The sequence below is a fragment of the Pinus tabuliformis genome, chromosome 7 (assembly GCF_031772625.1).
Source record: "Pinus tabuliformis cultivar Carrire ecotype Pingquan chromosome 7, CPIR1, whole genome shotgun sequence".
NCBI classification, from domain to species: Eukaryota; Viridiplantae; Streptophyta; class Pinopsida; order Pinales; family Pinaceae; genus Pinus; species Pinus tabuliformis.
In genome coordinates this window covers 1628048317-1628120405 of record NC_142293.1, presented here as the reverse complement: position 1 = coordinate 1628120405, position 72089 = coordinate 1628048317, and the positions used below count along the sequence as shown (strand labels likewise).

Sequence of the window (72089 nt, the reverse complement as noted above, 5' to 3'; positions counted from 1 at the left end):
CTAATTAAAATGTAATATTATTAAATTTTACCTAATATTTCAAATCACAGCCCACCCTAAATATTAGCCGACACACATATTTTTTTATTTTTATTTTTTAATGTAACGTTATGTTACGTGACAACATCTCCTTCATATTTTTTTAATATTTTTTTTAATGTAACGTTACATTATGTGACAACATCTCCCTCATATTTTTTTAATATTTTTTTTTAATGTAACGATACGTTAAGTGACAACATCTCCCTCATATTTTTTTAATATTTTTTTTAATGTAACGTCACGTTACGTGACAACATCTCCCTCATATTTTTTAAATATTTTTTAATATAACGTTACGTTACATGACAACATCTCCCTCATATACTGGGCTGTAGAGCGCCTCTCGGCGCAACAAAAGTCATTGCAATGTGGCAAACAACAAACAATGTTGCAATGTGCAAACAACAAACATTGTCGCAATGTGATGAAAAATAAGTATTGTTGCAATGTGATAAACAATGTCGTAATGTGAGGGACAATAGATGTCATCACCATATGACGAACAATAAACAATGTCACAATGTGCAAACAACAAACATTGTCGCAATGTGATGAACAATAAATGTTAATGCAATGTGACGAACAAGGTCACAACGTGAGGAAGAATAAATGTCTTCAATGTGAAAACAACAAACATTGTTGTAACATGATAAACAATAAATGTTATTGCAATGTGATGAACAATGCCACAATGTGAGGAAGAATAAATGTCATCACAATATGACGAAGAACAAAAATTTTCGCACTGTGCAAACAACAAACATTGTCACAATGTGATGAACAATAAATGTTATTGCAATGTGACGAACAATGTCACAATGTGAGGGACAATAAACATCATCGCAATATGACGAGCAACAAATAACGTTGCAAAATGTCGCAATGTGATAGAAAATAAATGTTATTGAAATGTGATGAACAATGTCACAATGTGAAGAACAATAAACATCATCATAGTATGACGAACAAAAAGACAATATCATAATGTGCCAAACAACAAATTACATCAATGTGATGAACAATAAAAATTGTTGCAATGTGATGAACAATAAACAATGTCACAATGTGATGAGAAATAAGCTTTGTCACAATGTGATGCACAATAAATGATGTCATAATGTGATGAACATTAAATGTCATTGTAATTGGACCAAAAAAAGTTGCAATGTGATGGGAAAAGAAGTTATCATCACAGTGTGACGAATAATAAATATCATCATGATGTGATGAGAAATAAACTTCATTGTAATGTGATGCACAACAGACGATGACATAGTGTGATGAACATTAAACATCATTTTGGACAGAAAAAAGTTGCAATGTGATGAACAACAAATGTTGTTGCAATGTGATGAACAACAAACGTTGTTGCAATGTGATGAACAATAAACATCATCATAATGTGACGAACAATGAAAGGGGTCTCAATATGATAAATAATGAAATTCATCACAATGTAAGTCATTGTAACGCGATGAACAATAAATGTCATTGCAATGTGACAAACAATGTTGTAATGTGAGGAACAATAAACATCATCACAATATGATGAACACCAAATGACATCAATTTGATGAACAATAAACATAATTGTAATGTGATAAACAATATACAATGTCACAATGTGATGATAAATAAACTTCCTTGCAATGTGATGCACAATAAATGAAATCATAATGTGATGAACATCAAATGTCATCACAGTTGGACAAAGAATGATGTTGCAATGCAACAAACAAAACCATTGAGCTTCATGGTCAACCATGTTTAACTCAGTTAAACATGATCTTCCCTTGGTTGATTAAGGTCAAATATGGTCAACCATGGTCATATGTGGTCGAGCACAATCAATCGTAGAGAACAAGATTACCATATGTGGTCAACATAGTTAAGATGGCAAACCATCATCAACTAATGTAAAACATTTTCATATTGTAGGCAATAATGGTCAACACAGTTGACTATGGTTAACCATGGCCAACCATGATGGGCATGTTTAAGATGGAAAACCATGATTAACATGGATGTCACAATGTGACAAAAAAAACATCATCACAATGTGGTGAGCAATAAACATGATCGCAATGTGACAAATAACAAAAGTGTCATAATGTGATAAAAAATAAACACCATTGCAATGTCACAAAAAATACACATCATAACAATGTGACAAACAATAAACAATGTTGCAATGTGATTAAAATGAGCACTGTTGTAATATGACAAACAACAAATTTCAACACAATATGACGAACAATAAACAACATCACAATTGACAAACAATAAAAAAATTAACAATTTTATGAACAAGAAACATTTTCGCAACGTCAAAAACAATAAATGTCATCACAATGCGATGAACAATAAACGTCGTTGCAATATGACAAACAAAAAATGACATTGTGACGTGCTAAAAAACAAAGGAGGTCAGAATTTGATGAAAAATAAATGTTTTCAGAATGTGAGGAATAATAAACAACATCAGAATGAGATGAACAATAAATGTCATCATAATGTGGCACACAAAAAATGACATCATAATGTAATGAACATCATATGTCATTGCAATAAGACAAAAAATGATGTTGCAATGCAATAAACAAAACCATTGACAACCATGGTCAATCATGTTTAACTATGTCAACCATGATCTTCCTTTAGTTGACCGATGTTAAACACAATCAACCATGATCATATGTGGTCAAACATAGTTAAACTAGACAACAAGGTCAACCATGGTCAACATGGCCATGATAACCAACCATGTTCGACCAAGTTGAAACATGGCCAAACCACGAACAAAAATGGTCTACATTATCAACATGTTTGACAATGGTTAATTAACACAAATCAACCATAGTCAACAAGGGCATCATGTTTTGGAAATTATATGTACAGTAGTCAATGGCAGTGAACAAAAGTCAACCATAGTCAATTATAGTGAACATGGGCATCATGTTTTGGAGATTATGTGTACATTAATTGTACGTAGTCAACAAAAGTCAACTAGAGTCAACTATAAGCAACATAAGTAAACCATAGTAAACTATATGAATCGATACTATGTTTAACACAATCATCATGTTTTGGAAATTATATGTAAATTAGCCAACAAAAGTTAACCATAGTCAACAAAGGACAACATGGGCATCAGATTTTGGAAATTATATGTACATTGATCAATCATAGTTAGCCATAGCCAATAAAAGTGAACCATGGTCAATCATGGTCAAACCATGGACATCCTTCGTCAACATGGATAACCATGGTCAACTTGGACTACCATTTTCATGGTCAACCATAACTTGACCATATTTAACCATAATCAACCATGGTCAAGCAAGCTTAACCATGGTCAAACATGGTGACCAATTTTAGCCATGATCAACCTTGTTTATAAATTCAACATAAGTACATTGTTACATTAATGGTCAACCAAGGTCAACCTCATTTAACCTTGTTAATTAAGGTTTACCATGGTCAACCATTTTCAAGCTTGCCAACCCTCTTAAATAATGGTCAACCATCATCAACCATCAATATCCCTCAACAACCATGGTTAGTTACTGTCAACCATGGTTAATGCTCATCAACAATTTCTAACTAAACTATGTCAACCATGGTCAACATGGACAACATGGACTACCATGTTCATGGTCAACCATAATTTGACCATATTTAACCATAGTCAACCATGTTTAAACATGGTCAAGTAAGATTAACTATGGTCAAACATGGTCACCAAGTTTAGCCATGGTCAACCTTATTTAGTAATGTAACATAAATACATTATTATATTAATGGTTGACCATGGTCAATCATGGTCAACCTCGTCAACCTCTTTAACATTAATATAAAATTATTGTAATCATTGATGTAACATTAACATTAACACCAACGATGGTAAACAAACATTAATGTAACAATGTTCAACATTATGGTAACATAAATACATTGTTACATTAATGGTTGACCATGGTAAATCATGGTCAACCTTATCAACCATCTTTAACCATTATTCTAAGATTAACATTAACAACATTGTAACATCAACTGTCGTTGAAAAACATTAATGTAAAAATGTTCAACATTAATGTAACATATATGCATTGTTACATTAATGGTCAACCAAGTTCAACCTAGGTCAACCATGGTCAAGGCTCTTCAACCATGGTTAGACTTGTCAGCCATGGTTAACCATTGTCAATCTCATCGATGCTATTGAACCATAGTCAACCATCATCAACCTCAATAACCCTTAGTTACCATGGTTAACCATTGCCAACCATGGTAAGCCATCATCAATAATTATTAACCATAGTTAAACAATGTCAACCATAGTCAGACAATGCTAACCATAGCCAACCATGCACAACATGGACTAAAATATTCATGGTCAACCAAAACTTAATGATACTTAACCATACATGTTCAAGCAAGCTTAACCATGTTTAAACATGGTCACTAAGTTTAGTCATGGTCAAAATTTTGACCATATGTATCATAAATACATTGTTAGATTAATGGTTGACCATGGTCAATCATGGTCAACCTTGTCAACACTCCTCAACCATTAATGTAACATTAACACCAAAGTAACATCAACCATGTTTAACCATGGTTAAGAGATGTTAATGTAACAATGCTCAACATTAATGTAACATAAATACATAGTTACATTAATGGTTAACCAAGGCCAACCTTAGTCAACTATCCTAAACCATGATCAACCTTGTGAATGAATGTTAATCATAGTCAACCTTATTTACCAAGGTTAACCATTGTTAACTTTGTTAACCCTATTGAACTATAGTCAACCATCATTAACCATCAACAACCCTTGGAAACCATGATTAACCATTGTCAAGCATGGTAAACCCTCGTCAACAATTTTTAACCACAACCAAACAATGTCAATCATAGTCAACCATGGTTAACATGGACAACATGGATTACCATGTTCATGATCAACCATACTCGACCATATTTAACCATAGTCGACCAGGGTCAAACATGGTTAATGAAGCTTAACCATGGCCTAACACGGTCACCAAGTTTTGCCATGGTCAATGTTGTTTAGTAATGTAACATAAATGCATTGCTACATTAATGGTTGACCATGGTCTACCTCATCAACCCTCTTCGACCATTAATGTAATATTAACATTAACACCAATGTAACTTCAACCGTGGTCAACACATTATTGTAACATAAATACATTTTACTTTAATGGTAGATCTTGGTCAACCATGGTTAACCATAGTCAACCTCATCAACCATCGACAACCCTTGGCAACCAAGGTTAACCATTATCAAGAATGGCCAACCCTTGTCAATAATTTTTTAACCATAGTCAAACAATTTCAACCATAGTCAACTATGGTCAATTTGAACTGCCATGTTCATGGTCAACCATAACTTGAACATATTTAACCATAGTCAACCATGTTCAAACACGCTCAAGCATGCATAGCTATGGTCAAACATGGTCACCAAGTTTAACCATGGTCAACTTTGTTCAACAATGTAAGATAAGTATATTGTTACTTTAATGGTTGACCACAATCAACCTCTTTAACCATTATTATAACATTAACCCCAATGTAACATCAACCATTGTAAACCATACATACTTCACAGACTTTAATGTAACAATTTTCAACATTTATGTAACATAAATACATTGTTATATTAATTGTCGACCATGGTCAATCATGGTCAACCTCGTCAACCATTAATGTATCATTAATGCAACATTAACGTTAACACTAATGTAACATCAACCATGCTCAACAATGGTTAACAAATATTAATGTAAAAATGTTCAACATTTATGTAACATAAAGACATTGTTACATTAATGGCTAACTAAGGCTACTAATGTAACATCAACCATGCTCAACAATGGTTAACAAATATTAATGTAAAACTGTTCAACATTTATGTAACATAAAGACATTGTTACATTAATGGCTAACTAAGGCTAACCTCAATCAACCATGGTCAACTCTTTCAATAAAGGTCAACTATAGTCAAGGTTGTAGAAAATGGTTAACCATTTCTAACCTCGTCAACCCTATTTGGCCATAGTCAAGCATCATCAACCACCAACAATTATCACCAACCATAGCTAACCATTGTTAACCATGGTCAACTCTCATCAACAATTTTTAACCATATTGACACAATGTTAACCATAGTCAACCATGCTCTACCAATCTGCCCCATGCATGTTGCCCACCAACTAACACAACCACATTAATTAGGTAGTTGATATATGCTAGTCGATGTCGTTTTTCATCATTTATACAATAATCGATACCATTATAAATGGAAAATGATGCCTACCACTGTATATCAACCACTTTATTGATTTGGTTGTGCAGTTATAAATTGAAAACATAAACAAAAATATAAACACATAAAAAAGAATTATAAATAAATTAAAATAATACACCAGCCTAGATCCATCTTAACACCGGATCTATCAAGCGCTGAGAGCGATCAAAAATATCATTAATGCAACATTAACATTAACACCAACGTAACATCAACCATGCTCAACAATGGTTAGCAAATATTAATGTAAAAATGTTCAACATTTATGTAACATAAATACATTGTTACATTAATGGCTAACTAAGGCTAACCTCGATCAACCATGGTCAACTCTTTCAATGAAGGTCAACTATAGTCAAGCTTGTAGAAAATGGTTAACCATTTCTAACCTCGTCAACCCTATTTGGCCATAGTCAAGCATCATCAACCACCAACAATTATCACCAACCATATCTAACCATTGTTAACCATGGTCAACTCTCATCAACAATTTTTAACCATAGTGACACAATGTTAACCATAGTCAACCATGGTCTACCAATCTGCCCCATGCATGCTGCCCACCAACTAACACAACCACATCAATAAGGTAGTTGATATATGCTAGTCGATGTCATTTTTCATCATTATGCAATAATCGATACCATTATAAATGGAAAATGATGCCTATCAGTGTATATCAACCACTTTATTGATTTGGTTGTGCAATTATAAATTGAAAACATAAACAAAAATATAAACACATAAAAAAGAAGTATAAATAAATTAAAATAATACTCCTATTTTATTGCTTGCACTAGATGCATTGATTTCAGTATAGATGTTGATTTCAAATCCTATTTGATTGTTTGCACTAGATGCATTGGTTTTAGTGTAGATGTTGATTTCTAATTTGATGCAACAAGATGTATGATGTACATTAATTTCAAAGTAATTAGATTAATAGTGTGCATTGATTTGAGTGTAAGCACATCTCTACCTCCTCCATCTATATCTCTATCTCTCATTGTCTCTCATTCTTTATCTCTATATCTCAGCCCTTAAACATACACACTCTCTCTCCCTTTCCCCTCCCTCTCTCTCCTCCTTCCTTTCCCCTCCCTCTCTCTTTTCCCCTTCTCTCTCTCTAACATTTCTCTCTCCATATCGATATCTCTTCCTCCCTCCCTATCTTTTCCTCTCTCTTACTTCCTCCCCCCCCATCTATATCTCTATCTCCCCTTGTCTCTCCTTCTCATCCCCAAAACATACACATTCTCTCTCAGTGTAAGCACATAAAAATTATTCAACCATAAATACAATACTTGAATTTTCATCCTAAATAAAATGTTTGCTTACCCAAAATATTTGCTTCTTGAAACTATAAACTATTTATAATTGGGTACATTCTTATTATTCCCATTTTCCATCATTCAAAATTGTTAATTACTTTGCATTCAAACGTGGTAATAGAAAATAACTACCATTGAAATTATTTGGGGTTTAACACTCCATAAGTCACAATGATTGAATTTCGAGAAAACTACTATTAATATTGGAGAGAAACAAAAACAAGGTATGTTGTTTACTACAATAGCTCGAGTTAAGTATTTGAATGGTCTATGATTCCAATTACTCTTTTCATATGATAGAAATGAGAAAATGGAAAAACTAATAGGTGTGACAATAGGAATAATAGAAGAAAATAATTTTAGATTGATTGCAATGAAGATTGTTTGTAATTGATTATATTCTTAGTATTCACATTTTCTATCTATCAAAATTGTTACATTGACACTTTGCACTCAAAATTTCTATTTCATCATTCAAGTTATTAACCGTCTCTCTCATATCAACAAACTGAGATAACTAAGAAAGTTTAAAATTAAATTGACCAAATTAATTTTAGACATATTTAGCATATTTAATATGATCAAAATAATTAGATGTTCAACAAATTTTGTATGACTGCACACGACTGAAACCAACCTAGATCCATCTTAACACCCGATCTATCAAGCACTAAGAGGGATCAAATCTCTCGAGGTGCAAAACCTCTATGTCTCTCTCTCCCACACTCTATTCCCCCTTCCATCTCACTCTCTTTCTTAAATATGATCCCATTGTATTGTATTTAAGAAAGTATCTAAATTAATAAAAAAAAAATAACCACATACTATCTTTCCTCTATCATTGTTAATTATTTTTCTTTCTCATCACTTGGATCCTTGGTTAAGATGCATATATCCTAGTTCTTTATAATATTATTTATATTATATAAATTTCATATATGTATATATAAAAGTATTCTCATTTTTTAATTTATGAAAATCTCCATTTAATCTCTATGAAAATATTGCTAGTAGTCATGAGGATGGAGGGTTTAGATATACTTCAAAAGTAATTATAACCTTTTTGCTCTTAGATTTAATTAAAGAATGTTATAAAATTAAATTAAAATAAATATTTGTAAAATATTTTTATTTTGAAATAGGCTATTGTTTTTGGGCATGTGGTATTGATAGGCCATGGTATTGACCCACGGTATTGTAGCAATTAAAAGCCTAGATCCATAACATAATAATCCAAAGTCTAGATGGCCCATGGTATTGATAAACCATGGTAGTAGCCCATGGTATTATAATTCCCTACTCTCCCTCTCTATCTTTCTCTTGTGGGTATTGGCCCATGGTATTGTAAAAAAACCTACTTAGGAGTTAATAATATCCATGGTAAATATTCATAATTAAAAATCTTGTCATATTGTAAATATTAAGTTTTTATCCGCTTATTAATTAAATTTATAGATGGAACACATCTATATTAATTGTTACAACTATATTGATTACATAAAATATAATATTGCAATAAAATATGTTACCCAATATTTATAACCACCCCCACGGCTAGGGGTGGGGAGAAATACTAATTAAAATCTAGTATTCTTAAATTTTATCTAATATTTCAGGTCACACCCCACCCTAAATATTACATTCTACTCAATCTCACTCCTACTAATTTTATTGAGCACCTTCCCTTATATTGAGTTTACCTTCCTACAACTGAAAACCTGAAGGCAACTTGAAATTTACCTGGTTATTATTACATGATATGCCCCAATTATTATTACTGGATATGCCCAATTGAAGGCAACTTGAAATTTACCTGGTTATTATTACAGGATATGCCCCAATTATTATTACTGGATATGCCCAATTGAATCCTCTGCTTCCTTCACCTAATTTTCTTTTTATTCGATAAATAATCTAATCGATCTCTTTTTAAATTGTATATATATGGTTTTCAAAATTGAGTTTATTAATATAACCCTACACATTTTTATTATTATTAAAGAAACGTTGCACATATCTTCAACATATAAAACCTAATTTTCTTTTTATTCGATAAATAATCTAATCGATCTCTTTTTAAATTGTATATATATGGTTTCAAAATTGAGTTTATTAATATAACCCTACACATTATTTATTTATTTATTAAAGAAATGTTACACATATCTTCAACATATAAAATATATATTAGCCGACACTTTTTAATACATATTTTTTAACACTTTTTAATGTAACGTTACTTGACAACAGTAAAAAGTAAATAATTTTAAAGAAATAACAGGAATTTTAAACATAACCGAAAACCTGAACACAACGAAATATAAATTTACCTGAAAATATAAATTTACTTGATTATTATTATTATAGAAATCACAACCTAAAACCTTAATGCCACCAAATTTACTTGGTTATTATTACAGGATCTGCCCAGTTGAATCATGGGCTTCATTTACCTAATTTTCTTTGTTATTCAATAAATAAGCTAATCCATCTCTTTTTAAATTGTATATATATAGTGATCAAAATTGAGTTTGTTAATATTAGCCGCCACATTTTTTTATTTTAATTACTTTTTTATTTTATTTTTATTTTTTTTTGTTTTTTTAAGTAACGTTACACATATCTTCAGCATATACAATATATATTAGCCGACACATATATTTTTTTTAATGTAATGTTAAGTTACGTGGCAACATCTCCTTCATATTTTTTAATATTTACATTTTTTAAATTTAACGTTACGTGACAATATCTCCATCATATTTTTAATGTAACATTACGTGACAACATCTCCCCATATTTTTTCCCTCATATTTTTTTTAAATATTTTAATATTATGTTATGTGACATCTCCCTTATACACTAAGCTGTAGAGTACCTCTCAACATAATAAACAAACTAAGAAAAACATATATTAATGTATTATTTGTTATATATGAATTACTACACTACTATATTAAAGTTAAACAAATTAATACATATATTAAATGAATTGTTGTAATGCATTGCGTATCATATTATGGTATTCTTGGAAATTTCTATGTAAAATCTCGTCATATTTTTAACAATATATTGCTTTAAGTATCAAATCGATTTCCTTTTATCTATCTTAATCGTTAAGTATGGTTTAGGATTATTTTATAATTAAGCAAATTTTTATGCATAAAATGAAAGTATAATTTATTAAAAAGTTCTGTACATATAATTTATTAAAAAGTTTTGTACATATAATTGGATCTCAAAAGAATTGGATCCAATGGGGTCCCTCTCATCTGATCTGTGTAGATAGAAATATTTTTATTTTTGAAGAAATATATATTATTTTTATTTATTTAACAAAACAATTATTTTCTATTATAAAACATTGCACGATCAAAACCATTTAAAACAAAATTAGCAAAACTTGCTTCAAGAGTGTCAACTGTTTCTATATTCCAATATAACTAGAGTAATAATTTCTTGCCTCAACGAGCCCTATGAGCTAAAATTTTAAATTGATATTTCCATATAACCTGCAAAATTGTCCCAAAAACAAAATATAATTGCAATACATAAAAGAACACAGTTAATTAGGCTTTGATGGATCGACTTCCTCGCTGATGATTTCTTTTTTTTTATTCTTCTCTTCACCAACTATGTCGGTCATTCATCATTAGAGATCCTTTGTTACACAAACAACACGGGTAAGTCTCTTTGCAAATCTATTCCAAACACCAAAACTCCAAAAACATCAAAATCTAAAATTCCAACTATAATTTTGTAGATTTCTTCAAATAAACTACCACAAATAAACTTAGAATTACTAGATAAGAGGTGAACCTCCAACTTAATATTCTTCCTATCCATCCTCACCTCCCTACTTTCTACCCTGGCATGAGTGCCCTCTGCATTGGCTTCCTTGTCTTTCTCCAACATCTCAACTCTACGCGGGAGGAGATATACCCTCCCGATGAGTAATTTGAAATAAGAATTCCACAACGTTCTTCCACCGTTCCATCTTAGCCTCCGGTGGATGCCCTCCCACCGAGGACATCACCAACCCTTTCAATAAGACAACTGCAAGAAAACACTCTAAAGAGAGGAATACATATACCCCTATATGCGGCGCAGTCACCCTCGATTTCTCTCCTCCACCACCATTAATTCCTGTAATTCATCGATCCTCACGCCGATTAAAAAATTGTCCTGCCCAAAGTGCTGCATGAACAATCCTTGCAGCCCATTTGCAATGGCGCAGGGTGAAAATTGCATTAGTCTATTGTGCTGCATTAATACTAGCGAATGAAATATGTCATCACAACAATGGAATTTACCCAACTGTTCAATTTTGTCCACAAGGCATTTGGGAGGCAATTAAGATCTCCTCGAGGTTGCATGTACCACCAGTCTTCATTTAAGTGGATGCTTAATACATCCCTCTGACCACCTGTCTGGTATGCGAGGAATTATTAAACAAAGATGTGAGAACCTATCTACGCCATCATTGATAGCTCGAATCTCCATATTTCTATTCATTCTACTATGGAATTGGAGCAAATACCTTGTTGCTTCCATTTAAGTCAAGGTTTCCAACCACTAATTCTGTTCCCTAGTTTTACATTTCGTCGGCCTCGAAGTTTAGTTGGCGCAGAACATGGAATAAGGAAAAAATTTCATTTTTTTTTTTTAATTGGAGGTTAATCCTTTTCACCAATGCAGAGCTTAAGAGATCTGTTGCATGATTGGAATTTGAGAACATTCTGATCAGTAGCATAGATTTCCCAAGGTTAATAATTTCCTTGATGCCATGATTATGGGTAATATCCAAACATTTCCATAGTGCTAGAAAATTGTCTTTATTATTGGTGGCCGAACCTAATCCCTCGGCGTATTTGATTACATCTTTTTCATTGGGAAATATATCATTCCTCTTGCTCCTTTTTGCCCCTCGGTTACCTTTTGCAACACCATCAAAGAATAATGCTACTAATGGTTGATTATGTTTCCAAGACAGGTGTTCATCTTGATTTAATCTTAACAACGATTTTTTCTTACATTTGGACGTCTTTTGACACTTCCAGCATGATTCGAGGTGGATGTGATGTTTAGCCAACTCTTAACCAACTCCGATAAGCCTTCAATATCAGAGTTCTTGAGGCTTCTTGAGTAGAGTGACCCAAAGAGAAATATCAGTGCCTTGTTGGCAAATCGGGCAATGAAAGGGATTTCATCTTTAAAAATTACTTTGTTTTTTTTTATCCAGATAACCCAACATAAAAATTTTGGCAGTGTTTTCCATGTCTACTTTGTGATGGGAGACTAAATCCTTCCCCATGGATAGTTAAGTGACCAATTAACAAACGTGTCTTTCTAGTTTGGGGGTGTGGTAGGAATGTATTAGACCTTTTCAAATCCCTGCCTTGACACACTTAAAGAGAATGGGAAAACATGAAATATATGTGGAATTGAATCCTCTTCACCCTTACAAAGAACACACTAAAAAGGACCTTGGATACTTTTGCGCTTTAAGTTATCGACTTTGAGGATACTCCCATGGATTAGGGTCCCACAAAATGCATTGAACTTTGGTATGGCATCCTTGTTCTAGATCACCTTCCATATTTTTGATTGTGAAGTAAAGCCAAGTTTCCTCAGAAGAAAATTATAACCTTCCTTGACTGTGTATTGAGCTGATTTGCCAAGTCTCCATGTTCTGTGATCTTTGGAACCTTTGTCTATGGGAGAAATATATTTCAAAAGAGGTATCATTGATTCCCACTTTGATTGCAAGTGCTGGGGAAGACCATGACATGCCCAACCCTTCCACATACCCGAGTCATCCCAAATAGAAATGTCTTTTAGTCTTATTATCCCAATGGCCCACATCCAATCAGTGAGGGGTTGGAACTCACCAAAATTGGAGAGAAAATTCCCTGGAAGATAATTTGAGTCGTTGCTTGTCCACTGAACTTTATCGACCCTTAGTAAATGAGTTCTGTGTAATCATTTTTTCAAAAAATCCTCTTTTCACCACTCCTTGGAGTCTGTAATCAACTTCCAAACTAGTTTGGCTCCCATGGCTATATTCACCATAATGAGGTTCCTAATCTCCAAGCCTTATTTGGGGAGTTTCATTGTGTTCCAATTGATCAAGTGGAACTTCTTATCATTATTTTTACCCCTTACCAAACATGATGCTAATTTGTTTTTGAATTCCTACCAGAGCTAGAAGCCAAGAGAAAAGATATATTGGAAGGTTTGGGAGCACAGACTTGACTAATATTTCTTTTCCTGCAAGATTCAATCAATGAGCTCCCCACCCATATATTTTAATTTTTAATTTTTGCAGAATTTCTTCCTAGTCTTCCTTATGTCGCTTTCCTATGGAGATTAGCACTCCCAAATAGTTAAAGGACTTCCATCCATATTGAATAGGAAAGCCTAGGATTGATGTTATTTCCAGTAGCATTGGTTCAGAGCAGCTCCAACCATAAATATGGGTCTTTCTCTTGTAAACCAGACCCCCTGAGAGTTCCAAATAGCAATCAAGTATCCTTTTGAACCTGACAATGATAATTTTGGAGTATTCTCCCAAAAGAATGGTATCATCTATGAATTGTGAATGATTGATTTCTTTGACATTCCTGGTGATGGAGAGACTTGGTAAGGCTCCTCTCTCACGCGATTTCTCAATATTTCTACTTAAACTCTCCTCTACATGAATGTATAATAGAGGAGAAAAGTAGTGACCTTGTCGGAGACCTCTGGAGGCTTTGAAGGAAGGGGCATGCATACCATTGATCAAGGGGGAAATCTAGGGAAGACTAATACAAGCATTTATCCATTTAATAAATTCTTTGTTGAATCCAAGTTTTTCCATGATGAGAAAAAGGAAAGAATGACATCCCCGATCAAAATCATTCGCCTTATCTAGTTTTATAACAAATCTTGGTTACCCACTTTCTTTGCTTGTATGAATTGACTCCTGTACCAAGATGATGTCATCTAGAATGTACCTATGTTTGAGAAAACCACCCTGGTTTTCGAAATCAATTTCAGAATTACCTGCTTTAATCTCCCCACTAGAATTTTTGTCAAGATTTTATAAGAGGCATTGCATAATGAAATGGTGTAGAACTTGTTAAAGGTTGCTTCATTAGTATCTTTATGGATTAGGGCTAAGGATGCATAATTTTCCCCCCCTCCAACCTTGCCTTTCACTTTGGTCCAATTAAGAATTCTAATAAGATCTTTCTTTATCAAATACTAGAAGGACCGATAGAAACTAATAGGGAAGCCATTAGGACCTAGGTCCTTGTTTGGTTCCATTGACAAAATTGCTTCAATGACCTCATCCTCCTCTATCTCTTGTATTAGAAAATGATTCTTGTCTTCTAAGATCTCTAGAAGGAATAGGGACGATAAATCCTCGACCTTCTCAATGTTCGCATTCCCTTTTGACGTGTAAAGAGACCAAAAGTGAATGAAATCTTCCTCTTTTATCTCAAAAAATTGTGAATAAGAGGCTTACCTTATGGAATAATTTCCCTCACCCTATTTCAAAGCTCCCTTGCTTTGGTTTGTTTGTGGAAGAACGAAGTATTCTGGTCCCTGAAATTTAGCTATATGCTTCCAAGTTTGAGCCTCCATAGTTCTTCTTCCTTCCTATTCTCCTGGAAGATCTAGGTAATTAGACTCTTCATTCAATATGTCAGTCCTCTACCTGCCATTTTCCATTACACTGATATGTTGCTCCAATTATTTGATCAGATATGCTCTTTCTCTATCTGGTGGAACATACACCTCCTTTGCCCATTTCATTAAAGCTTTCTTCATCAACTTTATTTTGGATCCCCATATAAAGGTCGGGAATCCAAAAAAATCTACAAAGGTCGGGAATCCAACAAAATCTACTCTCCATGTCTGTGTTATCAGATCACTAACCCCATCCTATAACACCTAACCTAGATTAAATCGAAAGGGAATAGGCATTAGGTGTTCCTTTTCCTCCATTACCAATGAGATTGGCCAGTGATTAGACTCACCTGAGGCCAAAATTGAGGAGAAGGGATCCAATCCCTGAAGGATCCATGAACTGTGTATTAGGAACCGATATAGTCTAGCTACGATATGCCCCACTCCCGCTCTTCTATTTGACCATGTGAGCTTCCCTTTCTGTGGCTTGATATTGATAATGTCCCACTCTATGACAAGATCCTCCATACTTTCCCTAAAAGGATCATAGACTATGTTCCCACCATTGTAGTCATAAGAGAGTAATTTGGTATTAAAGTCTCCACCTACAACACAATTATGATTCTAGTTGTTACTTTTTAGTGACAAGAGCTTGTCCCAGAAGTCTAGCTTCTCCCCATATGTGGAAGGAGTATAGGTTTTTCTTACTTTGAGCCTTTCATTTGGTTCCTTCTTTTCTAATATCACCGCTATCCAATTAATATTTTTTATGCATTCAACTAGTGTGAATTTCCTTATGCTCCAGAAAATACCCAGATTGCCTGAAGCTCCCCATGAGCTATATCTGACTCCTTCACCATCCAAAATATTTCAACCACCTTCATCAGTTCATCATCTTCTAATTTGTTTCTTGCGGAAAGAAGATTGAGGGTATTTCCATCTTGATCAGATATTTGACCAAGAGGGATTTCAAGGGGCCTCCAAATCCCCTTATATTCCAAGAGATTAACTTCATCGTTTATGGGAACAATGTAAACTTTGAAACGGGAACTGATACTATTACCTGTTTCGTAGAGATAGCACAAAAGTGACCTAATTTTGAAAAGGGGTGATGCAGAACGAACATGTTTTTTTTAGAGCATAGTTTTTGGCACTTTAATTTTCTTATGTACATTACGTTTTAGAATCGTTTTAAAATGGTAGTGATTTTCATGCCGATTTAAAAAAGTGAGTATTCTGCATCACCCCCTTCTTTTAAAAGACCTGTTTTTTGGCTTTAAATTTTCTAATGTATAAAATGTAAATAATTATTTTGTAAATTTGATCATTTTTGAAGTGGTCGTTTTCTTCACATTTTCTTGTTTTTTAATTTAATTTTAACTTTTTTTTAGTGAGGTTTTTATGTTTTGCATTTTTAAATTAGGAGGTCGATATTTAGAATTTTCGATATTCTACATATTTATACATCCTTAATTAATTGTTCAATCCACATGAAATAATTGTTTCTAAAAAACAATATTTTTTAACAATGGACATAAAAATAACCATTTTTAACATAAATATAACTAAAAAACTACACGTCTTGATAATTTTTTGCTAGAATTGACATGTCAAAATCACAATTTTTATATAATAATTTTAACTAAAAATGGTTAAATAATAACTTTTTTTTATGAATTTCATGTCAAAAAAATAATAATAATCATTTTTTTTTTCAAAAAATAATGATTAACTTAAAAATCAATGCGAAAATCACATATTACAGATATTGAACGTATAACAACCCTAATTGAGTGTTTATTCTTCTCATAAAATGTCAAAGTCAAAACATTGCAAAGCTTGATTTACAAGCATAACTTAAATTTAATCAACAATGTCACGTAATCCAAACTCTTTGTCCTCTAGAGTTTCATCATTATCTTCTTCCACAATATTTTATGTTTCCTTTTGCTCATTTTCCTCTTCTAATGGGTCTTTGATGTCTGTGAATCTCGTACACTAACCCCCGCGCCCCAACCCTCCAATCCCCCCCTCCCCCGGCCCGGGCGCCCTCACCCGCCCCCACAACCGACCCCCCACCCGACCCCGGCGCCCTCACCTGCCCCCAGGCACGGGGGCCCTCACCCACCTTCACCCCCCCCCCCGTCCGGGAGCCCACACAACACCCCACGCCCCAACCCTCTCAACCCCCCCGGCTCGGGCGCCCTCACTCGCCCCCCCCAACCGCCCCCCCCACCCCCACCCGGCCCCGACGCCCTCACCTGCCCCCCGGCCCGGGCGCCCTCACCCACCTTCACTTGCCCCCAACCTCGGCCCGGGCGCCCTCGCCCACCCTCACCCGCTCCCCCACCTGGCCCGGGCGCCCTCACTCGCCCCCCTGCCCGGCGCCCTCACTCGCCTGCCCGCCCGGCTCGGGCACCCTCACCCGCCCCCCGCGCCCGGGTGCCCTCACCCGCTCGCCCTCACCCGGCCCCCTGTCGGGCGCCTTGACCCGCCCCCCCGCCCGAAGCCCTCATTCGCCCGCCCGCCCGGCGCCCTCACCCGCCCCCACCGCCCACCCGCTAGGCCCGGGCGCCCTCACCCACCCGGCGCCCTCGCTCGCTTGGCACCCTCACTCGCCTCACCCGCCCGCCCGCCCGGCGCCCTCGCCCGCCTGGCGTCCTCACCCGCCTCACCCTCCCGGGCGCCCTCGCCAGCCCGCTCGCCTGGCGCCCTCGCCCGCCCGGCGCCCTCACCCGCCTCACCCGCTCGGGCGCCCTCGCCTGCCCGCCCAGCGCCCTCACCCGCCTCACCCGCCCGCTTGCCAGGCGCCCTCGCCCGCCCGCCCGAGCGCCCTCACTCGCCTGCCCGCCCGGCGCCCTCGCTTGCCCGCCCGCCCGGCGCCCTCGCCCACCCGCTCCCTCGCCTGCCCGCACCGACGCCCTCACCCGCCCCTCGCCAGCCCGGCGCCCTCACCCGCCTCACCCGCCCCGACGCCCTGACCCGCCCACCAGCCGCCCGGCGCCCTGACCCGCCTCACCTGCCCGGCGCCCTGACCCGCTCGCCCCTCCGCCCAGGCACCCTCACCCGCCCGCCCCCCCGGGCACCATCACCCACCCTGCCTCGGCTGCGCCACCCGGGCGGCCCGCGCCCTGCCCGGCGGGTGGGTGAGGGCGCTCGGGGGGGGGGGGGCGGGCACCGGGCGGGTGAGGGCGCGCAGGCGGGTGAGGCTGCCTGGGCCGGGCGGGCGGGCGGCTGAGGGCGCCCCGGCGGGGGGCGGGGCGGCTGAGGGTGCCGAGCGGGCGGGCGGGTGAGGGCGTCGGGCGGGCGGGTCCGGTGAGGGCGCTGGGCGAGGGGGCGGGTGAGGGCGCCGGGTGGGCGGGCGGGCGAGGGCGCCAGGCTGGGGGGTGGGTGAGGGCGCCCGGGCCGGGCGAGTGAGGGCGCCAGGCGGGTGAGGGCGCCGGGTGGGTGAGGGCGTCGGGCGGGCGGGGCCGGTGAGGGCGCCGGGCGAGGGGGCGGGTGAGGGCGCCGGGTGGGCGGGCGGGTGAGGGCGCCGGGCTGGGGGGCGGGTGAGGGCGCTCGACAGGGCGGTGGGTGAGGGCGCCCGGGCCGGGCGAGTGAGGGCGCCAGGCGGGTGAGGGCGCCGGGTGGGTGAGGGCACCGGGTGGGTGAGGGCGCCTGGGGCGGGGTGGGGGGCGGGTGAAGGTGGGTGAGGGCGCCCGGGCCGGGGGCCGGGTGAGGGCGTCGGGGCCGGGTGGGGGGGCGGTTGAGGGCGCTCGTGGCGGGGGGAGGGGGGGTTGAGAGGGTTGGGGCGTGGGGGGGTTATGTGGGTGCCCGGGCAGGTGGGGTTGGCAGGGCGCCCTAGCTGGTTGGGGGGGCGGGTGAGGGCGTCGGGGCCGGGTGGGGGGTTGGTTGGGGGGGCGGGTGAGGGTGCTCGGGCCGGGGGAGGGGGGCGTTGAGAGGGTTTGGGCGCGAGGGGTTGTTTGGGCGCCTGGGCGGTGGGGGGGGTTGGCAGGGCGCCCCGGCCGGCGGGGGGGGGGGGGGGTTGGGAGGGTTAGGGGGGGCGGGGGTTGGGAGGGCGCCCGGGCCGGGCAGGGGGAAGGGTGAGGGCACTTGGGCGGGCGTTGGATTGGGTTGGTAGGGATTAAGGGGGGCAGCGGCACGGGGTGTGGGTGAAGGTAGTGAGGGTGTCGAGAGGGGGGTTAAAGGTAGGGGACGAGTTGGGCTGTGGCGCCCACCCTAGCATGTTATGGTTGAAAACATGTTAAATTTATAATTAGGAAAGAAAAATGATATTCTACCAAAAACATTAATGTGTTTTTTTCTTCATAAACAACTTTGTTTGACACATAAAAATTTGGTTTTATTAGCATTTTTTAAAAATGTTGAAAACTAAAAAAAAATCATTATTCCAGTATCATCACTTTCATTTTGAAGCTATATTTTTCACGAAAATTTCATAGTAAAGTTCGTAGTCACTGCCATTTTTAAAACATGTTCAAAATTAACGCATAAAAAATAAAAACATCGTTCCAGTATACACACTTTTCGTTTTTTTGCACCTGTTTTTGATGTTTTTTTGGGGTTTTTTGGCCAGAGTTCCCGTTTTGAGTTTATAGTTCCCGTTTCAAAGTTTACATTGTTTGGGGTGAAAGAGTCTTGGGGCTACCCTCTAATGTCCATACGACACCTTTTTTTCACAATATTTTAATAGATCTGAGATTTGAAGTTGATTTCCCAATTTCTTGTTATGTTCGGTTTCAGATTCCCTGATCTCCTTCTTGGAGTGCCCTCCCTTCTTCTTGACATTACTCCCAGTTTCTTGGCTATTGGATTCCTCATTTCCCCTTTGCACTGCATCATATTCCTGCCTATCATTTTCCTTGGGCCTTCTTGGGACTCTCAAGCACCTTCGGTAGGGGATGCTGGCTGGGCTAATTGGAAAATGACCAGTCTACCCTCCACATTAGTATGGTTTGTCTCGAATAAGGTTGGATCTCAACGGGATTGGTCTCCTTTATTAACTCATTTATTTCTCCATCTTCAAGAGTGTCCTCTACAATGTTCTCCTCTACATAATCCGAAAGGAGATCTTGGGTCGAATCTTCCAATTGAGAGGCTTCTAGAGACGATAAGGCTTTAAATGGATATGTAGAGGAAGATGGAGTGTTAATGTTCTGATTTGTATTATTATTATTTCTTAGTCCTTTCTTGTTTTCTCCTTTTTTTCGGTGTCTGCCATTATTCAGTTTGATTTCCTTTAGGTGACTAATTTTGTACCCTTTTACAATCTCTAAAAAAATGCCCATACTCATGGCAGACCTTGCATTTGAATGGGAGATGCTCATAGTCCATAGTTTGACAATGCTTCCAACCTCCCATCATGAGAAAAATTTCCACGATTATCCCCTTCTCCAGATTAACATCTACATAGATTTTGGCATAAGTGAACTATCCTCCCTTTGGTTCAACTCTGTTAATATATTTTTCTACACCATTGTCGATTGCACGAAGATAATCATAACTCTAGATTGACAACGAGAGACGAGGAAGATTGACCCACACAGGGATAACATTGGGAATGATCAAACTCCATGGACCATCTATTGAGGTACATTCGTCTATTTTTGAAAGAATAAGGATCATTTTTGAAAATGACCTTCTTATCCTCCTTGAACTTGAATAGGAAGGCAAAGAATCCATTTTCGATGGCATAAACGCCAATATTTCCCTTCATTTTGTCCTTCTAGGTTTTATACATCTAGGATTCCATTGATTTGGGGAAGGACACATCCCAGTTAACTTCCCCACAAGAGCACAATTACTATATGCCAAAGTCGAGTGACAGAAAACTGAAGGCATCTCCACGGACGAGATTTCCTTCATATGGTTGACAAACTTCAATGGGTTTTCCTTTGACCACTGCTTCATTGGGAGGGAGGTCATTAGCCCTTGGAAGGCTGCTGATTCGTCGATTCGAGGGGGATGAGCCCTCACCGGGCTGGCAATTGCGGGCACACGAGTAGGAGAGTAGCAAAGGACTAGGGTTTCAGAGAGTAGAGCAAAGATTGGGAGGAGTATTGTATTTTGAAGAATTACATATTGTTACATACACACGTGCATAACACTTTTCTTTGACATGTTTTCCAATTTTTTAAATTTAACTTTTAATGTAATAAGCATGACATTTGATTATATATAGGTTAGAAAAAGTTTATTATCAATATTAAAATTTTATATGTTTATTAATAAATATAATATGAAGTTATGAAATATCATGGTTACTAATATGAATCATCATTAATTAAATTTCTTTTAATGTGATATGTGTATTATGACTCTAGAAAAAAATTATTATCAATATTAAAATTTTATATGTTTATTAATAAATATAATATGAAGTTATGAAATATCATGGCTACTGAATCATCATTAATTAAATTTCTTTTAATGTGATATGTGTATTATTATTCCTCCTGGTTGTAATTTTATTAATAAAAACAAAATTACAAAATGAAAAATTGAATTAATCCATTTATTGTTTTTATTACTTTTTTTAAATTGAACCGACATCATATTTTATTATTATTATTTTTTGATTTAATATTTCATTACAATTTCTCATCTAACAGGTCACTACTACAATTATTGCTTTGCTTCATATCTTTTTGTAAATTTAATTAGCTTAGATTTTCATATTTATTCTTTTCTATTGGATCTGAGTTGGAACAATAATTAAAAGAAATTGAGGCAGAGTGACAATTAAAGCAACAAGCACTAGAGGATAAAATTAAGAAGTTGTAGGAAAACATCTTGCCCCTGAATAAACAACAATCTGATTTGCAGGATGAAGTGTGTAATCTTTAGGAGAAGATTAGTGAATATAATAATAAGGTAAGATCTTGGATTTTGTGGGCTCTTTTCCTTTTGCAGAGTTGGAATTTCACTTGTGTAGAACTTGGAAAACCTAACTTGGATGTCAATGTCAGGCTCATTTTATTTTTAAAAACCTTTAAATCTATCATCCTTTGGTTGAATGCTGTCACCCAATACTTACGAGCTTTTGGATTGCTCCCTTGACTGCATTGTATCATTCTTTTTGCTAGACTTTCCAACTTGAAATACCTCTCACTTATACTAGGAAGCAATCAAGTATATATTGCTTCTTGCCTTGCAGTGTAATTATGATAATGGTACATTCTTTCTTGCAATAAAGAACAATATGATTACACTGATGAAATCATTAATTAGCAAGGGGATATTTCAATTTTATCTCTCTCCTAAGATAGGTAAGCATAGCCAACATATCTACCTTAGTGCCAAACTCCATGGAATCCATATATTTTTTATACAAACTCATTTTGGTTGCAAATTTTGCAACTAGATCAACTTTAGACTTTGTCAACTCTACAAGGCAGAGGCTGGTTGATGCAGCATTAAAGTCTTCCATACATTACCTTCTCCATAGAAAAGTGATCCCTGTGAGAAAAATAATGCTTTATATTTCCTTTCCATTTTGTTTGACAATCAATAAATCTCCTGAAATTGCCACCTTCTAGTTGAGCTGACCAAGCATGAAGTTTGTTTATTCTAAATTGATCCATACCCACAACACTCAATGAACTCTACAACTTTAAAAGATATGTTTCACTATTTCATTTGTTTAAAATGTAATCAAACCATTTGTTAACCCTATTTTAATATTCTATGAATTGCATTGATAACCAGGGACTGATTGATTGCAAACTAGCCTAAAACTTAGGACTTGAAATATGTTCTAACTTCAATATGGTTTGACACTATTTTATCCATTTGTCATTCTTATCTTGAATTAGCTGATTCTTGCTAATCCTTCCAGCTATCGGGGAGGTAACTCATATCCCTTAATGTAGTTTATTGGTTTCATAGCAAATAAGTGCTTGTCATATACTATCACCAATCCTTCTGATTAGGTATGCTCACCTCTAGTTGTATATTAAAGATACCAGATTTTAGAATAATAACTTACAAAACTCCAATATAGTAGTGCTTCCATAGATATAAAGCATGTGGAGTAAATTTCAAGTTATCTTTTAAACCAAGAACCCTTCTTCCTATTCCATAGTCTCATTGAGTCTTAACCCCTTCCTAGAGAAATTTTTTGATAGAATTAGGAAGATATCCTAACTATCATTGAAGTGAGGGAAAGGTCCAAATATGGCTCTCAACCAACTCCCAAACATTTTTTTCCCCTTCAATTTTTTAGGACAAATTTCTTGAAACAATATGCTGAGCATACCAAATTATTACAAATATTGACAATTCTGGCAATATAAAGGATCTGGCTTATCTAAAATCTCAAAAGCCCTAATGATATTGACTACATGTACATCTGTCTCTAAATGGTGTACATATGTTTGAATCAATATAAGTTTGAATCAATACAGAGGAGTTGTATAAACACTGGTTCCTTGTCTTACAAACAAGGGGATATACACCAATTTGATGTGTAGTTTAGTGGTGATCTTAATAGGTAATTGTGCATATTTCCTGGCAGCAATTATTAAGGATCTGCATAGTGAATAATGTTATAGTAACAATAAATCAGTTAAATTTTGTGACAGAAATTGTTGCATTACCAACTCATCAATCAACCACATCATTCGAGTTTTTCTAGTGATTTCCCTGGGTGCCCAGATCTCTATAAGCCTCCAAAATGGCTCTGCATACTGGTACAACATCCTCTCCAGCTACCCAAGCATCAAGTGGAACTACTTCTTCACAATGTTTTGGACTAAAGAATCCACCAATGAGCAGATTGAAACCAAATCTCCCACTTTTCATTGCAGGAATGTAGGCGAGGTCATTGATGTGGGGATGCTCAAACAAGTCATGTGTACCCACAACACAAACATTCCATTTACGTGGCCTGCCAAAACAAATGACCTCTTCAATTTAGAATCTGGAGACTCCCCAAGAAGAGTTTTGAAAAAAGGGATCATATTTCCCAAAGAAGAAATATACCTATGACCTCTTGAATTTAGAATTTGGAGACTCACCAACAAAATTTTCAAAAAAAGGGATCCCTATGTAACATTGTCCTGAAATTAAAAAAGAAATATACCTATTTCTCTAGAAAAGATATGTTTATTTCCAAAAAAAATTGAAAATAAGCTGACATTTACACAATTTAATTAAACATCCAACATGAGTGGTACCAGCAGAATCTACTTTAGCACTCACAGGTTGGTTATGGAAGGATTCCCCTTGCCATTGTTGACAATGTGGTCAGTCAGAACCTTTGTGTATGGTCTTGGGTCAATGATTTCATCAACATCAATCCATGCTAAATAATTTCCCACAGGGTTTCTAACATTGTCCATTCCAATATGCAAGCTTGATAGTCCAACCTCCTTCATCCCTTTCAATATGGCAGGTACGTCATCCAACACAACTCCATGAATCTGCCAATTTTGCCGAGTTGTTATATCTGCACATCCTTCTGCTCCATATTTTTCAATCATGCTTGCCAAAAATCGAGTTTGGAGACTGGTAGTCACTCCATTTGGAATCTTAAGTGTCATCATGAATTTCCCATCTTCAAAAACCAACAAAGAACAAAAAATAGTTCGGCTTGCAGTGATCAAATAACAAAAATAAACCCAAAACTTCAGGTGAAGGCATAGCCTAGAGGAATTGAATTAGGGCACCTACACTGATGATTTCTTCGGTGAAAGAGATCCAACTACTTCAGGCATATATCTATATCGTCCTTATTAACCTTCTCACTCCCAATTTCAGCCAAAGGCTTCTTTGCAAGTTCTTCAATCTTGTTATCCATGAACAATTTCATGTGCTCCCTCTCTAACTTAATTTTCATGCATTAATAATCTCCATGAATGAATACTCTCCAATTATTTCATTAGACAATTCAACCATATATCCATGGTTGAAGTGCAATACATTTTCCATAATTTCTAAACACAATTACATTAAGTGGAACTTTGAAATTCAAGTTCCTAAACACAATAATTACCTTAATCAGTTGAGCTTTGAATTTGAAGGACATTTTGTTGTAAATGATGAGAAAATAATATATTGTGTAACTTTTAACTTAAAATAGAGGCAGGGGTAGATGATTTTTTTAATAATAGTCATTTCAGAAGAGTACAAAAAACCTGAATATTACGTAACACTGTTGCATTGTATATACTTATTTACATTAATAGTTTAAGAAAAAATAACAAGTCAACCATTATATTAATAATAAAACATAATCCATCTATATAAAAACCAATTATTATTAATATAAAGATTATAGTTTGTTAAAATTGACATGTTGATAAGTGTCAAACTCCTTGTAGCACCCAGCTCCTATTGACAGAAAGATCACAATACATCAAAATTGATATGTTAGGAAAATGGTATCTGATATTTATGATAACATTTGAGAATATGCTAAATTCTATAAACAAACTACTATAATGAATAAATGATAGAAAATATATCCAAAGTATATCCAGATAACCTAAAATATCCATATCCATTTTAATTTTCTCTTCACTTATAGGATCTCTTAGAGAAATTGGCAGTACCATAGTTCAAAACAACAATAGGATCAAATATAATCAATGAAAAAGAAAATATCTAAAAAGAGTTACTTTGACAGGAGTATCTTCATCCTTGAAGACTTACAAACACCAAAGCCTGAGGATCTAGATACAACAATATCTACTCAAAAGGAAGATCAAAGCTGAAATCAATGACAGAGCGAGTCCGAGTGAACAAACTCATCATTGAAAGGGTCTGAAATTATACCAAAGGAATCATAATCATAAGGAGAATCCAACACTTGAAACTTGACAAATCAAACTTAGAGATCAACTTCATGGTTAGAGGAGCCAAACTCAAAAAAGACACCGACTTGTAACTCAATGACAGAGCCCAGAGACTCTATAGTGCCAATATCTACAAATCCACAAATAGTGAGATTAACCTCAGAAGGTAAGCCAGGACTGGATTTGATTGCTAATGGGTCCAACCTAGGGAGATGATCTTTAGAAAGGATGTAAGCAAAATCATCCAAAGGAATGTAAAAAATAACCATAGCCTCCAAGAGAGCTTCATCTAAAAGAAGAAAATAATCATGGAGATAACATAGGTCATAACATTCACTCGGACCAACATATCCTTTCCCAGGTACAAACACATATGGGTCAAGTACTAACCAAGTGTCTCTCCATATGCACAAAATTTTGAAATTTCCCAAACTTTGAGGTTCGGTCCTACTATGGGCATGAAAAACTTCAGGATTGATATTCTGGTTAGTAACGATTGACAATATTGTATATATGGTTTTGTGATAAGCGTTTTCTTTCTGTCCTAAGTGGTTGGTCCAAAATTCTCATGCCTATGGAAGGTCAGGAAACAAGTGTGCAAGGTGTTCTCTATCACACATGTTGCAAGGAAATTGCACCTTACCTTTAGACACAATAGTTTGATCAGGATTATAATATTTAAGAGTTGGTGTCCATTCTTTCCGTATAACTGGAATCTCAGGGAGATCATGTGTAAGATGATTACTTTTGCATATTTTGTATGGAAATAGAAACTTTTTCTCCTTTTTTTTCTTATCAATATTCATGTCATTGTCGATTTGATTTCAGGGACCGATGGGTTCTTCTAAATATGATTAGAAATGATAAATGATTCTTGTTTTTAGCAGACAAGAATTTGGCAGTACCATAGTTCTTGGTTTGAGCAAACAAAGAAATTGGTAGTACCATAGTTCTTAGTTTGAGAAGACAAGAATGGATGGGGATTTGATTCTAGTCTTGCCTTGCTGGGTAGCCAAATCCAATCAAACGGTCATTAAATTTTTATTACCTTTGCAAGCTAATGAAATGATTTTCAAAATAAATAAGCAAGTAGATCATTTATTTGACAAAATAGGAATAGCTCAATTGGGAATCTCACCTTCTCTTGAGGATTGATTCCAACCCTGAACTCCTCTTTGAGAACCCAGTATCCATCCCTCTCCTCAACTCTGGGCTCCAACCTTGAGGCATCCATAGCCACATGAGAGCCAGCAGGACTGGCTACAGCCTTGGTTGTTGTCCTTTTGTTATTCCCATCTGTACTGATCTCAGAATTGCATCCACCATGATTAACAACACGAACCTGGACTGCTATCATCAGCCTAAGCCGATTCGTCTTATGCCCACAACAAATAGGATTGTAAACGACATGGGCTAAGGGACAAATCTCATCGAATCTGACAGGACTAGAGAGATTCATGCTGACTACTCCGATTACAAATCCAAGATGCAAGGATCAATAATTAAATCTATGATGAGGGCTTGTCTGGTCTAATTTCCTTCTGGTGGGAGGACAATATAGAAAATCCCTGTTGTTGTTATTGAAACTTTTGGGATCAACTATTAATGTAACATGAGATGATAGCGGCCATGCAATTGTTTAAACATGAAGAGTTTTTATAATGACATAAGAAACATTATTATTGTGCAGAATTGTTCCGAGTTCCGAAAATCAACTGCTCATCCTTCGCCTTGACTAGGCTCCATTAATACCTTTGTTTCTAGTTTTGGGTGTTGCTACTTTATTTAATCAGACAGGTTAGATTTTTTGTTTGTTTGGCCTAAATGAGAAACTATTCCATAGAGCCCCAACAACTTCAAAATTCATTATGATACAATGGAACCCTAATAAACCTTGGGATTAAGTCTCCTTTCAAGCCTTTGGTGTTCTTCTGATTATTGGGTTGAAGATATGTCCTTAGGAAACATTATCCATGATCTCCCTTGAAAGATTTAGCATATTTAATAATCCTATGCTTTCGTTTATGATACAGATATTTGTTACTATTATCATTGTGTACGATGCAGGAGTCTATGATGCATCGCAAAAGAAATATATGAAATCACTATTTTCTGCATCTGTGAGAATGAAGACTGTCCTATGATTGAAGAATAGGCTTGTAATAATGAAATAAATTTTTTTGAGTGGCGATATCTTTAAATTTTCTTTCCACGTGTGAAAATTAATGACCAACCGTTGCTTTCTTTTTAGAGTCATACATTCAAATCTTTTGGGTTGTTGATGGTGCTGGACATGCCAACATGTCAAGGGGATCTCCCCAGTAAGAAGTCCCAATTAGACCTCAGACCATTTGGTGTAGAAGTCCCAGCAGTGGGCCGTACGACAATGCCTTGACCGCGATGTCGCACAAAGGCAAGTAAGATAACTCTGTCAGTAGCAAGGGTGTGACTAATGCAGTGAGTCAAGGAAGGTGTATGAGAGGTTCTAACACATAAGGGGGAGAAAAGGGTGAAGGTGAGTTCTAGGTTGAAAGGGATCACTCCCAACACGGCTAGGAACACACAACTTCTGGCGGAGCAGTCCACTTGCATGCGGTAGTCACAACATACAAGGTAAGATAACACGTACAACACTTACAGATCAGTCCGAATGAGTGCAACAATTGTTACGACAAGGTTCATGTGAAAGGTCCGTCTGGTGTCCTACAGAGAAGTCAACACGGACAGTGACAACATTCACAACATATACAACACATTTGCAAGAAGATTCATATAATTGCATGTGAATCAATTTATACACAAATATGTAAGTTAAACAACATATATCATTAAGGAAACTAGAGAAGTCCAACTAAAATAACAACATATGCATGAAAATGAGTTGGCTCTTATTATATAAAGTGTAAGTTCCAATCATACACTACATCCATGTAAACCTGCTAGTTCAACTACCCTCATGACTCTTCACTTACTCTATGACTGTTACATCCAACTATTGACACTTGACTTACACTTGACATGGCTCAACATTACAATGCACATGTACTCATGTGAGACAACATGGCTTAAGCAAGCCTTGCAAGACATCACTTACGCTCGGTTCGCTATGATGAGACCAACTCTTTGACATGCTTGTGATGGTGAAGGTGGTGAGCTAATGCCAAGCTTCGTCATCCGTGATGGTGTGCAAGCACCTCATGGTGACATCTTGCTGAAGCAAAATATTGTCTTCGTTGCAACCGGTGAATTGGTTTGGCTCCTTCATCCAACTCGTCTACTAACATGCACATGGTCTTCTTTGGTGTGGCTGAATTGAAAACACACTGATGCATAGTGTCCGTGCTAATCTTCAAGTGTGTGCTGGTGGTCATGTGCATCAACTTGCCAAAGTACATGTTCAACTGCAGTTGGACTTGCTTCTTATCTTCACCTTGGTGAGTGTGTTGAATGGGTTGGATTTCATGCGCACGCTCAATGACATGCATGATGTTGAATCCCTTGCATGCGATCGACAACACTGCTCACCATGTCTTCTCCGTGTCAGCTGCCGGGATGGATGTTTAACTTGTACGGACGTAGTTTCATCCGTGAGTGCATGTTGCACTCACTACTGTTCTTGTGCCTGCTACACATCATTCATCTATTTATGCAGCCTCATGTTCTTCCTGAGTTGCTGCTTCAGCACATGCAACTCCCTGTTTGTTCCATTCTCTGCCTTCACACGATCTTCATGTCATGCCATCACCTCATAGCCGGAGTCTCCAAAGTTGCTTTCCTCATCAATGGACCTGCTTGAGCTTGCAACCTTGTTCCGCCTCCGTGTTGTCAACAACCCTCGTCTTACATTTGTTGCCTTTGGTATGCTATCTTTCGTTGTGGTTCATGATGTTGCTCGTTGTGATGCTGCTGCTGTCATATATTGATGTCCTTGTCTACGAACAACTTGATGTCTTCATGGGTAGGCAAGTCCATATACACTTGATCGACTGCATCCCCTAGTGTGCTTTGAATGACGTCTTTGTCTCTTCTCTCTTAGAAACCATTGTAACTATACTGTTGAGAGGAAGATGAACACCTGTGATAACTAGAGACATGGAAACACTCATGGCAAGAAATCTATGAGTCGATAACCAAAATGAACACGAGAACTGACTTGTAACATACCTGGGTGAATGATCATGAAGGTTGCACAATTTCGGCCAGGAGGTCGGGAGACCGACTGCCAAGACTTCACAAGGCACATTCCAGGCTGCTAGGAGACCAACTGACTTCCAGAACTGCGCAATGCACAATCCAGCCTGGTTGCTGACTGTTGGCCCAGAGACATATTTACGCATTTTCTTGGGCCAAGCAGCCATTATCCTCCAGAAATGTGCAAAATAGTCCTGGAGGCCAGTGCTGGGAAGGAATGCGCAAATTTGGAGAGGAAGGTGAGCCTTCCCTATATTGCGCAATGCAGCCTTGGTGAAGGTAGAGTCTGGGTCAAGGTTGGCCTGACTTGCCGATGGGCAATTGAAAGAAACTAAGACAATAAATGCATGGCGACACTAAGTGATAGAAGAAGTGATTGACAGTGCATGCAAAACATAAATGAAAGATTCAACAAACATATCAACATGCATGTGGGTGAGGCAGTTCGCCGGTTGGGCGAACGTCCGTCAAAAATAGTTTCATGCATGCGACAAGAGTGAGATAGCAATGAAAAATGAAACAGAGCTTGGAAAAGCTAGTATATATGTAAATGACAGAAAGCGTTCAAAGAAATCAAGTAAACAACAATCCCACAAGAGAAAACACAAAAAGCAACAGAAATGCAGTACAAGGCATGGCAAGCGGGCTTACCCCAAGATGTTGGGTCGTTAATATGTCATTATTAGTATCACTTTTGAACACTTATTACACCCATTTCTACCGTTCTTTATCACGTCATTTATCATAATTTATCATATAATTCTATTTTATAATTATTTATGCTCTTATGGATAAATATTATTTTTTCTCTTTTATTTTTAATAAATTGATTATTATGCATGTTTTTACCAATGATGGTTTATTAATAAATTTGTTCACCATTTTAGCCTCCAAGATATTTTCCAGATTGAATATTTGATCATTAAATGTGCCAACTCAGGAATTCGCTGGAATAAGAAGTGATAATTTTGTATTGAACGGTTCGGGCAAATGGAGAATAATTTGGAAAAGCTGAAACATGGGTTTTGTTTAGAATGGACCAAATTAGTTTTGTAATGAATAGCTTTCCCAAATTCGGCCCATACTAAGAGAAACAAAAGGTTCTCTGAAGACGTTTTTGTCAGATTCGCTATTGTGGCCGTTTTCCAAATTATCCTAGTTGCAATGCTAAATTCGACCTGTTCCTGTTGAATGATTGATGGAAATATATTTCATATATGATCTTGCTTATCAATTTGTTGAGAACAATCCAGTTTTGTGATAGAAATCATATTGTAATCATATCAGTTGTAACTTCTCTCTACTCTCTGTGTATTTAAATGAGAACAGAGATCAGAGAAGGGGATTAAGAGGATTCATGATGGATGATTAGAGAGAGAATTAGATAGATTAGAGATAGATAGGATAGGATAGGAGGAATGGGAGAATTACTATTGAGAAATTGTAACTGTTATTGTTGACTCTCGTTGTTGAAGCAGAGAACGAAACTACTGTAATGTTTATGCAATGATTAACATATAAAAACAGTTGCAGTTCCTTCGCATCTCCTGAAGTAATCCGGTGGTGCTTCACTAGCGGCTAAGGGCCCAACCCTGGTGGATCCACTTGCTTCTTGTATCATTATTTTATAGTTCCGTGTGATGGTTTGATTTCCTTTTCATTTCTTTAATTTTTTTTATTCAGTAATCTTTTGTTTCTGAACATTTCGCTGAATCGCCTTGTTATATCAAAATCGTGATTGGATTGCATTGTTATAAAGATTATTATTCATAACTTAAAATGTCATGCTGTTCACTATGAAATAATATTGCGCTGTCTAATTCAAATTCCGCTGTTCATTTACAGTTGCAATTGCTGTTCATTTAACTACAGTTCACTTACAACTGCGATTGTTGTTCACTTAATTACTGTTCAATTATAACTGCGATTGCTATTCCTATTATACTTGTGGTTAATGTTCATTCTGCTAGGATAAGATTGCTGATTTAGTTTAATTTACAGTGGTTGTGTGTTTCCACTTAATTAGCTTTACTGTTTCGTTATATTTCAGATTGCTGTTCATTTCAATTAATTTAGCTTTGTTGTTCATTTCCATTAATTTAGTGTTGCTGTTCAAATATGATTTGCTGTTATCTCTTTCATGCAAGGATTTGATTTCACCTTTTAATTGATATTGCAACAAGTGTGTTTTAGTGAGCATTTCCAATTAAATTGCCATTTCCAGTTATTTTCTTTAGTGTGGATTGAAAGATCAACAACTGTAAAGGACATTGACTACCGCTGTCTAAGTTCTTAGATTGGAGATCTTGCCTATGATTGATTTTCATTTGCATCAGTTTACAGGGGAGAGAGTTATCATTATTGAGTCCTCGATTGATGATTGTTTGAGTAAATGATTTAGTTATAGAACATTTCAGTTTCTTGCTGTTCCGATTAGATTTTGTTTCTAGCGTTCATTTACTTTTGCATTTTAAGCATTATACTGCAAAACATTACTCTTGAGCAAGTGACCACCTCAGACTGAGTACACTCTTGAAATAAAAAATCGTCCCTGGGTTGACAATTAATGTGAAGATAATTAGGAGTTAAAAAAACACCTTTTATCACTCAACACAAGACAACTGAGTTGAATGCACCGACTGCTCCTAGATGTGATGTGGGATGTCATAGCTGCAAGGTTGATGTGAGGAATGAGCTCTGCGGTGTCCGATTGTTGAGTTTTAATAACATCAAGGTTGTGACGTGCATGCCACGAATCTAGGGGAAGCGACACTTGGTGGGAGGTTTCAGAATTGCTCCTTGTATATAACTTCCAACTGCTAAACATAGATACCTAAAACAAGGGATGCCTTTGCATGCTACCTTCAGAGAAGCAACCCATGCATGCAAGTCTGTTTTGCTCAGTCCTGGAGGGAACTGGTCAACTCAGCTACACATGCAAGAGACTGCTTGACTACTGGAGAAAAATGTGCATTTCTGGTTAGGAGCTAGGTTAGCTTCCCATGAGATTTGCGCAATCTCTGGGTAGAGCAGCTGACTGTAGCCCAGATTTGCGGAAAATGTGGGCTGAGCAACCTTGCTGGGGAAATTTGCACAAATCCTGCTGGGAGTGTTGGCATGCAAGATTGCACAATACTAGAGTGCAACACGCTGCTAGAGAGGATTGTGCAATTTCTGGAGGGAAGGCTGCTTGCCCTCCAAAAATGCAAAATTTTAAAGGGGAAGCTACTTAGCCTGCATCTAGACCAAGTTCGGGTGGACAACCTATGAGGAGAATGGATCAAGCTGTGACCGACAGATTGCCTTCGTGCAAGAAAGACACTAAAGCTTGTGAACTTGATGAAGGAAGGCAAGCTACTGTGAAAGTTGGAAGGGAGGCTCCAAAACGAGGCTACAACAAAATATTGGAGGGTGGTTGTACCCACTACAACACTTGGTGACACACTTGTAGAACTCCATTTCTATAAATGGACTTTGTTCGTGAAAAGAAAGTCTAACACCTCGGGAAGTATTGTTTAGTTTTCAGCTCATCTTGGTTTTACACTAACTTGATTGTAAGATGTAGCATCTGCTAAACCCTTGGTCGATTAACACACATTCCAAGCCAAGGAAACACATTTGTTTCGATTGAGGTCGAGGGGTATATAGGTGCACAAGAAGTATAGTCGTCAGAGTCTTAGTTTCATCTCTGGTGTTGCTCCACTGCCAGCATGCCTGGACAGTACCCCAGTGGAGTCACATAGGAACACAAGCATGGCTCCACTGCCAGTGAGCTTGGTCAGTATCCTGACAAAGTTACTTGCAACACCTCCTTGCACAGGAAGCCTTTCTCTTCTTTTGACTTATTCATTTTTAATTTTGAATTTTTGACTTTTCGTTTTTTCATTTTTCATTGTGCATAGCACTTATTCATTTCAGAGGTGGAAGAGGATCCCAACTTATTGAGAGCAGAAGGGTTGTTCCAACAGAGAAGTAGTTTATTGTATCTCTGACGTGCCTGTTAAGGTTTTCCCCCTTACCTTATTCTACTTGACTGAGCTGACAAGGGTTAACCCAAAAACAATCAACCAGAGAAGGTGACACTAGTTAGCGTGCAAGCGTTGTGTTTACACGAAGGTTCACTTCGAACAATACGTATTTTCCTTTGATGTATCATGGAATAAAGGTAACAAGCTCATCATATAGAGGCAAGATGACATATAACCAAGTAGTGATAGTTGTACAAGCCCTCTTGTACTTTACCCAGCTCGCTTCAAGAGTCATACATGGTTTCATGCAAAACTAACCTATGAGTGAAACAAGCAAATGAACTAACAATCAACAAAACAAAGCAAGAGCAGAAGAAAAAATGAAAGCGAAGTAAGTAAACAAACAAGCAAGAAAACAAGCAAGCAAACAAAGCACGTAAGCAAACAAGCATGCAAACAAACAACTAAAAGAAAACACTACTCCTACTCCTACAGTAACGGTACATGGGCCTGATCACGTGAAGTGATACTTCCAATGCAGCCACCGGCATATTGTTAGACCCATGTTGGTGAAGGCTTGGTTCGCGAGCAAGCTAGTTGTGCGAACCATCAAGTAAGAAAGATATAACAATGAATACAACCACACCGTGATTCAAAGTGCCCATGGGACATAAGTGAGTGCATGTGCATGACGTGCAGTCTGTGGAATTATCATGGTGTTCTGTGACACTACGTGTAACTTTAAAGCATAAGCACACTCTTGACTGTGACATGTAAGAAAACGAAAGAAACAAATATAACTTGCATCGCGCGCAAGTGCTTGCAATGTAAGACTCCTCTAATGCATGACAAATGGGATCATGTAGTTTGAGTGGAGGAAGTAAAATCTGAGTGTTAGATTCATCTTGAGTGCATACAGATGAGTGATGAAGAGCCTTGAGTGTTTGAACAATTTCCTAGTCGGAAGTGAAACCAACCTTAGAACAGTGAGGGCCTGACATAACTATCAACTCAGACTGAAGTGCCTCGACAGTCTGTGGGGTTTCAACTTCGTTGACAAATGGATCTTCGTAGATTAGTGGCTTAGACGGATTACCAACGAGTGAATCAACCTCGTGATCAGATGATGAGGTGAAGAGATCACGACAACCAAGATCAGAAAATTTAGGATGTTGGTCGGCATCATCATGGTTTGATGAATCACACAGAGGGGTAGATGTGGAGGAAGGATGTTCGCCCTCGGCATTTCCAGAAAAAGAAGATGAAATATCAAGTGGATTTACAATGAATGATTGGCCCTCTCCATTGTTGGATGATGGGCTAACATACAGTGTGTCCTATGAAAGATCAACAATCGGTGCATCTGTGGATGAAGGAACACATGCAAAATCATGGATGGCAGGTTCACCAACGATGTTAGGAAAGAACAGAGGGGGCTTAGATGGAAGGGAGTCATCGTTTGCCGAGTGTTGATGCTCAAGCTCCCACTCATATTCTTCATGAATGACAACACATGTTGGTTGTGCAACACCAACTCCATCAGTGGGTTGTTCCTTGTTCACAACAAGTGAAGAGTCCGGGATGGACGAACACAAGACAACATCATCCGAAGGAACACCAGGGTGCGAAGATGGAGGTCATAGAAAAGAATGCATATGAGGACTCGAAGGAATCACAACCAAATCTGCGCGAAAACTGAGTGATGTGATGTTAGGAGGGTGTGAAGGATGAATAGGTGTGTGAGCATGATCCTCAACATCACTGGGCAGTGGTGGAGCTGTTGAATAAGAGGAAGGCGAATAGTAAGTTGAGACAATGCACACTTCTACATGAGATTGTGTAGCTCCATCAACAAAGAATGTTGAGCGAGGATTGATCTCAAAATTTCTCTCGGGACAGGTAGATTTCTTAAGGCAGTACTCGAATTGGTCCCAAAGATAAGCAAATTCATCTAGCTCCTCTGAGCTTGAAACTACAAGTCACGGAAGCGCTGCCAAAAATCGATAACGGATTCATGCGAAGTCCTCCGTTGCTATAACAGTTTCCGGTCAAGATGGTCTAGATCAAAATGATAGAATATGTCTTCAATAAGATCACATAAGTGCTCAAATGAGTGCATGGTGTCAGCCGGTAGACTGAGCAGCGAACGAAATGGAGATTCACAAAGCGTGTATGCAAGCAAAAAACCAACCTATTCGTCAGAAAACTCATCTTCCTTATGAATCATGGAAAGAAATTTATGTAAGTGCTCAGGCCAGGCCACTTCACCTTCAACATCATATGTGTGAGTGGACAAGAGATCGAAAAGCTTCCCTGAGACGGAGACATCTTCACGATTCGAAAAACACCTCGGGGGAAGAAGAGTACAAGACTCCATGAAAGATGTGCAAAGGTTCACAACTGGATGAGAGGACACAACTTGTCATCAGGATTTCCTTCTAGTGCTAGACCTGCCAACATGTCAAGGGGATCTCCCCAGTAAGAAGTCCAAATTAGACTGCATACTGTTTGGTGTAGGAGTCCCAGCAGTGGGTTGTAAGGCAATGCCTTGACCGCGATGTCGCATAGAGGCAAGTAAGATAACTCTGTTAGTAGCAAGGGTGTGACTGCTGCAGTGAGTCAAGGAAAGTGTATGAGAGGTTCTAACACATAAGGGGGAGAAAAAGGTGAAGGTGAGTTCCAGGTTGAAAGGGATCAGTCCCAACTTGGCTAGGAACACAAAAAAATGACATACATAGCTTCCGGCGGAGCAGTCCACTCAGATGCGGTAGTCACAACATACAAGGTAAGATAACACGTACAACACTCATGGGTCAGTCCGAACGAGTGCAATGGTTGTTACAAAAAGGTTCATGTGAAAGGTCTGTCCGATGTTTGGCAGAGCAGTCGACACAGACGGTGACAACAGTAATAACATATACAACACATTTGCAACAAGATTCATATAATTACATGTGAATTAGTTCATATACAAATATGTAAGTTAAGCAACATATATCATTAAGGCAACTGGAGCAGTCCAACTACAATAATAACATATGCATGAAAATGTGCTAGCTCTTATTATATAAAGTGTAAGTTCCAATCATACAATACATCCATGTAAACCTGCTATAGCCACATCCGCCTACTCCTCCAAAGAGATGTACTAGCTCCATGCAGAGGAGAAGCCAAGGCGCGTTACAATAATGTCCAAGCTTTCTTCAAGATAGTCTTAATAGAAGCTTGGCTGACCAAAAGCTTGTACAATGAGTCATAAGGGACTATTTCTAGAAAAGGTGGGGTGACCCTTGACATTCCCCTTTGTGACAGTTAAACTACCCTCATGACTTTTCACCTACTCTATGATTGTTACATCCAACTGTTGACACTTGACTTACAATTGACATGACTCAACATTACAATGCACATGTACTCATGTGAGACAACATGGCTTGAGCAAGCCTTGCAAGACATCACTGACGCTCAGTCCGTTGTGATGAGACCAACTTTTTGACATGCTTGTGATGGTTAAGGTGAGATGATGCCATGCTTGGTCATCTGTGATTGTGTGCAAGCACCTCATGGTGACATCTTGCTGAAGCGAACTCTTCCTCTGTTGCAAGTGGTGCATTGGTTCGACTCCTTCATCCAACTCGTCTGCTAAAATGCACATGGTCTTCTTGGGTGCGGCTGAACCGAAAACACACTGATGCATAGTGTCTGTGCTAATCTTCAAGTGTGTTCTGGTGGTCATGCGCATCAACTTTCCGAAGTACATGTTCAACTCCAATTGGAATTGCTTCTTGTCTTCGCCTTGGTGAGTGTGTTGAATGGGTTGGATTTCATGTGTGCACTCAATGACATGCATGATGCTGAATCCATTCCATGCGATCGAAAACACTGCTCACCATGTCTGCTCCGTGTCAGCTGCTGGGATGGATGTTTAACTTGCACGAGCGCAGTTTCATTTGTGAGTGCATATTGTGCTCATTACTGTTCTTGTTCCTGCTACAACTCATTCATCTGTCTGTGTAGCTTCATGTTCTTCCTGAGTTGCTGCTTTAGCACACAAAACTCCTTATTTGTTCCATTCTCTATCTTAGCATGATCTTCATGTCGCACCGTCACCTCATAGCCGGAGTCTCTAATGTTTCTTTCCTCATCAATGGATCTACTTGAGCTTGCAACCTTGTTCCGCCTCCGTGTTGTCAACAACCCTCCTCTTGCATTCGTTGCATTTGGAATGTTGTCTTCAGTTGCTGTTCATGATGCTTCTCGCTGTGATGCTGCTGCAGTCATATCTTGATGTCTTTGTCTATGAACAACTTGATGTCTTCGTGGGTAAGCAAGTCCATAGACACTTGATCAATTTCATCCCCAAGTCTTCTCTAAATGGTGTCTTCGTCTCTTCTCTCTTGGAAACCATTGTAACTGTACTTCTGAGAGGCAAATGAACACTTGAGATACCTGGAGACATGGCAACACTCATGGCAAGCAATTTGTCAATCGAAAACCAAAATGAACACAAGAATTGACTTGCAGCATACCTGGGTGAATTATCATGAAGGTTGCGAAATTTTGGCTAGGAGGTTGGGAGACCGACTACTTAGACTGCACAAGGCACAGTCCGGGCTGTTGGGAGACTGACTAACTGCTGGAACTGCACAATTCACAATCCAGTCTGGCTGCTGACTGCTGGGATTGTTCCATGCACAATTCTAGCTAGGAAGGACTGCTAGCCCAGGGATAGATTTGCGCAATTTCTTGGGCCAAGAAGCCACTGTCCTCCAGAAATGTGGAAAAAAGTCCTAAAGTTTAGTGCTAGGTAGGAATGCACAAATATGGAGAGGAAGGTGAGCCTTCCTTCCCTAGATTGTGTAATGCAGCCTTGGTGAAGGTAGAGTCCTGGCCAAGGTTGGCCCGACTTGCCGACAGGCAACTAAAAGCAACTAAGACAGTAAATGCATGGCGACACTAAGTGATAGAAGAAGTGATTGAAAGCACATGCAAAACATAAATGAAAGATTCAACAAATATATCAACATGCATGTGGGTGAGGCAGTTCGCCGGTTGGGCGAACGTCCATGCAAAATAGTTTCATGCATGCGACAACAGTGAGATAGCAACAAAAAATGAAACAGAGCTCGGAAAAGATAGTATATATGTAAATGATAGAAAGCGTTCAAAGAAATCAAGCAAACAACAATCCCACAAGAGAAAACACAAAAAGCGACAGAAATGCAGCACAAGGCATGGCAAGCGGGCTTACCCCAAGACAGCTGAGTTGAATGCGCCGACTGCTCCTAGATGTGATGTGGGATGTCATAGCTACAAGGATGATGTGACGAATGAGCTTTGCGGCATCCGGTTGTTGAGTTTTGATAACATCAAGGTTGTGACATGCATGCCACAAATCTAGGGGAAGCGACACTTGGTGGGAGGCTTTTGAATTGCTCCTTGCATGTAACCTCCAACTGCTAAACATAGATCCTTGAAACAAGGTATGCCTTTGCATGCTGCCTTTGGAGAAGCAACCCATGCATGCAAGTTTGTTTTGCTCAGTCTCGGAGGGAACTAGTCAACTCAGCTACACATGCAAGTAACTACTCTATTGCTGGAGAAAAATGTGCATTTCTGGCTGGTAGCTGGGCTGGCTTCCCAGGAGATTTGCGCAATTTCTGGGTAGGGAAGCTAACTGTTGCCCAGATTTGCGCAAATTATGGGCTGAGCAGCCTTGCTGGGGAAATTTGCGAAAATCTTGCTGGGAGTGTTTGCAGGCAGGATTATGCAATCATGGAGCCCAGTAGGCTGCCAGAGAGGATTGTGCCTTTTTTGGAGGGAAGGCTGGTTGCCGTTCAGAAGTGCGCAATTTTCAAGAGGAAGCTGCTCAACCTCCATCTAGACTAAGTCCGAGTGAACAACCTATGAGGGGAATGGATCAAGCTATGACCGATAGGTTGTCTTTATGCAAGAAAGACACTGAAGCTTGTGAACTTGACGAAGTAAGGCGGGCTACTATGAAGGTTGGAAGGGAGGATCCAAAAGGAGGCTAAGCATAATTTTTGGAGGATGGATGTAGCTGCTACAACATGGGTATAGACTGTATTTTAAAATTCCCATCACCACATGTGCTGAGAAGTGTAGGATCTGCACCTATAACTTGTATGCAATCCCTGCTAGTCTTATTGAGAATTGTATGCCTCTTCATGAAGCTTTGGAGAGGTAAAATAGCCTTTTGGGAGTGCTAGGAGACATGGGTCGGTCATATTTGTTTGAAAGTCCCTACGGAGGACAACATAGGGAGATCGATTATTGCTTTTGTTTTTTTTTAAGCTATGGTGAATGGGTAACTAAGAGTATATCCAAGTAGTTGACAAGTTAGATATACCAGAAATTTATGATTTAGCAAGAGTCCAGATTCCACTAATAGGGGGAAAATACCTCCTTAAACCTTATCATAAATAGTCCTACTTCCTTGAAACTTATCATAAGTAGCTAAAGGTAACCCTCTTGAAATTTGAAACTCGATAAGAAAGATAAAATCCCAATAAACCAACCACCCCACAGTCCCAAAAAAATTGTGATCTCTTATGGCTAACATTTACTGGTAATCTTGGTATATTTGAAGAGATGAAAATGGGGAGACATTGTCTTATTTGTTGAAGCAAATGTAGAGGCGCGAAAAAATAGGGTACTAACCATCTCTATGCATTGCAAAGCAAAGCCTAAGCATAGCAACATGCCAGTAATGAATGTCTCGAAAATTCAATCATAGGTTTTATCGAGGTCAATTTTCAAAAAGAGAGCTTGCTGACTAATCTCCTTGGCCCATTGCATAGCCTCTCAAGCCAAGATCACATTATCTATACTAAAGCACCCTTGTACAAAGCTAATATGCTCCTTGCACACAATCTTCTTAGCATAATCTTTTACGTGCAATGCCATAGCCGAAGCGATAATTTTATAGGTGACACTTGACAAGGTTATAGGAGACCACCTATTGATAGAATCTCTAGTAGAATTCTCAAGCTTATCACTTTTACTATTACCATTAATTATCAAGGTTACCATTAATTGCCAAAGTACCAAACTCCTCAAAGCTCTATACCTTATTTGTTCTATCTTAAAGGGTTGTTGGACAAAAAGATCGAGGTTGGGGGCGACCAGGAAATCCCCTACTAGTGGGGGGAGCACTTATATGCCCACCTTTTGGGGAAACATGTCCCATGCACTAGGGAGCACCTATATGCCCTCCTTTTGGGGAAACATGTCCCACACACTAGGGAAATATTTCTTGATGCATTTTCTTGAGTTTCCCCCAAAGGTGCGGCATGGAGAAACATTTCTTTAGGTCCCCCCTGCCCCTGGAGCGCAGGAAGTGCGGGCAACACATCTGCATGGAACACTGTTAATATGCCTAATAGTTGATGTGAAACTCCATGAACTGGCATGAGTCTCTTATTAATTTTTGAATTTGTCCAACTAAGATTATTCTCATTTTATATCATGTTTTAAGGTTTTTCAACAATTTTCTGAGTTTTAAGTTTGTTAGTTCTGTTTGGAGGTGCTACAATCAGTGAATTGATATTAAGTTAAAATACATTGTATGAAGTTTGGCTATTTGTAGAATGTTGTAGTAATATTTAACATATTCAAAATTCATTCATAATTTGTGGGTGCTTGTTTAGTGCCCGTTTCTTAGAATTTAAAAGTACATTACGTGTTATTTTTGGTTCAATTGATTTCCACATATATAATACAATGCTAATCTTAGGCATTTCTTCCATATTATACATGTATCATAATAGGCATGAAGTTGGCATACATTGGTAGAGTCATATTGGTCTGCAATATTCCTGGTTCATTTTTAGGGTTTTTAGCCTTTTCAATACAAGTTTTGAACTATGCTTTGCATTTTTGTTTACTATAATTTTGTTTAAAATACATTTCATACTATTCTTTAGGAGCATCATAATTTTTGAAAGTCCTGCTACGAATAATTGTACATGGATCTACATTGCATATTTAGTGGAAGTTGTATTTGGAGTTTGTTCTGCTCAACTGTGAAATATCTAGTGTTCAAAGTGCTGATGGCTAGTTCACAATTCAATTTGATATTGTTTTGTAGGGCTTATTTCATGTTTTTATGCTAATTGTTTCCTATGCTATAATTCTATGTACCAGAGGTGCACTTATGGATGATGCGACAATATTAACATGTGGACACTCCTTTGGAAGTGGTGGTCTCCAACATGTACTTGAAGTGGTAGGTAATTTACAAAAAAAATAATAGTAAATGTTTTCTAGCTTAGATGCTGATAGGGTGGGGCTTTGTTGATCTGAGATTGTCATATTTATGGTTTTACCATTAATTTCTTCAATTTTATTATTTGGATTTTCAACAATGCTCTTTTCAATTGTTCTATTTAGGTTCTTCCTTTTTTTTGGATCAACATCTTGATATTGGCATTTATATCTTATGCATTTGTAATCCCAAAGAACAAAATATATATGCTCCAAAGTATTTCTACAATAATAAGCTAGGTGTGCCTCAAATATTGCTCATAATCATTGCAAGTAACTTGAGAGTATTGTTATAGGAAACAATTGAATCACTCAAATTAACATTTAAAAGTCAATATATATTCCTGTTAATATTTGTGAAAAGCTAAGGTGTTGGTGATTTGCATGGGACTGTGTGCTGGGGATGCATCCTTTGTATTTCCTACATCACAGGGACGGGGGAATGTGTTCCTTCCACCCCCAAAATTCATGGATATCCCCTTTCCTAGTTCTGTGGGAGTGCTAGGTGTTGAAAAATGTAACTAGGCTCGGTATTCATAATGTCTTATGCACTTTTGATTTTATATATTTAATACAAAGAGAAAATAAAAAATATTATTATTATTTTTATAGTATGGGTTCCATGCTCTAGGATAATTTTTTTAGGCCAAACACCCATTGTGTGCTTCTAGGGCTTTTTCATTGAGTCGAATAAGTCAAAGAATCATTAAAATATTTAAAATACCCTATTGGGCATCATGCATCAAGTCAAAGGAAATTATGTAAGTCAATTTGTGTCATTAAAACCGTCCAAGATCAAGTTGGCCTACAAGAAAGGACAAGTCATCCTTATTATGACAGTTCGAACTCTAGGGGAAGTCTATATATAAGAGGTACTTAACCTCACTTGAAGACACATCCAAGAAATTCCATTATGTGAGAGAACAAATTCAATCCAAGAAGGAAAGAAGTCTAAAGAGCCATAAAATGTAAAAGAAGAGAAGCTGAAATTCTTGAGGATTGTTTTGGGTTAAATCCTCCCACATGTGCAAAGAGTTAGGGCATCATTCTGTTGTAGCAAAATAGAAATTTCAGACCTCCAAATAAGTTGAATTTTGGTGCCGTAAGTATCAAGTTTGCAAGCCGAATTTCCAAGAAGAAAGAATCAATCCAAGTGAAGGAGAGAGAAGGTAAATTTCACCATCATTTTCTCACACATGCAAGCTAGGGTTTCTGCAGTAGAGCCAAAAATTACAGACCTATAGCAGTGGCCAAGAATTTGAAGTAGAGGATGAAATATGAAGTTTTCAAGTAGTTTGACTTGGGTTGACTTTGAGGAAGAGAAGGTTCTTTAAAGGAGAGATTGACTTGATCTTGGGGGGGTCTTTGTCTTGGGTCTTAGGTCTTGGAATTCATCATTTGAATATTCTATAAGAAGAGAACAATTTTTGTGGGTTTTCCTCTCAAGAGGAGAGGTTTTGGCCCTAGCTAGAAGCCTATATTTTGTGTCGTCTTGTCTCATTTATCTTCATAGTTTGGTAGTTTTTTGATGATAAGAACACTATAATAATCAAGTAAAGAAGAAGATAACTACAAATACATCAAATTTAAGTAAAAGAACCTCACAAGCATTTATCAAAGTAAAGGGAAATCACAATAATCTAGCTGCCATTGATTTCTCAACACTAGGACGCCCATTGATGGAATTGGAGACAATTGGACTTCCCTTTACATATATATGGGAAACAATCTATTAGAATGAAAATTTGAAAGTAAACTAATCTCATTGTCTAGCATTTAGGTGAGAATGAGGGTGCTTGTACAGTGCCAACACTAGCTACAATTGGCATGAGGTCCAAGACGGTACATCCCCAACATAAGCCACAATGGCAATAACATACAAAAGGTACAAAAATGTCCACCGGGTCATTGTCGTGATGACCCCTCCAAGTTGTCACGAGGCCACTTCCCAATGGACACCCATCATTATATATATTACAACTTCCTCTTATCATGATTTGGTGACATTCTTGTTCCCTAACCCAGTGCAACATTCAATTTGGAAACCAACATATAGAATTGCAATTAGAATACTGTGAAATATTAATATATAGCTGGAATATATTATACAATTTTTATATTTTTAATTTCTATTTATTTATTTATTTTTAAAATAAATTTTGGGGTGGCATTCCCTGAAGTTTGGGAGGTCTCTCCATCTTTTCCTCAAAATATTTCCCATGCACTTTTGTCCCACAGTCCCCAAAAACTCAGTGAAACATAGTCCTATGCAGTCTACTATAGCCATGTTTAATTTGAACATCAGTTTCAAGGCAATAGTGCTTATGATATACTTAATTTGCAACTATTCATAGCAACCATGATTACAGTGACTAAATGTAGTTTATACCTCAAGCAACTATAGTAGTCTGATTGATCTATTTATCAAAAGGTTTTTCATTTGGTGAGGGGAAATAGTTTATGTATTGTTTTAGGCAAAGTATATGGTTAGTATAAAAACCTAGTCATACTTTAGACTGGTGAAATTTAATCTCTTTGAAAATTTTGGATTCTGTTTATAGACCATTCTACCATAGGATGTATTGGACAACATTTTGTTATTTTGCTATTACATTTGACATCTGTTGGATGCACTTGTGTGCTATGTAGTTGGAATTTCTGTTTCTGTATAAGCATATACACGACGTCTCTATGATTAATAATTCCATTACAAGATTAACAACTCTATTGCCATGGATAAATCAGGTTGAAGTGGAGTAGAAACTTGCAGGCAATGTGACATCAAATAAAATAATCAAGCCCTTTGTAAACAACAATTCTATTGTTATATGTTAGATATATTGTGCAAAGCTATGTGTTAGGATCTGGTCAAGAAAGATTCATACATGCTTCTAGATATCATTGACATCACATCTTACTAGTTTCAAACATAAGGTACCTACTATACATTTTTACAGATCTTCTAGATCATTCACACCATATGTTTTTGATTGAAATTGTGTGTGTGATTTAGAATTCTAAAAAATTTCAGACAATTATCTGTGGCAAATGATGCCAATATGATTCCAAAAAGGAGAAACAATATTGGACAGGAAGAAATAATATTTTAGTGACTTTGGATAGAAACACTATCACAGTGATGAATTTATTCTTATGAACTCAAATTGCATATCAGAAACGACGGGAAACCACCCTATAGCTAGAAAGCCTCTAGCTATGAATATGAATTCAAATTGGGACCACCCTTTAAAAGGATGCTCAACTATTGTAAACTCTACGACCAAAACTACTTAACATGTTTAACTTCATATTTGAACCAAAATGTGGAGAGAGATCTTCAATTAGGGTAACCTCTGAATTAGAAGACACGAGTTTCCTATTTATATTATGGTACAAGTTTTTGATTTAAAGAGATGAGTTTTCAATATTTTATATCCTAGTGGAGAGCATAGTCACAAGACATGGACTTAAGAAACATTGGGCAAAGTCTAAAAAAGAAGACTAATTTGGATTCCCAAATAGAAATTTGACATAAAATTCCACAATTAAAATAAATTCCAAAATAGGGGTTTGCCTAGTTGGTAAAAGTGAGGTGCTGAAATTGCCCATATTAGTGTTCAAGCCTCTTTGATGAAAAAATTGCATTTGTGTTTATGGATGCAACAACACAAAAACAATGGCTGGAGTTAGATGAAAGTTCTGAGAATCTTTTGGCAGAATAAATGTCCCTCACTCACAATCTCTTAGTGGACAATATCGGTTCTGATTTGTCTTGCTTATCTAGCCACATTGTGGTAAGAGGAGGCTAGTTCATATTCTCTCTTCGAGACATACAAAAGGGGAAAATTTGTCAAAATATGTCAGAACAGTCATCTCTATCAAACTTCTTCTTTTAAATCCAAGGTCAAGCTTGTTGACTAGCTCAGGAAAACATAATTAAGCTCATTACATCTTGGCTGAACTTGACAAGATTTGACTAAGCTTGGCCCAAACTCAAACAAATCAGACATTTAGAAAAAAAAATTGGGAACTCTTACTTTAATGTTGGATTGTAAGCATAGAGTGTAGCACAAAACCCCAATGCCATACATAGATGATTTATTCCAGAGGACAATAGAAAAAAGAGACTACTAGGATTTTCTTCCTTTTTACTAAAGAAGTAAATGCCATTTTATAAAGTGCATAATCAATCATGTTGGGTTCTTTTGTTTCCTCTAATATTTAAGTACATGTGGACACACGTTCAAATTATTAGATTTTGTTGCTTGTTGTCTTTTTCTTATCATATTTATTTTTCCCACCCTAATCTTATTTTCTATGGATCTTTTTGTTATCCCCCTATATCTATTCTATAAAGGTAGAGGGGGGATATGTTGAAATATGTAACTAGGTTCGGTATTCATAAATAATAAATGTACTCTTGATTTTTTTATGTTGTAAAAAGAAAATAAAAATTATCATTATTTTTGTAGCATGGGTTTCATGCTCATGGTCATTTTATTTATAGGTCAAGCACCCATTGAGTGATTCTAGGGTTTGTCATGAAGTCAAGAAGTCAATAGAGTCATTGTCATATGAAGAAGACCCCATTGGACAACTTGTAACATGTCAAAATAATGATTTTTGTGTATAAAGTGTCAAAATACCCCTCCAAGACCAAGTCGGTCTCGCAGCTAAGAAGTCGACCTCATTAGGGCATGTCATCTTCGTTGGAAACCCATATATTTTTCCCTCCACCCATTTTTCATAACTTCCATAACTATTAGGTAGGGACCTGCAATTTTGATGTTTCTTTGCTTTTTTAGTAAAAGATTGTCAATACTTTAATTTATTGAAAGTTGTAAAATTTACAATTTATGAAGTTTCAAGGTCTAATTTTTAAAAGTCTATTTCTTTAAAGGGTGCTAGCTCAATAGAAGAGCACCTGCTTTACAAGCAGGAGGTTGGTGGTTCGATTCCATTGTGCCCTGATATCCATATGGAATGGTGACGATCAATTTTTGGTGGTTCGATTCCATTGAAGTACTTATCTAACAACATGTATATAACACAACATCTCGCATGTTTCCCTTTGCCACCATTGATAAAAAATCCTCTTAGCTTCCTATAATTCATTGCGTTCAATATACCTACTCATTAAAATTGCATACGAGGCACGATTACGACTTATATTCCTCTTTGCCATCTCCTCCAAATACTCTATGCACCCTTGTATCCGACCAACGTTGCAAAACCCATTGATCACGACATTATACGACATAACAGTGGGTTTGAACTTCTTCGGAATAAACGAAAACACATCCAATGTATTCTAAACGTTTCCTACCTTGAAAAATCCCCCAATCAAATTACAAAAAATAGGCTTGCTGAATATTGAACCCTATAACCTCATCTCCAAGTACAGGTCCTATGCCTATTGCATTGCTTCTTCTTTCACAAAACCCTAATAGTAACAACATATGTAGGAGGATCAACCCCATGACATTTTTCTAACATTTCTTTGAAAAACCTCATGACCTCCTCATAGTTACTGAGCCTAAAATGGGCATTCATTAAATGATTAAAAGTCATTGTACTTGGCATCATCTTAGTGTCGTAGATGGTTTTCAACATATCGTATGAGGCTCCCATGTCCAGCCTCTCATAATCAGTGCTCAAAACTATGTTATATGTAACAAGATTTGGTATAACACTAGTTTGTTTGATAAATTTATAAATAGAAACAACATTTGAAATATTTGAAACTAATTTCGAAGAAAATCACATTAGTAAATTTAGGTCAACGCGTTTCAAACCAATATTATCGTGCTGACTTGCTCGGTGTAAGTTGTCAAGAATGGAGTTGTAGTTGAAGATGAAGGGGTGACAATTAGAGTACATGGCGTGCTTGATGCCGAACATGGCCTTTTCGAGCTTGATTGATTGTTCACGGGTTAGAATGTTGCTTTGTCGCAATGTCACGCTTAACTCGCCATTATTGTCACAGTTTGCACGCCGTTCAACTTGCAATTCTTTTATTTTGTGACGCCTATTCCTTTATTTTCTTTTTAAAGGACGACGGCTTTTATTTATAAAACTCAAGATCCCCGTTTTATGTGCTTGTGTCGCTTTCAACCGCAAGAACCACGCCTCACGGAAAGCGTAAATTTGGGTTGTTTCATTAAGTAAGCTGTTCGGTTTTAAATTGTTTGAACTCATATTAACAGGTCGCCCACCATATTTTATCTGCAAATTTCGACAAATTTGGCCGAATTCGACAAATTGTTTGAACTCATATTAACAGGTCGCCATATTATATTATGGGTATTCGACAAATTTCTCCAATACGGGGATCTGTCACCCATAACTAATTGCGAAATGCTGGGATTCGCTGATATTTTATGAACCAGATTCGGCGCTTTGTTTCTATAAGCTGTGGCATCAAATTTAGAGCTGAGTTCCTCAGGAATTAGCCTGTGCCTATATAATGCTTTACAATAATGCTTCACACTAACTTTCCTGAATTGGTTTCTATAGCCTTACTTGGGCACTATTGGCTATCTGAAATGGTTAGCAGAGGGACTGCAAATAACCATATGGGATTCATAAAATCTACATTTACTGTTTTGGTAATTGTTGGATTCGTGGGAACAATAGAGTCGTCCAATCTGGGGGCTTCTGTAAAAATCACTGTGTTGAAGAATGCAGGAACCAAAGGAGCCGGTAAGTGAAATGTCTGTGTTATGGTAATGTCAAAAATTTAGGGTAATTTCTGGATCAGAGATTAATAAGTTCTTTGGTGATTGCAGTTTGTTTGGATGGAAGCCCACCAGCTTATCATTTACAAAGGGGATTTGGATCAGGAGCACATAGCTGGCTGGTTCACTTAGAGGTAAGTTGTGTATTTTTTATCGTTAGTTTTAAGGGCGTGGTCTAATAGTTAGGTGGAAAGATTTTATTTCTCAGTTGAGAATAATTGCTTCCAAAATATATATGCCAGAGAGCTGCTCCTAGCCCAATTTCTTCACTTGGAAAAAAATACCTTTGTCTATGTTCTCTGTTATGGTGGTTGTCTTTTTAATTTTGAAATTGATACCCTTCGTTATTGTCGTTGCTGGTCGCTTGTTCTGTTCCTGCTACAATTTTTTGACATTAATAGGAGACATGGTAATTTGTTTACAAGACTATTCTGCAAATTATTGTGCAGGGTGGAGGATGGTGCAGTGATATATCATCGTGTTCTGAGCGCGCACGCTCTGCACTTGGCTCTTCACTGTACATGGGAAATGCAACAATATTTACAGGTGTTTTAAGTGGCATCTTATCAGAAAACCCAGGTATTTTAAATTTGCACTCTAAAGTATTAGGTTTATAATTAAATATAATGTTTTTTAACTATCATTTTGGTATTGTACTGCTTTATGTAAGTCATTTAATTATGATTATTTTCATGAGAAGTAGTACATCTGATAATGATTATAGAGGTGAAGAAGTGGGATTGAAACTAGTGAAATGAATCAAACACGCTTAACTGTGAAATTTTCCTTACAATCAAACAACTGGTGAAATGAATCAAACACGCTTAACTGTGAAATTTTCCTTACAATCAAACCCACTTAATTTACTACCCCATTATTAATTAAATAAAATTATACTTTAATATAATTGTTTTTAATTTTTAAATGTTATTTTTCAAGAAATTTAGACCAAAATTTTATAGTTAAATTTTATTCGGAATAATTTCCTCATACAAATTTGTTCACTTTTTATTCTGTATCATTGAAGTCACTGGAAACTGTGTTTGAACAGATTTCTATAATTGGAATCGCGTTATGGTGAGATACTGTGACGGCTCGTCCTTCACGGGAGATGTAGAGGAGGTAGATCCGGTATGTTAGTTTTAAATAATTAGATTTTTTTTGAAATTAATAGATAATTTTAATTCGGCAGTTTAATCAAGTGGAGGAGTTGTCTAGAAAGTTATGGAAATTTAGTCATATTTAGAGAAAATCACATAAGGATTTTTGTAAATAATTGGTAAACTTCAAAATTTTAGGTGTATTAGACGTTTTTGATAGTGCTGAATCCATTTCCAGCATAAAAAACACGATTCAAACACTGCCTCTACAAGATTTTTTGAAATTATTTTGGCGGGATTCCAACGACTTTTGACGGTCCTGCAATTCAATTCCTTCCCCTCCATTTTAATTATAAAATTATTTAGAGATCTGATCTATTATATAAATATTTTAGATTGCTCAAGCTTTGCCAACCACCTATGTCATTTAAATTATTTACATACTTTAAATTATTATTTAAATTTTACACTAATCAACTATCATATTATTTGGAAAAAAAAAAATTTATTTGTCTTATTACATAAAATTAATTTTTTTTTTGAATTTTATATGAGTTATACTTGAAACCATAGTTACTAAATTCAAATTCCATTCAAAATTTTTAAAATTTAAATAATATTCACAATTTCTATTTTATTTTAACATAAAATTTATTATTTTTCTATAATAATTTTTTAATATAAAAATTTACTATCATATTTTAATATGGAATTTAGAGACGTTATAATTACAAATTTACCATTTAAAAATTAAATGTACAATCCGTTATATTCCACATTTCCAAGAAAATTAATCGAAGGAATTTTATTAACATAAAATTCATTGTTTTCATCATCATATAATATAAAAGGTTAAAGTTTATCATCATATTTTAATATAGAATATAAAAGTTTAAAGTTTATCCTCATATTGTAATATAGAATTTACAGATTTTACAATTACGAATTTACCATTCTCTATCATATTTATCATATTTTAAAAGTTATTAAATTTTATTTTTTAACCATAAAATTTTGGTGAACAAAAAAATAGAATTGGGATAGCTTTATTAGTCTCTTTTGTTTTATTAGAAAATTTTGGTTAACAAAAAATAGAATTCTAATTACTCACAAAAAACAAAAAAATAGAATTTAAATTATCTTAAAGAACAACAAAATGATAAATTTTAAGGTTCTTTAAGCTCCTGAACTTATATCATTGGTAGATTTTTGGAATATTCTGAAACCTGGCAATCATGAGAAATAAGTTAATTGTCTGATCTCTCTGACAATCAGATTCCCGGAATTACAATTGACATGAAATACCGTGTAAAACTAATTCTGCCAAATTTTGTAACTATGCCTAAAAATAAGAAATTTTTATGTTCTATCCATATAAATCCTTCCAGTTCCACATCAGTTAATATTCAGTATTAACAAAAGTTTAAAGTTCTATCAACAAAAATCCTTGCAAATCCATCTCAGTGAAACCGTTGCCTTTCTTACCTAATAGTCACTATTAATATTTCAGATTACCAAACTTCATTTGAGAGGGAAAAGGATATGGCAAGATGTAATGGAAAATCTATTGGCACATGGAATGGACAAAGCCCAAGAGGTACCCTCTTCTAATTATCTCGCTATTAATATTTCAGATTACCAAACTTCATTTGAGAGGGCAAAGGATATGGCAAGCTGTAATGGAACATCTATTGGCACATGGAATGGACAAAGCCCAACAGGTACCCTCTTCTAATTATCTATTGAGCATGCATATATATAATAAAAAGTGTTATAAGGTAGGAAAATGAAATATGCTACTATCAATTGATAATTTTTTTGCAGGCTCTACTCACTGGGTGCTCAGCGGGTGGCCTAGCCACATTTATTCATTGCGATGAATTTCACGCTCTTCTTCCTACTAATGCAAAAGTCAAATGCATGCCAGATGCTGGATTTTTCATGGACTCGTATGTCCTTAATAACATCTTATTATTTGATATCATGCATACATCCATATTTTATCTGCAATTCCTAGCTAATGCATATCTTGATAATTTTATAACATACCCTTGCGTTGCAAATGATGCAGAAAGGATGTGGCAGGACTTCATGCATTTAGGTTTTTCTATGATCAGATTGTCACATTTCATGTATATATATCTTGACTCTTTTTAACATACATATATTACTAAGATAATTAAAATATTGCACTTGTTTTCTTCATACGGATTTTTCAACCTCGTGTTTCTATTTTGCAATGCCATGCTTTTATTAAATTTGATATTGTATTGCAGGGATCCTTAAAACACTTGCCAACTACATGCACCTCAAAAATGGCTCCTGCAAGTTTGGTACTACGACATTCACTAGTTCTTTTCATTTGAAATTATTTTATGATGCCTTTTACCTCTGACAATCGTCACTAGCATCTAATGATATAACATGGCAGTGTTTCTTTCCACAATATCTCTTACCGTTGATCAAGACACCACTTTTCGTTGTCAATTCTGCATATGATCCATTGCAGGTAAATAGAATATTTTCATATTTTTATAGACATTTTCATTGTTATTATAGACATTGTAACTAACAAAGTTCATATATTCAGAAGAATACTCTTATATTTAGAAGATCATATCACTTGTATTTAAATATTTTTATATAATATTAGTCTTACAATGAATATTTATGTATTACCAAATTTTTTGAGTATTTTTCCTAGTATATGATTTTTGTTCATTATATTGGTATCAGAGCATTCCTCGAATATAAAAGCTTTACCATTACAAATATTATATAATTATTAGATGCAATTTAATATTTTCTATGACTCGCCTTTTGCTTTGAAAAGATTGGGAATATTTTAGTTCCCGTTAAAGCAGATCCCAAAAATAATTGGCAGAAGTGCAAGATGAAGATCACAGCTTGCTCTCCATGGCAATTGAAAATAATGGAAGGTTACTTTCTAAATGAAAACCCTCGCTTATGATGCTTTTTAACAACGCCAAGCTACATTTCTTGTAGAATTCATAGTTCATAATTTACTCATATACTTTATGAATATTACAGGGTTTAGAAATAATATGGTGAGTGCATTAACACCGAGCTTGTCTAACCCAAGTGCTGGAGGGCTATTTATCAACTCATGCTATGCACACTGTCAAACAACTATACAAGCTCTATGGAACTCGCCAGATTCTCCAAAATTAAATTCGAAGGTGCGTCTTTATAGTAAGCGTTAGCATTTTTAAAAGTTGAATGTTTAACTTAGTGATTTCGAACATTAAAAAATGGAAGTAGATATTTATTATTTATTTGTTTACTCGCAGACCATTGCAAAAGCAGCTGGGGATTGGTTTTTCGGTCGCAGTGTTGTTAACGATATTGATTGTCCATACCCTTGTGACTCAACTTGTAACAATAACTTTTATAATTGAAGTTAAGGTTTATTTTCCATGACGTTGATAATGGTCAACATTTTTTTCATAATTTCCTTTTCAAAAATTACATTTTAATATGAATATTCCTTACCATTTCAGAGTACTATTTTCTTAACAACACTCTTTTATAAAATATATATTTATTTTATAATTAAAAATAAATAAATTATTATTTATATTTTGTTTTATTAAAAATAACAAATTGACCTAAATATATAAATAATTACTTTTACTACTCAATGTCTATGAAATGAAATACATATATGCTTACTCATATTAGATTCAACAAAAAGATTTAAATATAAATATACATAAACCCTCATTTATACAAATTTTATAATGATAAAGATGTAAAAACAATGTAAAAATTGTTTTATTTTATTTTATTTTGGAAATCACACAAAGCCCATTAAAAGAACATACATAAAACCTTCTCCTATTTTCTACTTTCAAGAATTGTTTTCCTTATGATACTGAAAATTGCACAAGGTCCACCTAGAAATCTGACACAAATCCCAGCGTCCTATTTAGACATTGTGTAATCCAAACTTCCTATTTAGACATTGTGTAATTCAAACTTCCTATTTAGACATTTAATATCCAATGATGAGGGGAAATGGATATTATCATAGGATCCCAACCTCGTAACCGGTATGAAGAGATTAGAAATTATATACTAAAACCTAGTACTATTATCTAAAAGAAAATTTGGAGCATGCCACAAACTGCGACATGCTATCCCATCTCTCTTTAATGGTTTTTTCACATGTGGGTTTTGGAATAAATTTATTAAATGTGACACATAAAAAGATTTTACATGGTGAACAATTTATAATACACCTCCCATGAAATGAATAAAGACATGCAACATATCTTGCAAAGATAATATTCCCTTTACAAAGCTATGAATTTTTATAATTCAAAACCATATGATGGTAGTACTATTTTTGATTTTGTCTAATACCATCTATATATAAAAGCATTCTTTTTACATTGGATCTAACTATGAATGGGAATGGATTTTAGTAGAATTATCTTTAGTATATAGTATTGTTGATGGTGCTGGAAATTCATCAACCAAGGGGTCTCCCTGATGTGAAGTCTCAATTAGACCTCACACTGTTTGGAATAGGATTCCCATCCGGAGTATCGGCCCAAATGCCATGCATTATTATAGATTTTTCCTTGGCTCTAACTGTTAGTAAGAGATAGGAACACATGGTGCCTTCAAAAAGAAAGGTGTGTCTGGTGTGTGCTCGGTTGTAGGTGTGTCAAAGTTCTTTTACTATGGAGGAAAATAATAACATGAGCCTCTAAGCGAGATAATAGTACCACCCAAATAGAATCAAACGTGAACAAGACAGATCCGTATGACATCCAATAGAATAGTCCAAAAAAGATGCGACAACCATTATAACCAATGAATGAGAAAGATCTATCTAGTATCCTGCGGAATAGTCCAGAAGGATGGGACAACAATACTAAACATTACAACACATTCTCAATGTAACACCCTCCTCCCATATCTACCCAAGTAATCGACCAACTAGGGTAAACATGTGAAGAGAGGCTACTATGATATGACTCAATCTCTTAGGTATCCTTAAGGAAGTGGAATCGACAGAAACCCATCAAACATACCTTCCACATCAGCCGCAAAATACTCCCAGGAGCCATCCCAACCACACAGGTATCATGCTCCTGGGTCCCACTAAGTTTTAAATTTATTAAACCTCTCGACGCTCCCATGCTATGGGCATTCTAGCATCCAGAGAAATTTGGACACTCTGACAAGCTTGCATGCCTACATCTAGGGATTATTTCCAACAGACCTGTGCCAGAGTCTGTAGGATTTAAGGCATTTTTCAAGCCCAGAATTTTGGCCACAACCCAAAACTTGTTGTAGCTTTTGAAATCCATTAAACACATGATGACAAGACTAATAAACCAAAAATAACTCCAGGACTAGGCCCAACCATCCCCAACTGAGGCTGACATTATTTCAAACACTTTGCATTAATAAAATCTTCAGGTCTAAGATACAAGACATAGCATGAATGCCTGAAAACTCTTATGAGACATGACAAGAAGTATCACCACCTTCTCCTTTGAATTGTTATGGAATCAATTAGATCTTGCATCCATCATTTTAACAATTAAAAGTAAATACATGAAATAACCATGACATGAACCAATCACTTAACCATGCTTATAACCACCATAAAACCGTGACAATAACAATGAGATAACAACCATTAAATCCACATATAAACAAGTACAAAAGCAAGAGAACTTAGCTTTTATAAACATAGGAAAATTTGATTAGGTTTGGGACTTCCACGTACCACTCGACCGTAGACATGGTTGAACCAAATCTTTCTTTCAGCCAGTCACCCCTGTGCCATATTCCAAGAATGAACATGGGATCTCATGGATAAAACAATACAAAAACAACTAATGGAATCCAAAGGTTAAACCACCTCCACCCTCACTAAATTGTGATCACACCAAAACCTATGTTGCGATCACAAAACTAAAACGAACTTTGAATGTTATCCGAAATCCATCACTATCCATGAGGAATTTTCTATCTCCTTATCTTTGAGGCTTTATCGCATTCCAATCCTGGATCACTAGGCTCTGAACTAACACACCTCCCTTAGGCTTTACCATGTATCCTGCCAAAATGGTCAGGGGATTCCTAGGCCTTTGGGAATGAACCTTAAAACCACCTCCACCCCAGATTCTGAAATCCATCCAACAATTCCAAATCTCAAAACTGAGATCAACATCCCAACACGCCATGACATATGGAAAAAGGCAAGACAACTAGGCTAAAAACCACTATCATAACCCAACAAAACTATGCCACCGATAACAAGAGAACCATACACCAACATGCAAAGCTAATCATGTCAAAACCAACTAGGAAATCACACATGCAATATGTTACCTACAAGTATTCCTATTGAAGCTGCTTGATCATGAACTTTCTTGCTTGATCCTTGCTTTCCTTCCTTTCCCTTTTCTCGCTTTTCTTTCCTTGCTCCAAATCAAGAGTGCTCCAAGAAAATTCTAAGTGTCCAAAAGTGTGTGTGTGAGAGAGAGAGAGAGAATAATGAGAGAGCTCCAAAAATGAACTCACCAAACTCACCCTGACCAAAATCCTACACCAACCAAACCTGCCAACTAATCCTCAGAAGCCTTTTTATCAATGAGGCCTTTATTTTCTTCAATTTCCATTATTTTCTTTCAATTCCTCCTCACATGAAGCCTGTGACTTTTCACTTTCCTTTTCTCCTAATTTTCCTTTATTTTCATAAATAAGTGTGCCAAAAGTGCCTTTTTGCCTTTCAATGCCTTTTTGACTTTGCCAATTTCCTTAGATGTAATAAACACATCCAGTGATGCCCACTAGGATATATTTGCCCAATATTCAACTTGGAATAAGTGTCCCTTAACCGTGGTCTTATTTTGCCTTTATTAAATTTTATTACATGAAATATTCACCAGGGTTGTTACACTCAATAAGATAAGTACTAAAATAACTGAAATAGTTCAACTACTTTAGCACAGATGAAAGCAAACATGAAATACAAACATCCATAGAATAGTGTCACAAATATTCATAATCCATGCATGAAGAACATGTCGACCATGAAGGATTTTGTTATTAAGTAAAAGTCCCAAGACACATGTATACAATGAACATCACTAGCTCCAATAGTGGAGTGGAGTGTTGGAGTCAATCCTTACTCCTAAAAGAAACTAGTTTCTCTCTCTAATGCCTTACGAGAGGAGCCAAAGTGAAAAGTCCCTTGCTCATACAATGAGGGTGTATGTATAACCAAGAGATGATGCTTCACCTTCCTTGTGACTCTTTGAATACCGTCATGATTGTTTTCCTTCCTATGACTTTTCGACTTTACATGAATCTTCATATTCTGAATGTGTCCTTTGGACTTCCACTTTATAATACATTATAAATAGGTAATTACATAATCCGAAATAATGATGTGGCATATGATGACTTGCGATGGGACATGATATGACAATGATGACATGGACTACATGATGATGTGACAGTGCCAAGCTGTCCTTCTTTTTTCTTCTTTCTTTGTGTCTTCTTAAAAAGATGGTACATATTCCTCTTCTTCCTCCTCCTTATGACTTGAAGATGAGAAGTCTTCCATGATATTTTTATCTTCATCTTCTATTATAGTATGGTGTTCTTTTGTCTTCTCTCCTAGTGATCATCTGATCTCTTCAACTCCATATGTGTCTTCTAGCATGTCCTCCTTCTCCATCTCCCTCTTCATTATCTTTCCATAACACGATAGAGTATGTGCATATGAAATCCACTCATGACAAGATGACATTAGTTTGATAAAACCATAGACTAAAATGTTTCATATTGATACACTGACTAAGTCAGAACCGGGTGACAAGTTGGGAAAGAGGCTTAGTAACTGCACAATTGCGTAACTCAAGCAGTCAGGGGTGAAGCTTGAGCCTTGAGATTGTACAATGTGTAGTTCAGGCTAGACCAAGGAACAATATTGCACAGTTTGGGAGCTCAGTGAACCAGGTTTAGGGGTTGGGAACTGTTTTAGTCAACTGCATATTTATGGGAGGCAAAGACGATTTGGTGATTGCACTGTTGCACGGCTCAAGAGATCAAGGATTGGGCTTGAGGTCTGAGACTGCACAATGCATAATTCATACTTGGTTGGAGGGCATGATTACGTAGTTTTGGAGGCCAAGGCTTAGGCTTGAGCACTGAAAATGTGAAATGCACACTACTGGAAGGACAATAGAACAAAAGATTGTGTAGTTGCGCAGTTCAGTAGCTCAAGACTGAGGCTTGAGGATTGAGATTGCACAATGCACAGTGCTGGCTTGGTTGGAGAGAAAGATTGCATTGTTATGGGACTAAGGGGCTGAGCTTGAGCACTGAGGTTGCGAAATGCACAGTTCTGGGAGGCAGAGACTATTGTGAATAATGATATGACTTGACTGTGATCACACACTTGAAACACTTTGATGACACATCAACATAGATCATACAAAACATGAACAACATATTTCCCTCAATGCGACAACTTTGTGATGAATTTATGACAAGTGTGACACTAAAGGTACACTTTGCGACGACGATGGAAACACTTGTGTGATAATGCTTAAAAATTTGGGAATGGGTGCGAATGATGTTTGCATGGTTAGAAGTAATCATTCACAAAAAGATAACCCCTTGAAACCACTAGAGTAAGCATAAATACATAGTGTGAGAGCTAACATGCAAAAATACAACAATTGTTAAAGTGCGAACGACTCTTGCGATATGTGGATGACAGTGGAAGTAATACATGCCAAAGCAAAGATAACATGAAAACGAAACTAATTAAAGTGAAAGAAAGAAAAATTGAAAGACGAAAACATGAAACACTTGCGAGAACAAAGGTGTGCAAAAGTGACAATTTGCAAAACTTACCGAAATAGAAATATAAACAAAACTAGAATGTGAGAAATTGTCATTATCAGTGCACATTGACTGTCAACATGGATTGGAAATCACATAGACAAAATCTTGATGGATTTTCTATGCTTATCCAAGCTTGCGTAAAATAATTCGTTCATGCACTTGTTATGGACTAAGCATGTGTGAAAAAGTGACTTCAACACTTCCAATCCAGGAAGGGAGCTCAAAAATCACCAGCTGACCAAGAAGTGACTACGAAACGAATGATCACAAGATCCATAGTAGGCTCCAAAATTCGAGTGTGCGCAAAATTTTGGAGGGTGTTTTTCGCAATGAAAACACTTGGCGACACACTAGTAGAACTCTAGCTTGTTTGCCTTGGTTAATTGTTTCATGCAGGGTCTAGTTCTTCAGGAAGTATTCATTCATTGTTCAGATTACCATGGCTTTCCCACTTACCACGTGCATAAACATAGCCCCCTTCATATCATTACCCAGTTACACACAAACATAAGACCAAGGATCATACATTGTTTCAAATCGGGATAGGGTAATGGAGTTCATGTGCTTTATATTTTTAGAGTATATTTTTTCATCTCTGGTGTTGCTCCGCTACCAGTAGGCCTGGAAAGTACCTCGACGGAGTCACTTTAGGAACACCACAGGGGATTCACTTAATGAACCTGTAACATATCACGTGTGTTTGTGGCATGCTAAACAATACCCTTAATTTGGCTACATATTGGAAAAAAACTCCTAAAAATCACATTATTAACCCCTTACCAATACAAACCCAATATACCTTCCCGATTAAAAAAACCCCTACTTTCACTAGATATTGTAGGTATCCATTTTCTCATTAACATATTTTATGCCCCTTTATATTTTTTCATTAACTCTGAGCTCCATTTTTATACCTGCCAATATAAAAAACCTTTACACCCTATTATATTCTCAATATATTATGTCATTTACCCTCAATATATATGCCCCAATATGAATGCATGTGATATGGTATTGCTCCCACAAGGAATCTCCCATGAGGAACACAAACATTGCTTTGGTGCCAATGAGCCTAGACAACACCCCGACGAAGTTGTTTGCTTCACCTCTCTGCGTAGGAATCCTTTCTCTTCTTTCGCCTTTATTTATTTATATAGGATTGTGCATCAACACTTATTTATTTCAAGGGTGGAAGAGGGATCCCAAAATATTGAGAGCAGGAGAGGTTATCCCTTCATAGAAGCATACATAAGAATTTTGATATTGGTTTTCTCATTTAGATTTTCCCCTTGTCCTTCTCTACTTGGTTGGATCAGCCTAAAGACATCGAAACATAGACCCGAGAGTAGGCACGAGGTTTCTAGAATAGGCATGGAGATCATGGTTCGACACAAGGCTTTCTTAATGCAAGGATTGTATTTTCCGTTGGAACATCATTGACAAAAGATGTAACCAGGACAAGGAAGAAGGACAAAGAGTTAGCCAAATGTTGTAGTGTTACAAAGTCCTTTTCTACTTTTCCATATTCCCTTTGAGCCAACATAGCATCTCCATGCACGGTCTCACAAAACTAAAGGAAAGACAACACACAACAAGGAAACAAAACCATAAGAGAAGACAAAAATGGCTAAAGCAAAACATGATGTGAAACCAAAACTAGAAAACACAAGACAAACTATCGAAAACAAATGCAGGATGGACGTGTAGGTAAAATAAAATGAAACTAGACCTACTCTTAACCTAACCTGCAAGAAAGTTGAGGTCACATATAATGGAGTTTCTAATGTAGCCACTGTAATTGTTCCCAACATACAATCACAAAGATGCGATTGATTAAAACAAATATAAAATAATGTGCACTGGAAAAGATAAGAACTTGAATAACTTGCACAAAAATTTGAAGGTCTTTCCTATGAGCATAAAGATGGGCCATAGCCAAAGCTTCTAACCAATTTATATTCTTACCCTTTTGATGAGAACCTGTTGAAGCCCTGAAAATTGGGTCGACAACAAGGGGGATACCCACCCGGTCTGGACCTTGGTTGGCAGCTCCTTATCCGTTTGGTATAGCGGGTTCGACTGGGGATAATGGGACCAGTTTCCCAATTTAAGGGTGTGTGTGTGTGCAGAGTTGGATGATGCTGATCTAAGAGTACTTAAAGCTAATTTAATTCAAACTTTTAAACTAACTCTATGCTATTGTAATCTAATGAGAAACAACACATCTAATCTACGCTAACCCGGGGTGTATTTATTCTATTATGCGATCTAAAGAGATTTCAAACAATAACTGGTAATAAAGATCATTCAGCTATCATAAGAATAGAAATCAATTAAGATAAACCACTTTGCATAAAATGTTAGGCAAAACAGTTGTGAACAACATATCGCATAATGAGTTATTCATATATCAAACATAAATAAATGACTCCACCGTACAAAAGTGCCAAATGGTAACTCACACATTCATGCAGTAACATATAAACAACTAAAAACTGTATATCACTTTAAGAATATAAACAGGAACGGTCAAGAGATAAAAGTACCATTTATGACTGGTTCCACTCATAAGCTTCAAGCAACAATGATTTATCTCTCCTTGCTCCAACATCTACTAAGAGTACAGAAGTGCAACATCAGTAGCAGATATCAAATGCAAACATTAATAAACCTTGATCCATCCATTCATCAAAACCCCCTCCGAGGGTGCAAAAGTGCATGTTCTGAGGACAAGTTTTTTGACAAATTTCTGGACCCTTCTCCAAATGCCTGAGAAGGGTTTAAATACTACTAACTAATTAACTTAATTACATAAATTTAGGATACTGTTTTTAAATGACCGCCCTTCTGCTAAGCAAAACTATTTCTAAAAATTGAATCTAATTCCTAACCATTTCTGTATTTGCTCCTTAGTGCTGCAAGCATGCAACATTCACCTGGGAAGAGTCGGTTGGTCGCCTTCTGCTTTCGTTTGAGCTACGAAAATAGAAATAACATGCACTGGCACCACTTTCTGCTAAACTAGAAGATATTTTCGAGAATCTTCCTCTGGCTGGGTGTATTCACTGCGTGTATACTTGGTAATAACCCAAATTTCTCTCAAACTGATTCTGCTTTTGCTATTTCGGTTTCCGGCCTTGCGAATGACTGAACAAGTTAGGGACTTTGCTCTCTGAACAATTTTCTTAGCGATGCTGCCTCTGTTCTTTGTTCCGGGCTTTTTTGGTGCGTTTTCCTTCTTTAGCGCCTTTTTTCCTTTACCATGCATAAGCTTCAGGATCTTTTGTGAACATGCTGCTTTTGTGCGCTTTTGACTCTGAGCGTTGGATGGCCTATTGACATCAGCATCTGTTGAGTGATACTCTGGAATCTATGGTCCTGTTGCATGCGGCATCCGTTTATGAAGGCATCTCTTCTCTGTTCTCCGAGCATTGACGCTTTCGCCTTTTCCTTAGATGTTTCCTGCACATTGCTTCATGTTATTTCCTGTCTTACAGTTTACGCAAAGGAAAAGAGTAATGATAATAAAGATTGACATGAAAGATTTAAGCTCTTATGAATGTATGAAATCATGACACCCATAGCGAACTGACTCTTCGAAAAACACAAAACTGTCCTTCTTGAATACTTTGGCGTACATTCATTAATTTCTTTTAAGGCGCGTGCCCAATTTTGGTTTACGGTCAGCTTTCCTTGAATACTGCGCCGAGGAAAATTTGCGATGGGTGATTTCTGCGACTCGCATCGCAGCATCGCGGATCGCGTTGTCAAGATGTGTCATCGCAAAAATTCATGATCGCATTTATCGCATATCGCATTCATCGCAGATCGCAGCATTGCGGCATCGCAGATCACGCTTAGTCATTCAATCATTGTGTGCTGCTTACGCGATGTTGCGATATGCGATGTCGCATATCGGCCGTCGGAGATTTCTTAAGATTTTTCATTTAAGAGTGCTTCATAATGTATGCGATGCGATGAATTTCGCGTCGCTTCTTCGCAGTTTATTATGCTCATAAGAAAATGTTTTATTCTCTTCTCGCGATGCGATACAGTTTTAGGGAGTTGAATACAAAAATTTTCATAAAATGTTTTTTGGATTTTTTATTAAGGGTCCCCATTTGCTTGGTTGTATTGCTAATACCAAACAAAGAGGGGGGTTGTTGGTGGCCACAACAATGGCGATTCACTGGGAAGAACTAGTTATCTCTGTTTTTCTATTGAATTTTAACTTCCAAAGCAGAAAAATTTTCATAAGTCTAAATTTTGTTATGGACAGATAGAGTACATAATGCCTTATCCTATCAATGATATTTTGTTTCAACCTTTTTCTATTCCAATTGTTTGCTTCCTCAGGCTTTGTACTTGTATTTACATCAGCCATTACTTGGTCTTTTAAAGATAAAATAAGGTCTTCTCTGTGTGCTGGCTTTTAAAATATGCTCATTTGTCGTAGGTAGAGCCTCTGCTGCCAGCAGGCGTCCATAGCCTCGACAGGGTTACCTGTTACCCAGTAATGATCCTTTATCCTGCTTAAGGCTATTTACAACTTTTCAGAGAAAACCCCATTTTGACACTTTTTTTCCTTTTTTATTCTCTAAAGAACAATGTCTTGGTTTGGTGGCCAATTATGACACAGTCATTCACTTGATTTACCCTTTTGCTGAACAAGCTGGCTCGTGATGAGACCCCTTGTCTTTTGATTGCAACAATCTTGAGTCGTTGCCCTGTTTTGGTGGACAGTATTGGCAAAGTTAGCAAGTTATAATATTTGTGATCATGATAAGCCGGCTCGTGATGAGACCTCTTATTCTTTGAGATATAGTGTTTTCTCGGATTGTTCCTCTAAATGCTGCGATTTTCTTTAGCAGGGAGGAAATCATTGTTTTTCCTTAAGAAAGCTCTGGACGACAATAATAGAGTTTGAAAACAACAGTTTTACAGAGAATCTTTATTTTATTATTGATACCTTTCATTGTGCTGATATAAAACAATTTTTTGCCAAAGGTTGCTTTCATCAAATTTTTGAAGTTGAAACTAGTATCATATCTAGGCTAAAGTTTTTTTTTTTTTTTTTACTCTATCTGTCAATAATAAAGATCAGATTTTTCGAAAAATTTTACTATTTGTACAAGCGAAAAAAAATCAAAATCTGATAGAGAATTGGTGTCTTTTTCGTGAACCCCTGTAGTAACCATCTACAACTGGTTTTATTTATAAGGCAGAAAAGAAAAACTAAAACTATCCTACAAAATAGAAGAATAATCTTCTATGGAAAATATATTTTAAGGATCTGTCCATTAACAGGCAAAGAATCCCTTCTACCTGCTAAATCCTGCAACACAAACGTTGATGGGCCTATGACTTCTACAATCTGAAAAGGACCAAGCCACATCTTCTGGAATTTTGTATGTTTGCCCTTTTCTTCATGAGCCTTATCCCATTTCAAAACTAGATCTCCCATCTGAAAAAAAATTCTGGTCATTATGCTTGAAGCAAAAGAGGATTTTATTAGCGCTTGGTGATGAGCATGGGTTTTCTTAGCTTGTTCTCGTCATTCTTCTAATTTAATTATTTCCATTTGTCTTAATTGTAAGGAGGAAGTAGATACTTCATCGATGTATTGTACTAAAGACAAGGAGGGGATCACTAAGTGAGTTGGGAGAACCACTTCCTTCCCATAAACTAAATTAAAGGGAGAAGTGCCGATTGAAGCTTTCTTTGTTATTCTATCTGCCCATAAAACATTTACCAAAGTTTTGTGCCAATTCTTTTGGTTCTGGTCAACTGTTCTTTTAATAATCCTGATTAGGTTTTTATTTGTTGACTCAGCCAATCCATTACCTTGCGGATAGTAGTTGGCCGAATATTTCAGTTTGAACCCTCTTTTAAGTGCAAACTCAGTCATTGCATTCCCAGAAAAGTATGAGGCATTATCAAACATTGAAGCCATTGGCAATCCAAACCTAGTGATTATAAATTGATCTATAAATTCAATGATGTTTTCAGAATTAGCTGTCTGGAGAGGAACTGCTTCTACCCATTTAGTAAAATAATCTGTTGCCATGAGGATGTATCTATGCTGCTTAGAAGAGTGAGGAACGATCTCACCTATTATGTCCAAGCCCCACTAACTGAATGGTTGCTCGATATTTACCGGCTGTAGTGGCATGGACGGTTTCTTTTGTCTCCCTGCAGTAGTTTGGCAGACTTGACATTTCCTCACGTAACTGTGTGAGTCTTTGAACAGCATGGGCCAATAATATCCTGCACGTAAGATTTTATGTGCAGTAGCATCTCCAGCATAGTGTCCGCCTGCTGGTCCATAGTGGAGTTCTTGCAAAACCTTTTCGGCTTCAGTTTTCTCAAGACACCTAAGAAGAACAGAATCGTAATTCTTTTTAAACAGAACATCATTTATGAGCTGATATTGTTTAGCTTTCAATCTCAGAGCTCTTTTCTTAGTGTGATCCAGGTGTGATGGAGCATAACCGTTCTTAAGATAATAAATGGTGTCAGCATATAATGATTCTGCATCGTTTAGGCTTACCTCATACATTTGTACCTCTTCAGATGAATTTTTAGGAATTTGCGATGCTCCAGCCAACATTTTGCAGAAGCCTTGACCTCTTACAATGCTTGCTGGTTTGATCTCAAGGTCGTATTCTTGTAAAGCAGTGATCCAATTTGCTCTCTTTTCACCCACATCCTTCTGTACTAGAAGATTTCTTACCGCTGGAAACGGTACTATGACCTTAGTATGGGTTTTAAGTAAGAAAGGTCTGAAATATTTGACCGCTTTGAAAACAACATATGCCTTTTTCTCCACGTCTGAATAGTTGAGTTCAACACCTTGTAAATTCGAGCTAAAAAATGCGATTGGAGCTTCCGCTTTCTCTTGATTTGCTTGAGTTAGAATCGCAGCATATGATTTCTTTGAGGCAAATGTGTATAAGATAAAAGATTCTGAAAAACTCGGGGTTGCTAAAGATGGAGCGTCAATGATAGCTTGTTTGATCAGGTTGAATGCTTCATGCTCATCTTGACCCCATTTAAAATTTGAATTCCTTTTAATCATGGTTTGCAAAGGAGAAACAATTCGTGAAAAATCTGGGACAAATCTCTTCACAAAATTGATTTGACCAAGGAAAGATTGCATGGCTTTTTTATTATGAGGTAGGGATATTTCAGAAATTTCTTTGATCCTGTCAGGCTCAATGTGAATACCAGATTTTGACACTATGAATCCTAGAAGTTTTCCTTCACTTAATGTGAAAAAAGATTTCTTTGGGTTAAGTGAAATCCCATACCTTAAGCATCGTTGAAAGATTTGTTTCAAGTCTTTGAGATGGTCGCTTCGCTTCTTGGAGTACACTGTTATATCATCCAAATAAATTACTACAGATTTATTGACTAAACCCTTGAATGTGATGTCCATGGCTCCCTGAAATGTAGCGCCGGCATTGATCAAACCAAATGGCATCTTCCGATATGCGTATGTGCCCCATTTAGTTCGGAATGTGGTTTTTAACTGATCATCGGGATGTACCAGCACTTGAATGTATCCTGAAAATCCATCCAAAAAAGACATTAGTTCTGAGCCTGCTACTGCCTGTAATATCTGCTCCATAGGTGGGAGGGGAAAATTATCTTTTTGACAGGCTTTGTTGAGATTCCGAAAATCGATGCAGATTCTAATATCTCCATTTTTCTTTCTAACGAGTACCATATTGGAGACCCATTTGGAATGTTTGACGGGGAAAATTATTCTAGCTTTTAATAACTTATTTAGCTCAGTTTTTATCTGATTTTCTAAATTGGGGTGGATTTTTCTGAGTTTCTGTTGGACAGGTTTTTCGTTGTCAATCATAGGGATAGTATGTTGAATGATAGAAGTGTCGTATGTCTTCAGCTCATCGTAATTCCAGGAAATAACATTTTTGTATTGTCTCAAAAGACGAATATACGCTAGTTTTTCTTCAGGGGCTAGGCCGTGGCCTAGATTAACGTTTTGTGGTTTATCATCGGTTCCTAGGTTTACTAATTCGTAGTTCAGAGTTGAACTGTAGAGCTTAGAATTGGTAGACCTTTTAAACCGATTTTTCAAATCGTATAAGTCTTCCAACTTAACCACCGATTTAGGTATAGCATTATCAGTGCTATCTTGTTGTATTTGTCGATCGTGATGGTCTTCGTCAATTATTTGATTGGAGTAGGATCCTTCAGAAGTGAGGAAATTTACAATATCAGGATCGTCATTGAATACTCTCCAATTTGTAATGTTGTCAGGGATGGACGGTCTAAAGATTAATTCTATTGAGAATCTATCTGGACTAAAATCTTCGGAGGGAATAAGTATAGAGGCTACGATAGCTAAAAGGTCTGCGCTCGCGTTTTGGAGTCTTGGGATTGACGAAATATTGAATGCTATGAAATGCTCAGTTAGATATTGTACTAAAGATTGATAGTGTTTCAAATGACCTGATAGGCAATGTATGGTGTTACGTACCTGTTTGACGACAATCTCAGAGTCTCCGAAGACTTGAAGATACTTGACGTTCAACTCGATTGCTTTGTATAGGCCTTGCACCAAGGCCTCATATTCCGCTGTATTGTTTGTGCAATCGAATTCAAGTCTGCACGTAAGCATGGTCTTATTTCCTTCTGGACTAATCAGAACGCATCCTGCTCCTGCTCCTTCGTTAGATTTAGAGCCATCAAAATATAATTTCCAAAACAAAGATGTATTTACAGGTTTATCTACAAAATTAACACACTTTGAATTATCAGTTTGGGAAAAATTCTTGACTTGGGACAAAACTGAATTTTCTAAGTAAGGTTATGTATGAGCATTGAAATTGCCGAGGAAAGAATCTACCGAGTAATTTCCTATGATACTGCTGTTATATGCTATTGCTTCATTTTCTCCCTCCAATTCCGTTACTATGTACTTCTGGTGTAACTCTCGTTCAACCTTTATTTGATTCGGTTTACCATTGTAGGGTAACCACATGTGCGACCAGTCGGTTGAGAAGTATCCATGGAGTTTTTCGGACCAATCCCTGCTAAGAATCAAGCCATAGAATTCTGGGATATCAGCTACTAGAATGTCAATAACCTGACATACCTTCGGGTTGGATGACAATCTTATGGTTACTTGATTAAGTTCACCAATCACTTCGACTTGAGATCGATCAAGCTGAACTATGCGCACTGCGGATTTTTGTGGTTGAAAATTCAACTTGGCACATATTGATCTGGGTAAAATATTCGTTGAAGCACCAGAATCTACCAAACAATTGTGCACATTTTTATTGAAAATTTCATAAGTGAGAAGAAAAGGGGGAGTGTGAGACCATGATCTTCCTCCAATCAAGGCGATGTCATTTGGATCAATCTTATTGATTGTGTTGGTTGGAGGTCTTCCCATGTTGTGGGAAGCTACAGCTGTAGGCAAAGATGTAGTAGGCACGGCATGTAATTCTTTCATCATTATCTTCTGTTGATGTTTCAATTTGCTCAATTCATAAAGAGTGATATTAGCCCTAGTCTTTTTCATGTCATCAATAATATTGTATTCCATTTCATCCAACACTATCAGTGTTCTTGATGGAGTTGTTTGATCTGGTTGGACTGGGCTAGATTGAGTCGCTTTAGCGGTCATTTTCTTTGTTGCGACTTTATCTTTTGCTGCAGGGCTTGCGCCCTTCTGCTTAGGGGTAGTTTGGGGAGGATCAAGTTGATTTTTGCTTCGTGTGCTAACCGGAAATGCTTCTTGATCTTCTTCTTGTGGGAGGATGAAATCCCGCATTCCTTGTAGTTCCACAACTTCTTCGTCATCGGTCTGCCCTTCAGTGGTACTCTCTTCTTCTTCCTCTTCTTCGGATTCGAAATTTGAGATAGCGTTGGGTGGTTTCACATCCATTGAAGGGCCTCTTTTAAAAGCTCTGTAGGGATTTTTTGAAGAAGTTTCTGCTACTTGTTTTTTTATGTCAATCATCTCATTGGACATGGTCTTTAATACTTTTTGCAATCCTTCCAAATCGAAAGGGTCTTTCGTTTGTTTCTTCTTGGAGTCTTCCTTGAAGGTGACTTTTTTAGATTTGCGTTCCTCTATCGCAGATCTCTTTTCCAGGGCTACTACGCGTTTCTCTACTGTTATCGCCTCTGTCAGGTTTTCAACTAAGGTTGTTTTGTTTGCCCTATCCACGAAGATTGCTAAGTTTGATGGTAAGGCCGTAATATACCATTCACATCGTACTTCTTCATTGGGTTGGGAAGCAGTGGGGATTTTGTTGAGGATCTTATTGAACCGTAAATTGAAATCTTTGATGGGTTCTCTAGCCTCGGCTTTAAGATTGGATAGGTCATTGATTAACGTTGCCGTTGATCTGTCATCACCAAACTTGGTAAGGAATTGACTTTGAAAAATGTCCCAACTTGTGATAGACCCGGAGGGTAATGAAAAGTACCATGACCCGGCTGTTCCTTGCATTGTATAGGGAAAAAGCCGGACAACAGCATCCTCGTTGGTAACTCCGTTGAGATTGACAGAAAGCATGAAATTGTTAATGTGCTCTTCAGCTAGCATGCCTGATTCTGGATTGAATTTGGGTAGCCATTTCTTAGGATGGGCCGGTATTTGGCTCAGGGGTGGAGGCATTAAAACTGCCCCAGGATTGTTCCATGGAGACTGGGCCATCGTTGAGCTGCTAGTAAATGAAAGTGCAGAGGATGATCCCTGAGGCTGGGAAGATGAAGATATTATGATCTTAGATGATTGAAGAAGAGGGGTTGTGGAAGATGGATGGGTGGTTTGGAATGAAGATGTGGGTGGCTGACTTCGCGGTGAGGGAGTTGAAATGGACGATCTAGATGAAAGAGTCTCACTGTCAGACTCTTGTGGTGTTTTCCTTGCTCTTTTCCTGGTGGGGAGAGGGAATTCAGTTGGTTGGATGCCAAATTTTTCACTCTTTATTCTGGTCAGGGGATGAGCAGGATTGTACTGCGAAGTCACGCTGCTTTGAGATTTATCAGACCTCTGTGTAGAAATAGAAAATCCTTGGAGTTTGCGAATCAGAGTTTGAACTTCAGGGGGTTCAATGGTAGATTGGTCTGAAATATTAGGGTATGTAGCAACGGTTAATACTCGAGCGACTTCTGACTCTTGATTTAAACGTACTGGGGAAGTCGGGGCAGTTGATGAGGGCGATTTACTCTCAGAATGGTATTTAGATTTTGATTTAGGTGCCATTCATAGTTCGGGCCCTCCTTCTAGCGCCAAATATGTTGAAGCCCCGAAAATCGGGTCGACAACAAGGGGGATACCCACCCGGTCCGGACCTTGGTTGGCAGCTCCTTATCCATTTGGTATAGCGGGTCCGACTGGGGATAATGGGACCAGTTTCCCAATTTAAGGTGCGTGTCTGTGCAGAGTTGGATGATGCTGATCTAAGAGTACTTAAAGCTAATTTAATTCAAACTTTTAAACTAACTCTATGCTATTGTAATCTAATGAGAAACAACACATCTAATCTACGCTAACTCGGGGTGTATTTCTTCTATTATGCGATCTAAAGAGATTTCAAACAATAACTGGTAATAAAGATCAGCTATCACAAGAATAGAAATCAATTAAGATAAACCACTTTGCATAAAAAGTTAGGCAAAACAGTTGTGAACAACATATCGCATAATGAGTTATTCATATATCAAACATAAATAAATGACTCCATCGTACAAAAGTGCCAAAGGGTAACTCGCACATTCATGCAGTAACATATAAACAACTAAAAACTGTATATCACTTTAAGAATATAAACAGGAACGGTCAAGAGATAAAAGTAACATTTAGGACTGGTTCCACTCATAAGCTTCAAGCAACAATGATTTATCTCTCCTTGCTCTAACATCTACTAAGAGTACAGAAGTGCAACATCAGTAGCAGATATCAAATGCAAACATTAATAAACCTTGATCCATCCATTCATCAAAACCCCCTCCGAGGGTGCAAAAGTGCATGTTCTGAGGACAATTTTTTTGAAAAAGTTATGGACCCTTCTCCAAATGCCTGAGAAGGGTTTAAATACTGTTAACTAATTAACTTAATTACATAAATTTAGGATACGGTTTTTAAATGACCGCCCTTCTGCTAAAGCAAAAATATTTCTAAAAATTGAATCTAATTCCTAACCATTTCTGTATTTTCTCCTTAATGCTGCAAACATGCAACATTCGCCTGGGAAGAGTCGGCTGGTCGCCTTCTGCTTTCGTTTGAGCTACAAAAATAGAAATAACACGTGCTGGCACCACTTTCTGGTAAACTAGAAGATATTTTCGAGAATCTTCCTCTGGCTGGGTGTATTCACTGCGTGTATACTAAGTAATAACCCAAATTTCTCTCAAACTGATTCTGCTTTTGCTATTTCGGTTTCTGGCCTTGCGAATGACTGAACAAGTTAGGGACTTTTCTCTCTGAACAATTTTCTTAGCGATGCTACCTCCGTTCTTTGTTCCGGGCTTTTCTGGTGCGTTTTCCTTCTTTAGCGCCTTTTTTCCTTTACCGGGCATAAGCTTCAGGATCTTTTGTAAACATGCTGCTTTTGTGCGCTTTTGACTCTGAGCGTTGGATGGCCTATTGACATCAGCATCTGTTGAGTGATACTCTGGAATCTGTGGTCCTGTTGCATGCGGCATCCGTTTATGAAGGCATCTCTTCTC

The 72089-nt window shown here is 37.4% G+C and overlaps 1 protein-coding gene and 1 pseudogene across 1 annotated transcript; one reads left to right on the top strand and one right to left on the bottom strand.

Moving 5' to 3' along the window:
- Positions 1–23933: 23933 nt before the first annotated feature.
- On the bottom strand, positions 23934–27642 carry LOC149254487 (ferredoxin--nitrite reductase, chloroplastic-like; annotated as a pseudogene).
- Positions 27643–48875: 21233 nt separating this feature from the next.
- LOC149254486 (pectin acetylesterase 8-like) lies at positions 48876–53884 on the top strand. The gene is made up of 12 exons (XM_089454794.1): positions 48876–49330; positions 49417–49499; positions 49815–49944; positions 50417–50496; positions 52100–52186; positions 52290–52414; positions 52537–52597; positions 52742–52798; positions 52897–52974; positions 53278–53404; positions 53517–53665; positions 53777–53884. Exons 1-12 carry the CDS (start codon positions 49108–49110, stop codon positions 53882–53884), a joined length of 1308 nt encoding a protein of 435 aa, XP_089310920.1. The 5' UTR covers positions 48876–49107.
- Positions 53885–72089: the final 18205 nt, after the last annotated feature.

Excerpts from the sequence above, each read along its gene's own strand:
- LOC149254486 (XM_089454794.1), top strand. The coding sequence starts at position 49,108 with ATGCTTCACACTAACTTTCCTGAATTGGTTTCTATAGCCTTACTTGGG. Across the intron at positions 52,598-52,741 it reads ATCAGATTGTCACATTTCAT|GGATCCTTAAAACACTTGCC; the intron begins GTATATATATCT and ends ATTGTATTGCAG. Across the intron at positions 53,405-53,516 it reads GCAATTGAAAATAATGGAAG|GGTTTAGAAATAATATGGTG; the intron begins GTTACTTTCTAA and ends TGAATATTACAG.